The sequence below is a fragment of the Pinus tabuliformis genome, chromosome 5_1, assembly GCF_031772625.1.
Source record: "Pinus tabuliformis cultivar Carrire ecotype Pingquan chromosome 5_1, CPIR1, whole genome shotgun sequence".
Taxonomy (NCBI): Eukaryota; Viridiplantae; Streptophyta; class Pinopsida; order Pinales; family Pinaceae; genus Pinus; species Pinus tabuliformis.
In genome coordinates this window covers 931,953,741-932,025,829 of record NC_142305.1, presented here as the reverse complement: position 1 = coordinate 932,025,829, position 72,089 = coordinate 931,953,741, and the positions used below count along the sequence as shown (strand labels likewise).

The 72,089-nt window shown below is 39.0% G+C and overlaps 1 pseudogene; it reads right to left on the bottom strand.

The window, feature by feature from the left end:
* Positions 1-23,922: 23,922 nt before the first annotated feature.
* LOC149167842 (exocyst complex component SEC6 pseudogene) lies at positions 23,923-68,334 on the bottom strand (annotated as a pseudogene).
* Positions 68,335-72,089: the final 3,755 nt, after the last annotated feature.

Sequence of the window (72,089 nt, the reverse complement as noted above, 5' to 3'; positions counted from 1 at the left end):
GATGGCTACCACAAGGAAATTACCAAGTCTTTTGCAAGGTCATTTGATGGCACAGAAGTGGATATAGGAAATATTAAATTTGCAGTCACAGAATCCTTCATAGCAGAAGCAACAGAGCTCTCGAGACAAGGAGAAAGATGGTTTAAAAACAAGGAATTTCATGGTGAATCTTGGAAAGTGATCCTTAGAAACCCAGGTATGGAAGTTACGGTATTTAGGAAGGAAATTCATATTTAACCACTCAAGAACAAATGGGGTAATATGCTATTGATATTTCAAAAATTCATTACATGTGAAGGAAGATTTGGGTTTATGTATGTTTACCATATATGCTTATTAATGACTTTATTAGAAAATGGAACCATCAACCTTCCCTTCTTCCTTCTAAACAGTCTAAGAAGGATGGCTACAAATGTCCAAAAGAAAATTGAATCCATAGAAACAATTATATATCATCATGGATTAGTGAAAATACTAGTTGAATTCCATTTGAAAAGTATAGGGGATACCTGGGAATATTTATTGGTAATAATTTTTTTCCAGGATGCTCCAGAGTCAGCTGAGGAGAGTCATGTTAAGAAAAGTAGGAGGAGAAAGATCAGCATTAACATTCAAAACAAATCTGGAACCTCCTCACAAAAGAATGATGCAGAGACAATTTCTAAACCAGAGGTTAGAAAGCAAACTAAACAAAAAGGAAACATGAAAGAGAGAGCTGAAGAAATCAATGAAGACATTCCTGAACCTTCATCACCACAAGAAGATGAACAGTTACTCTCCGAAACACTGACCAATATTAGGGAGTATATCAAGAAAAAGAAGGAGATAGGGAAGAGGAAGAAGGACACAAGAGAAGAAACCATAAGCTTCCAAAACCTAAGAAGGAGCTCTAGACTCCAAGGTAAGGTGAGGAAGGTAACATCAAAAGTATCCCAGTTCATAAACTTAGAGGAAGAAACCCCAATTCAATCTCCTGACAGTATTCCACCTCTACACAGTCCACAAAACTCTCCTCCACAGAATTTTGAAGGCAGCCCAAGCAGAACTTCTCCTGGCATAGATCCAGTAGAGCAGCAAGTATGACTACATAGAGTCATTAGAGAGGAAGGATACCTCAATGGATCTAGGATCCTCAACCAATCTAGAGCAGCCTGTCAATCCACAAGAACCTCTAACTAGCTCTCTCAAACAAGAAATCTTTGAGTTAGAGATTTTGAACAAGCACATTCAAAAAGAAAATGAAACCTTGACAGAACAGAAAAATCTAGATAAAGCCATTCATGACAACACAATGCTGCACCTAGGATTATGGTACAAGAAAAATAGGAAGCTAAAGAGGAAAAATAGGAATTTGAGCAGAACACTTATCAACCTCAAATACAAACTTCTTATGAAGAAGCCCAGGATGGCAGTCAGTGCAAGGAGAAGTAAGAAAAGGAAGTTGGATGTGCTGGCAGAAGTGTTAGAACAAATGCAATAGGAGAAAGAAGTTCACATTTTTGAAAATTGCATGGGGACATGCAATGATTTTGCAGTGGGGGTATGTTGAGCCTCAAAATTACTCTTTCCCTAGAAACTCTTCTCATTCCTTTTCTTTTCTTTTCCATAAGAAAGATGCATTCTCATCACTAATAACTGGTATATATTGTCTTGAGGAGGGCATTTAGTGATTTACATGTTATGCTTTTTATGTTTTTCTATTTGAAAAATTTTGTGTATATTAGCTACGAAACGCAGCCTATTCTACAACTAACCATCTGTTCCGCAGCTACCTCCATGCTCTAACAGGTTCCATGTGTCAAAAGGAGAAACTAGCCACATGGGAAGCTTTGAAATCATCATGACATGGACCCTGTCCTATTCATTCAGCCCAGATCGACAAAGAAGATGGCATAAGACTACGGTCAATGGATAAGTCAAACACAAAGAGACTGAGGGTAACAAGACTCTATTTTGTGGTTAATTAATGTGTTTCATAGTGATGGGAAGCATTATCCGTAGCAACTACCTGTACCTATGGACTCCAACAACCACTTGTACAAATGAATCCAACAGCCACCATGTCTTGGATTTATTTCTCTAGCAGCCGAGTAAGAAATTCCGCATATCTGTCTTCTACGTGTTTGGCTGTAGCATGCTTTTCTCCACAAACAGTTATATGTTTTTTCTTATAAATACCTGTGTAAGGGACCAAAGAAGTTAGTAATAGTTTTAATGTGAAATCGAAGTTCTAGACCCTGTAATTTCTGGGCGTTTTGTGTCCCTGTTTTAATATGAGAAGACCGCATGTTTTTATGAAAATCTGAAGGAGTTTTCTTGGAGTTGATTGAGCAAGCGCAGCCTAATCAGTTGCAGAGGGCCCCTGCACTAAAGAAGGTTTCATTTTATTTATTTTTCTTCCTGTTGTTAACTTTAAATTCATCATTTTCTTTCTAAAACAATGTTTATAATCATTTTCTTACTAACAGTGTTTATAATGCAATTTCTATCATTTTCTTACTAACATTGTTTATAATTTAGAGCATTTTTCAGTAGATTGATTTCTTTTTAGCTCTTATCAATAGTTTAGAAGATAGAACTCAATAGTTTAATCTTGTTTCTTCAATTAAAAACTAACCGTGTTTCAGAATGAGAGTAGGATTGAAGGATGATAAGGATACATTGCTGGATAGTTTACTTCATTCACTGTTTTGCTAATTTAAATTCTCAATTAAACTAATCAATGTCATTTACTGTCTTTGCCATTTCATTTTTAGTTTAAAATTCTAACTCATGGTGTTAATGAATGTTTATGGAAAACCCTTCAAGTTGATAATTCATCCTTAACTAAGTGGTTGAAAATTTCATCTATGCAATGAGTTATTTATGCATCTTTGTATTTTCTTTCTCTTAGATCAATGAAGTATAGAATTACTTAAATGTCATCCCAAGGAGACTTTCTCCCAAAACTGAGAGGCAAAGTAACCAAGTATTTCATTTAGTTTTATTTCTGTAATTAGTTAGACATCAATTGCAAATTTCACTTTCAGTTTTAATTCATGCTTTGGAAATAATGGTAAAATAAGAATAGAAAACTTTGTTTTCATTTATTTCTTAGCTTTGTTTCCATATCTTTCTTAGCTCTGTTTTCATTTCTTTCTTAGCTCTATTTTCATTTTAGATTTTGAGTAGTATTTAAGAAAGTTAGATTTAGTTTTGATAATTTACATTGTAAATAATTAGGAATTAAAAGACCAAAAACCCCAAAAACAACATAAAACATAAAAACAATGAAGTAAGAAGAGTTACCTAACACAAATAGTCCACTACACTTCATCAATTTATGATACCCAGATTGATAATTTATGTAGAGCAATTTAGGACACTAAATTGACCAAACAGTCTAATCTCCTAATAACATCAGATGGGGTCAACTAACTCCAAAACTGGACCCATAATACAAAATTAAGTCTTATTCCAAAATTATTTAGGAAGGGACATTATAGTCCTCCCCTCAAAAATGTTGCTTTTCCCCAAGCAACTTCAATGTCGAATGCTCCAAAATGTGCTCTCCCTCCCAAGTGGCATCCTCATCTAGTAGATTCTTCCATCGCACCAAATATTCTCTAACTATATTTATCTTGAGTTTCCTCTCTCTCATTTCCAATATGGCTTCTTGCTCTCAGATAAAATTCCCCTCATCATCAAGTGGAGGCAAATCCATGACTGATGTAACCTGCTACCCCAACACCCTCTTGAGGCGTGACACATGAAAGATGTTATGAATCCTTCTCCTTGGTGGTAGCTCAAACTCATAAGCCACCTCTCCAACTCTCTTGCTCACTTTGTACGGCCCAAATAATCTTGGTTGCAACTTTTCATCCCCTTTTGCTTGAGTGTGGACTGTCAATATGGTTGCAATCAAAGGTAGACCAAGTCACCCTCCTCAAAATGTCTCTCTACTCGATGCCAATCAACATACATCTTCTATTGGTTATGGGCTGCCTGTAAGTTATCCTTAAGAACCTTGAGGATATATTGGCTATGCAGGATCCAATCCTTTGCCTTTGGGGCCCGGCTATCTCCAAAAATAAATATCAACAAAAGATAAAGCATCATAACCATATAAAACACGGAAAGGAGTCATATCAATGGACATATGATGGGTGGTGTTGTAGCAATACTCTCCCAAGTGTAACCATCGAATCCAAGCCTTCTACTACCCTGTCACATAATTCCTGAGATAGCCCTTTAACCATTGGTTCACCCTCTCTATCTGACGATCGGTCTGCGGATGATAGCTAGTGCTTGGGGTGAGCTCATTTTCGACTAGTCTGAAGAGATCCTGCAAAAATCCTCCCATGAATCAACTATCCCTATCACTAACTATGGTCTTAGGGAGTCTGTGCAAATGAAATACCTCCCTGAAGAACAACTCCACCACCTGTGAAGCTTAAGATCATGTCGGTATGGCAAAGAAGTTTGCAAACTTGGTTAGCTGTTTGACCACTACAAAAAAACAATCCTTCCATTGTACTGAGGGAAGTCTAGTAATGAAGTCCATAGAGATGCTCTCCCATTTCCGCTCAAGGATGGGAATAGGCTACAACAATCTCGTTGGATGGGTCAACTCTCCCTTATTCCTCTGGTAGGTTTCGCACTCCTGTACATGCTGGTGGGCTCCAGTATTGTAGCAATAATGCTACAACTCCTGGAGCTTCCTATCTCTAATTTTATCAACCCGGTAGTTCGTACAAACTTGGAAGCGACGGTGCTGTATGCACAAGTACTAGCTCTTGTCGCAGCTGTCACTTGGTCAGCTGGCACAAGTCCGCTAGGGCTCAAGCCAACTTCTATATGCTCACAGAAGAAGCTTTATGAGTGATGGATGAAAGCTAACTCAAAGGAGGCTAATCTATTTGCAGAAAGAAACTGAAAGCCAACAAAGCATGAAAACCCTAGTAAACCCTAATTTGACTAGCTAGGCCCTTACAATGCAAAACTGTGAATGAAACTTCTACTAGTGATGCCATTACTTGTAGTGAGCTGAAATACATGCATCTAAGCTACTTGCATCTGAAAAGACATGTTTTTGTATTTTTTCATTAAGTGGTTGGATTTATTGTGATGATGCTTTTGATTAGGGTTTGACTGTGCAGGAGCGGTTCGAATGGAAGGAAAGCATGGGCAAGGTCAGGATGGCTAGGAGAGGTCCCAGAGGGTCTCTAGCATCAGTCCACAGAAGTCTACCACGTTCGGATGCTCAGCAACCGAGTTTGCAGGCTTCTACAGGAAGTTTGCAGGGGATCCTACAGGAAACTCAGGGGTTCTACAGGAAGTCTGTGAAATTCTACAGGATGTTCGACCGTGGGAGTTTTGGGAGATGGTGAAGTGATGGAGTGGTGTGGGAGGATAGGTGAGATGGAGATGGAACTGGTGATGGCTCAGGAGCAGAGCAGTCAGATGGAGAAAGAGTGCATGCAGTGGGTTGATGGCTGGAAGGATGGGATCAACGAAAGGTTAAGTAAATGGAGCTACGTGAGTAATGGAAGAGCTGGAAGGTAAACGAGCTGAACAGAGGTCGGTTGAGTGGCTTCAGGTGTGGTTGACAAGAAGAGGAAGGTAATGGAATGGTGTGGAGCAGTGTAGATGAAACAAATTGTCTATGAATGTTACCAAAAACGAGAACTCTTTAACCTACGTTAACTGTGCTATTTTGAACCAATGAACAGCAGTGCAATTTGTGAAAGAAACTCGTGCATGGAAGTGGAATGAAGAAGTAATGATCAAGACCAAAGTGCATGGATGGATCTATGACTAAAGTAACTGTTGCAGCTTGCATGGACGTGAAAAGAACTGCGTTTCTTTTTGGTGGTTGATATGGACTGCACCCCAATCCCTAAGCAGAGATGGCAGTGATCTCTAACAACCTTTTTCTGGAGCTCCAATGAATTATAACTATCCTCTTCTAACCTAAGCAACTGGAAGCAAATTCACCATAAACTAATCCTATTCAATCTCATAAAAACTAAATCAGCAAACTGTAAATTCGAATTGCATGTCAAAGTAAAGAAACGAAGTGCTGGAACGAAAGGCAAATAACATTACAACACAGAGGAGGTCTATTGCTCTTAGGTTGGGCCCTAACCTGAGAGCTATAGCTCCCTTAGAAACTCAGAATGAGATCAAAATTTGCCTGCCTTTATTCATAACCAAAAATCTGATGTCATGCCAAAACTGGCTTACAAAAAGAACCAACACCGAGCTGTAGCTCGTACTTCGAAATTACAAGAGTAATGCAAAAGTTCAAAAAGCTCCTATCAAAGGCTACGACCTCAGTATTTATGCAAAATGATAATCCAACAGGTTTCCTTGATTTGTGGAGCTCGGCTGTCCAACTGAAGGTTAAACTGCTGATCCTGTAGAACAGTTGTAACTGCTGTTCCTGTAGAACGGTTGGCTGCCTCTAAGCTCGGTGGGGAGATTGGTTGGAGCTCGGAGCTGTGGTGGGAATCACGAGGAAGGTCCCCAAGACTGTGGACATCCTCTCCTAAAAACCAGCAGTGCCACCTTACTGTCTCCTTGTCTCCTTTCTCGTGGTCTTTGCTCCCTTTTAATGCCAAAAACCTGAAATCATCATGTATTAGTCACGTAGATAGAATGCCTACCCTTCTTCCTACAAACAACACGAATAAACCAAGAAATGAATGCATAAGCAATAAAAGATGAATGGTTTGAGCAAAGCAAGTAGGCCAAATGAGCCCAAATTGTACCAAAAAATGGGGCTCATCATCACCCCCCAGCTAAACTATTTGTTCATCCTTGAGAAACTTAGTCCAAATCTTCATCCTTCATTGCTTTCACTGCTTCCCTTGCATCCCAAGGCTTTGTGGTAGTGTACTCTCTGTGGATATGAAACCCTGCTTTCCTGTTCACCTCTTCCCATTGTTGACTGTCATCCTCCTCTGTATTGCCTTCAGTCAATCCTAGCAGTAGTGGTGGGCTGAGTTTAAGGCCAATCCAGCTGGCCTGGAGGCTTTGCATGGATTTCTTGTAAAGGTCAACCCTTGCCAAAGCTTCCCTCATCCGAATGGGGGTATGGTACTCTCGGATTTTCAAGCTGTGTGCCAGGGTATTCCATCTGCGTGCACATGCTTGGGCAGCACTTTCTCCCAACAAACTTTCCATGTCTTCAAAGTGAGGTATGGATTGGGCCTGTTGGTCCATAAATCTCAAGGAAGCTGTGGGATCCGTAGCCAACTGTTGGTGGGTTGAGATGAGTGCCACTGGATCCTCTAGTTCTGGTCGAATGAACAGTGGCTCACTCACTTCTTGGTTCATGACCGATTTTGCTTCAGCTGCTCTTTGATCCTCATGGTTTAACCATGAGGCGAACGCCATCAATTGCATATCACCCAAGGCAATATTGGGATCCCAGGAGACTTCATTAGGCAAAGCCAAATTGTGGAGGTAAAACTCTGCTAATTTGGCTTTGTCTTCTGACGAACTAGTACTGCACAATTCAGAAAATTGTTGTGGGTTTTGGATATGTGAAATACCTCTTTGTGCCAAGGTGTTTATTTGGAACTGCAGCCATTGATCTTTTAAGAACAATCCATAGGATTTTGCAGGTGGTCTGCACTGAATTGCCTCCATGGCCCAACTGGCCATGCAGGCCAATTGTGCTTCCTTTTGTTGCAGCTGTTCTTTTAGGGCTTGCACTTCAATTTTTGTTTGCTGTTCTGCTTCCTGTAGAAGTGTCATTGGCTCTTCAAGACTGGTGGTCAGCTCCTTTTTTCTTTGTTGTTCTTTTGTGATGTCCTTGGAGGATGTTCCTGCCCCTGCCCTTAGTTCTTGTAGCTGCAATCTCAGCTTCTGATTTTCTTCCTGTAGAAGCACACGTTGGCAATTAGCCACATGTTTAGCCATGGTGAATTCACTCCTGACCTCCTTGAGTTGCTCTTGTAAAGGGCCTATGTCCGCCACACCCTTTGATTTGGCGATCTGCATCCATGTGTGGGAACAGACTCTTTCTTCCTCTAGTGCAAAAAATAGAGGCACAGTAAATTTCTGCGGTATGATTTTGCCTGCCTCTAAAAAGGTGTAGTATGAACTCAGATTAGGTGAAGGGCTAGGTTCTGGTATATGTTCTCTTTCTATCTCTTCAGGCGGTTCTACCTCACCCTCCCTTGGTGGTGATGAGGGTCCTTCTCCTTCCCTCTTTTCCGTTTCCTGTAGCCAGGCCAGAGTATCCTGTAGAACATTTTCAGCTTCCTGTAGCCGAGTTTTTTCAGTCAACAGGTCTAACCTTTCTTGCCACGTATTTTTCTTTGGACTCCCCTTCTCGTAGGTGACTGTGATCCTGGAGGGTGACTTTTCCTTGGGAGAAGCAGGTGTATCTTCGATGACAATCGGGCTGCTGGATTGAGGCTGTGGCTTGCCCGTCTTTATCCTAACACTTCTTCGAGCTTTAAAGTATAGAGGGGTCTCCCTCTTCCTCTTTTCTTTTGGCTTAGGTGGCGTGCTGAGGCCAGCTAATACAGCTGCTGCCTCCCGTGCCAGAATATCCACCTTCTTCTCTTTGGGTTTCACCTTTTCGGGGCTTCCTGTAGAAGCCTGTTTCTGCAATTTCGGGCTTCCTGTAGAAGCCTTTGTCTCTGTTTTCGGGCTTCCTGTAGAAGCCTGTTTCTCAATGATTTTCGGGCTTCCTGTAGAAGCATGTTTCTGCTTTCCTGTAGACACAGGTGTCTCCACCTTTGCTTGCTTACCTGCCTGAGTTTTGCTTTTTGCTTTGGTTGCAGGTGCTGTTGAGGTACTTGGGCTGACGTGGACCACCTCAGCTTTGTCCATTCTGCTCTTCAGCCTCTTTTCTCTTGCTGACAAGATAGGTGTGCCACCTTTTTCTTTGTTCTCCTTTTCCTCATGCTTCTTCCTTTGTTCTTTCTTCTGCACTGTGGTCAGGGTCTTCTGGCCTTTTTCTCTCTGTCCCTCGACCACTGCTTCTTGTTCCTCACTGCTGGAGGAACCTGTTTCTTCGATCAACATTTTAATGTCTCCATCTTTTGTCAAATTCCGGAAGGATTCCCATGAGAGGGGAACCTTATATGAATGCAGCGCATCCTCCACAAGAAGCTTGATTAATCCATGGTGGGCTATCTGATCTGGTATGCCCTCTTTTAGCTTTGTGGCACACTCCATTAGAGACTGCAATAGGAAATAAGGGATGCTCAGTTTTTGTTCTACAGGAAGATCAATCCGGTGCCTCAATTCAGTGAGCAACCGAAAGTGATATGCATACACGATGCTAAAACAGCCTTCACAAGTGATATATTTCATGATTTGCAAACTGACTTCATTCCATGGTGGCAACAGACTCGTTCTTCGCACCCCATTTTTGTCCTCCGAGAATTCCTCCTCAGGTGGAAAGAATTCTTTCTTTTCCTGCTGGCTCAGCTTTCTTTCTTCCTTATCCCACGGCAAACCCATAGGGAGTTCTGTGATCCAAATGATATGTTGCGGGGTGAGCTTGAGGCTTAGACCTCTGAAGTTCACTGTGGCCAGTGTCTGGGATTTCGGCCTCAGAGCCTGCAAGAATTCTTCGGCCACTTCATCATCGTAACCCTGCAGCTTATCACAAAAAGACATCCATTGTGCTCGTGTGAAGAGCTCTACCACTTCCTGGTTTTCCCTTAATTTGGTTGAATCAGTGGGTTCTCGTCTTATAAACCCACCCGACATGATGAACACGGTTGTTTTAACTAAAGGTGGAAAATGCGAAAGAGATTTGGTCTATTGAGACAGAGCATGCACATAATCCACAAAATTCAACACAGTCTAATTACACTGACATCCTGTAGAACGATAGTATAGGCACAACAAACAACAATTTCACCGATATCTTTATGACCAGACTGTGGACGATGATCTTGCCACTCTTACTAACCAGTTGCATGAAGAGTTCAGGGTTACCTCTTTAATTGGCCACCTTTTTACGTGAGGCACCCGCTTCCCTGTAGAAGACTGCGTTCCTGTAGAGACTGCGTTCCTGTAGAAACTGTGTTCCTGTAGGAGTAGTGCGCAAATTTCGGGGAGGACTGTAGTTGGCCTGCGCTCGAGGTGTGCTTCACCGGCGTTCTGGTAGCCAAAAGCTCGGCGTATCAAAGTGCAGAGGAGATCAGAATATCCACACGAGTTTGAAGTGGTGGTTGATAAATGCATGCGCACAATCTAGCCGATTAGATTTTGAATCGGCGCAATCCGTGGCGCGGGGGGGTGAGCTGTCCCCGCCGGACCGTTGGGCGACGTCATCCATCATTCGCCTGCGTATTCACTTGCTGCCGCATCCATTCCCACAGATCTGTCGCCGCCTCTTTCTGTTAAACTCATTGCTTCTGACGGGAGTGTTCTCACGTGCGTGCTGCTCATTCTCTTTGTCGTGGCCGCCACCCAAACATCCAACTATACCATAACTAGCCGACGTGGCCAGTCGACTGGCTATACGGCCGCTCAACCATTCACTTTTAAGCTGTGCAAAAAATTCAAAGTAAAATTCATGCGATTTGATGGAAGGAAGGGTCGAGACACTTACCTGCGTGGCTGCACACGATTTTTCCAGTTTTTGGACGATGGTGAGTGGATCTACCTACTGCATGCGAACTTACACAGACCCGGAGGCTCATGGTTACAGGCTGCCGACGATGGAGTGGATGCTTTGGTTGCATGCGCCCGCGTTTCATTGCAGATGGCGGTGCTGTGAATGGTATCCACTCTAGCAGGTTTAACTGTTACAGGATTCCCGCGGGGTGTCTCGTAACAGTTCTTCCTCCTTGGGTGCATGCTGCACGACGGAGGATCTGACCTTTCGATCACGCTCCCGGAGCTTCTGATGCCTGTGGTATGAGATCTCAGCACTTGTTTATCTTTGAAAATGGCTTTTCCCACGAGAACTCATCGATCTGCTTTGTTGGTGTAGGGGACTTGGTTGCATGTCGACAAGGATGGTGGAGCAAGGTAACAGCAATGTGAAAGGGTGCCAACAGAGGCTTGCATGCGTCCAAACCGATCCGTAGTCGCTAGATCTCCTTTTAAAATGAATTCTGGGCCGTCCCAAACTTCTACAGGAAGTTTCCTGTAGAACACAGAGCTTCCTGTAGAACACAGAGCTTCCTGTAGAAAGTTCAGGCTTCCTGTAGAAAGTCTGCACTTTCCTGTAGAAAATCCGCGTCTTCCTGTAGAAAGACTGCATCTTCCTGTAGAAGATTCAAACCATGATAAAATTGCACATACCTTGAAAAAACATGGGTATCCTTGGAGGAGGTGCTGGTGAGGTCTCTTGACAGCATGATAAGGACCCTTGGCTTTGAGTTGAAGGGCTTCCTCTCCTCCATAGAACATCTGCAACCTGCATGCAATTTTACCATATTTTGCTTTTGTTTTTTTCTTTTTTCTCTTTTCTCTTTTTTTTTTTTTTTTTGAAAGATAACAGGGGTGCCTCAAAGAGGTTTTCACCTGTGCCATCTGCCCTGAGCGCCTCAGAGAGGTTTTCACTCAAGGATCTTTTTCAAAACCTTTTCCTTTTTTTTTTTGAAAGACAATAGGGGCGCCTCAATGAGGTTTTCACCCCTACCACCTGCCTTGGGCGCCTCAGAGAGGTTTTCACCCAAGGATCTATTATTATTATTATTATTATTTTTTTTTTTTTTTTTTTTTTTTATATATATCCTTCAGGGTATGCCAAAAGCAGAGGCAGAACCCTTCTCTATGACCATTACAGATTTCTCCATAGTTTTGATGAACTCTTGTCTTGAGAGAGGTCTCCTGTAGATCTTCAATCGATGCCCATTGACAAGCATGGGAATGGCTTCCTCATCAATGGTTCGAATAAGGATAGATCCATTGTCATGGCATTTTTCCACTGCATATGGTCCTAGCCATCTGGTTCTCAGCTTCCCCTTGAAATCTTTGTATCTGGAGTCATACAACAAAGCCCAATCTCCCGGATGAAATTGCTTGTCATGGAGATGTTGGTCATGCCACACATTTCTCTGAAGTTGAACCACTTCTGAGTGAAGGAGGGCCTGCATTCGGTGCTCATCTAGGCCATTCAACTGCAATAGCCTTTCTTGTTGTGCATGGCTGAGATCTAGGTCCAGCTGATCTGCCATCCTCAAAGTGTTGTATTCAAACTCAATGGACAGCAAAGCTTTCTTCCCATAGACCAGCTCATACGGTGTGAAGCCGGTGGTGGTCTTCCAAGTGGTGTTGTAAGCCCATGTGGCTTCAACCAGGCGATCTGCCCAGTCCTTTCTGCTGCTGCTCACCACCTTAGTCAAGATCCCTTCTAATGCTCTATTGGTGACTTCCACTTGCCCATTTGCTTGAGGGTGATAAGGGGTGGAAGTCCTATGCTTGATCTTGTGATGAGCTAGTAGATCTTCAACCAGGTTGGAGGTGAACTGGCTCCCTTGATCGGTGACCAGCTCTCTTGGATAGCCAAACTTATAGAAGATGTTTTCTCTTAGGAACTCGGCCACCTTTTCTTCTGTTGCTGCTTTGATTGCTTTGGTCTCTGCCCACTTTGTCAAATAGTCAGTACACACAATGATGTAAGACCTTTGCCTCGAAGAGGGGTTGATTGGGCCCACAAAGTCCATGCCCCACTTCTCAAATGGCTCAAGAGTCACTTGAGGTTGGAGAGGCATCTCATCCCTTCAGTCATTAGGAATTCACATTTTTCAGGACTAAGGGACAAGTTCATCTCGGTGCATTTGGTTAGGACTTTTCCCAGGTTGGACAATGCTTCCTGGAAGTTGGCCCCATAAGGAGTAAAGTCATCCATATAGATTTCTACTGCATCTTGGACCAGCTCCGAGAAGATGCTCAAGACAGCTCTCTGGAAGGTAGCAGGAGCATTGCATAGCCCAAAGGAAGGACTCGGTAGGCAAAGGTACCCCAAGGACAAGTGAAGGTGGTCTTATCTTGGTCTTCCGGGCTGATTTGGATTTGGTTGTACCCGCTAAACCCATCCAGGAAAGAGAAGAACTTCTTTCCTGCCAGTCCATCCAACACTTGATCTATGAAAGGTAGAGGGAAATGGTCTTTCTTGGTAGCTTTGTTCAGTTCTCGGTAGTCCACACAGATTCTCCATTTCCCATTTTTCTTGGGAACCAACACTAGAGGGGACACCCATTCACTATCTGAGATGGGGTAGATGAACCCGGCATCCAAATTTTTGCAATTCTTCCTTGACAATGTCCTTAAGGGCTGGATTCATTCTCCTCTGAGGTTGCCTAACCGGTTTACAATCCTCTTTGATGTATATATGATGGGTACAGACCGAAGGATGGACTCCTTTCATTTCCTTATAGCTCCAAGCAAAAGCATCTAGGTGGTTGGCCAACAGACTACACAACTCCTTTTCCTGGGAAGGAGATAGGGAGGAGCTTATCTTCAATGCTTTCTCAGGGCCGAACTCCACATTCTTGACTCTGGGAGTAACAGGGTTGGTTGTACAAAGATCCACTAAGGTGCTAGCTTGGGCATCCTCCACCAATTTCTCTAAGGGTAGTGCACTGGAAGGTGGATTCTGGATCAAGGTCTCGATCAAGTCATCCTTGGTTGGGGGGTCTCTTCTAGTGGTATCTAAGGTGCACAGAGGTGCTGAGTACACCTCGTCTTCCTCTCCTTCTTCCAACCAGAGTGGTAAGTCATGCTCTAAGGATGGTTGGGCAGGAGGGTATAGGACTAGCTGCTTGGACATGGGACCATTTTTGATGGTCATGTTTCCTGCACGACAACTTATGTAAGCATCTGCAGTAGCTAACCAAGGCCTTCCCAAAATGAGAGGATATCCAGTAAGCTTTGCCTTTGGTTGCAGAACCAGGAAGTCTGCAGGGTATTCCCAAGAGTCAATAGAGACCAAGACATCCTCCACAATCCCTTCGGGAGTCACGGTGGAGCGATCTGCTAATTGCAGTACTGTCGAGGTCTTCCTCAAGGAACCCTGAAGATTGAGTTTAAGCATGGTATCCTTGGTCATCACATTAATGGCAGCCCCCAGATCAATCAAGGTGTGAGTTATAACGGTGCCATTGATGTGGACATCCACTACAGGACTTCCAGGATCTAGGTACTTTGGGCAGATGACTTGTCCTAACATAAGGTCAGACAATTGTCCTATGACATTGATAGTTGAAGCATCTTTCTTCCGTCTGCCTGAGTGTTTGAAACACTTCTCCTTAACCAGTTTGTTGTATATTGGCACATCCTTGATGGCTTGGAGAAGTGGTATTTTTACACACAACTACTTGAGCTCACCCAGAAGCTCATCCTCCTCTGGGTTGGGTTGTGTGGTGGCTGTTAGTCTCTCAGGAAAGGGTGGAATAGCCTTTGGTTCACTTTCCTGTTTATCTTCCTCATCCTCTGGGGGAGGAGGTTGGTGATCTGGTAGAGTCTTTCCAGATCGAAGATTGATCTCCTGGATCTCCACAGCATAGGTAGGGCATGAGGTTTCCCCAGTGTATACCTGTTGGGCCTGTCTATTGTTGGGGTTCGGGTTCGGTTGAGCAGGCATTTGAGGTTGCCTTGGAGGAGCAGGAGGTAATGGCTGAGGTTGAACTGGTGGTGGAGGCAAGATGGCAGGAGGAGTGTTGTATTGGGGCCTCCACCCCGACTGAGGTGCATTCCATTGAGGTTGTGGCGCGGCATGTGAGTGATATGAATGAGAAGTAGGTTGAGTGGGGTACTGAGGTGGATAAGACCATGGAGGAGGCATGGACCATGAAGGATGAGCAGGGGGACCCCAGGAAGGCATAGGAGTTGATTGGTTGGGGCTGTAATAAGCTTGAGATGCCCCTTGCATCCCCTGCTGATAAGGTCTAGATCCTTGTGGCCTCCTTTGGTTGAGGTAATAGAGAGGTTCAGTGGGAGCTTCTGTCCCTTGGTACATGGCTTTAAACCCAGGTAAGGTTGGACACTGATTTGTGGGATGGTCCTCCTCACAAACAAAACACACCTCAACTGAATGCAATGGACATTCGTTCTTAGGGTGTCTCCTTGTGCACCTAGGGCAGAAGACAGCCAAGGCTCTCTCAGCTTCTTCTTTCTTTTGCTGAATCCTGAATGTGTCAAGCTGCAAGGCAATGGTCTGTCTCACCTCACTCTTAAGATCTTCTAATTGATTTGCAAGCTCATGTTTGGAGAAAGGGACACTAGTTGAGAGGAGGTTTCCTCTACCTCATTTCCGAGCTGCCCTGGAGTGGTTTCTAAACACAGTCTTGATGTCCTCATAAGGCAGTTGGTAAATGTCCCCCCCAGCTAACATGTGAAGGGTATCTAAGAGGTCTTCAGGGACTCCTCGGAGCAGGACCAACTTGAGGGATTCAGGGTCAAGTGTGCACCTGGCCTGCTTATAGCTTAGTTGGAACCTCTCCTCATAATCCTCTAAGGACTCATCATTTCCCATGGTCATCCGAAAGATTTCCCCCTTTGTTTCCTTGGACCTACAGTAATCCCGGTACTTGGTATTGAAAGCTTGCTGCATCTGAGCCCAAGTGGTGATACTATTCCCAGGTAAGCCCATGAACCAGCGTAATGCTGCATCCTTAAGAGTGGAAGGGAAAAGTTTTAGCTTTTGCTCATCTTTAGTATAGTCATAGGTTCTACAAAGGATAGCAAACTCAAACAGGAAGGTATCCGGATCTTCAGTAGTCAGCCCATGGAAGTGAGGTAAGGCAGAGGGGCTAATGTTCTTCATTTTCATCTCTCCATTGGTCTCTCGGATGGGGAAGGCACCTTCTATTCTCTCATCTTCTCTTCTATTGTCAGCCATAGCTTCAGATGGAGTCGTCTCTAACTCTTCTTCTACTATAGGATCTTTGTATATCTCAGGATGTTCACCTATAGGTTCTTCTGGGTCACTGTCACCAAAGAAGAGAGAAGGGTGACTCAGTGATGTGGTGGGGGTGTTTGGTAGGAATTTGCCTGATCTATCTCGGTTCCTACAAGGCATGAAATGGAAAAGACTTTCTTTTTCTTTTGATTGTTTTTGCTTTTTTTTCCTTTGGTACCTGCAAAACTGAAACAGATTGATCTACAACTAACTATGAAAGATGCAGAATTAAACTGAAAGCAGGAAAGAACTAATCTACTTTGCTCAAATGAAATTGCAAGAATGGAAATGCTAGTCTACGCTTGCAGAAAGGAAATGCTAATCTATGAAAGCAGGAAATGCTAATCTATGAAAGCAGGAAATGCTAATCTATGAAAGTAGGAAATGTCTATGCTACTTTTGCAGAATGGAAATGAAATAAACTACTTAGCAGAAGGCAAGAGTAAGAAAGTAGAAGAAAAGCAACAATTACTAATACTCTGACGCTTCCCCGGAAACGGCGCCAAAAATATGGTGGGCTCCAGTATTGTAGCAATAATGCTACAACTCCTGGAGCTTCCTATCTCTAATTTTATCAACCCGGTAGTTCGTACAAACTTGGAAGCAACGGTGCTGTATGCACAAGTACTAGCTCTTGTCGCAACTGTCACTTGGTCAGCTGGCACAAGTCCGCTAGGGCTCAAGCCAACTTCTATATGCTCACAGAAGAAGCTTTATGAGTGATGGACGAAAGCTAACTCAAAGGAGGCTAATCTATTTGCAAAAAGAAACTGAAAGCCAACAAAGCATGAAAACCCTAGTAAACCCTAATTTGACTAGCTAGGCCCTTACAATGCAAAACTGTGAATGAAACTTCTACCAATGATGCCATTACTTGTAGTGAGCTGAAATACATGCATCTAAGCTACTTGCATCTGAAAAGACATGTTTTTGTATTTTTTCATTAAGTGGTTGGATTTATTGTGATGATGCTTTTGATTAGGGTTTGACTGTGCAGGAGCGGTTCGAATGGAAGGAAAGCATGGGCAAGGTCAGGATGGCTAGGAGAGGTCCCAGAGGGTCTCTAGCATCAGTCCACAGAAGTATACCACGTTCGGATGCTCAGCAACCGAGTTTGCAGGCTTCTACAGGAAGTCTGCAGGGGATCCTACAGGAAACTCAGGGGTTCTACAGGAAGTTTGTGAAATTCTACAGGATGTTCGACCGTGGGAGTTTTGGGAGATGGTGAAGTGATGGAGTGGTGTGGGAGGATAGGTGAGATGGAGATGGAACTGGTGATGGCTCAGGAGCAGAGCAGTCAGATGGAGAAAGAGTGCATGCAGTGGGTTGATGGCTGGAAGGATGGGATCAACGAAAGGTTAAGTAAATGGAGCTACGTGAGTAATGGAAGAGCTGGAAGGTAAACGAGCTGAACAGAGGTCGGTTGAGTGGCTTCAGGTGTGGTTGACAAGAAGAGGAAGGTAATGGAATGGTGTGGAGCAGTGTAGATGAAACAAATTGTCTATGAATGTTACCAAAAACGAGAACTCTTTAACCTACGTTAACTGTGCTATTTTGAACCAATGAACAGCAGTGCAATTTGTGAAAGAAACTCGTGCATGGAAGTGGAATGAAGAAGTAATGATCAAGACCAAAGTGCATGGATGGATCTATGACTAAAGTAACTGTTGCAGCTTGCATGGACGTGAAAAGAACTGCGTTTCTTTTTGGTGGTTGATATGGACTGCACCCCAATCCCTAAGCAGAGATGGCAGTGATCTCTAACAACCTTTTTCTGGAGCTCCAATGAATTATAACTATCCTCTTCTAACCTAAGCAACTGGAAGCAAATTCACCATAAACTAATCCTATTCAATCTCATAAAAACTAAATCAGCAAACTGTAAATTTGAATTGCATGTCAAAGTAAAGAAACGAAGTGCTGGAACGAAAGGCAAATAACATTACAACACAGAGGAGGTCTATTGCTCTCAGGTTGGGCCCTATCCTGAGAGCTATAGCTCCCTTAGAAACTCAGAATGAGATCAAAATCTGCCTGCCTTTATTCATAACCAAAAATCTGATGTCATGCCAAAACTGGCTTACAAAAAGAACCAACACCGAGCTGTAGCTCGTACTTCAAAATTACAAGAGTAATGCAAAAGTTCAAAAAGCTCCTATCAAAGGCTACGGCCTCAGTATTTATGCAAAATGATAATCCAACAGGTTTCCTTGATTTGTGGAGCTCGGCTGTCCAACTGAAGGTTAAACTGCTGATCCTGTAGAACAGTTGTAACTGTTGTTCCTGTAGAACGGTTGGCTGCCTCTAAGCTCGTTAGGGAGATTGGTTGGAGCTCGGAGCTGTGGTGGGAATCACGAGGAAGGTCCCCAAGACTGTGGACATCCTCTCCTAAAAACCAACAGTGCCACCTTACTGTCTCCTTGTCTCCTTTCTCGTGGTCTTTGCTCCCTTTTAATGCCAAAAACCTGAAATCATCATGTATTAGTCACGTAGATAGAATGCCTACCCTTCTTCCTACAAACAACACGAATAAACCAAGAAATGAATGCATAAGCAATAAAAGATGAATGGTTTGAGCAAAGCAAGTAGGCCAAATGAGCCCAAATTGTACCAAAAATTGGGGCTCATCACATGCCTCAGTACATCTCTCTTGAGGCCCTTCCAAGTGAAGCGCTCTCTCACTGCCATATATGTCTTGCTAAATCCATGGTGCCTGAACAAGGGAGAATCATGAGTTTCTCGAAGGACGTGCTCCCTCAAATGTGATCCTGAAACCAAAAATATGTACCCCTTATAATAAATGACCTCATACATCACCTTCTAGTGCTCATCTCCATAACTGCCCTCCAAGGTGTCGCACGCCTAACGATCCTTGGAGTACTCTACCAATAACTGGGCCTTCTAGTCATGATAGATGTTGATGAGTGAAAGCCTGACTGGTCTCCTAGATAGTGCATCTGCCACTACATTGTGCTTTCCCCAAACATACGCAATATAAAAATAATAGGCTTGCACTTTCTTGACCCATCTTTGTTGTATGTCATTGAGGCCCTGCTACCCCATGAAATGGCAAAGACTATTATGGTTTGTCTTCACCTGAAATCGATTCCCCACAAAAAACTATCTAAATTTGGCCAATGCATGCATTATGGCCAACATCTCCTTGTCGTAAATGGAATACAATGTCTCATGAAGTAGAAACTTCCTACTCTCAAAAGCAATGGGGTCCCCATCTTGGGACAGGATTGCCCCAATCCCTATACCTGATACATCACACTCCAATGTGAAAGGCTGAGAAAAATCTAGGAGTGCTAAAACCTGACAACAACTCATCACCTCCTTGATGTAATCAAATGTTGTTTGAGCTTCCTTTGTCCATGAAAAGTCCCCTTTCTTAGTCAGATCAATAAGGCGTGTTGCCAACTGTGAGAAGCCCTTCACGAACTTCCGATAATAAGTACAGATGCCCAAAAACCCTCTCAATCTCATCACATCTAGAGGCTTAGCCAATCTCGAATGGCCCGAATATTCTCCTCATGCACCTTGACCCCATCTTCACCGATGATGTGTCCCAACTAAAGCATCTCTGTCAATCCAAACTCACACTTAGACATCTTCATGTAGAACTGTTTCTCCCCCAATATATGCAAGACTGTCTCTAAGTGTTGCAAGTGCTCCTCCCATGTCCTGTTGTGGATCAGGATGTCATCAAAGAATACCAGTACAAACCTCCTCAGCTGGCCTCGGAAGACATGGTTCATACATGACTAAAAAGTGACCGATGCATTGGTCAACCCAAAAGGCATGACCAGGAACTCGAAATGCCCCTAATGACACATAAAGGTTGTCTTCGGAATTTCCTACTCTCTCACCTAAATATAATGATACCATGACCGCAGATCTATCTTAAAGAAGCACTTGTCCCCTCTAATCTCATCCATCAACTCATCAATTTTATTCATCGTCTTCTTGTTGAGGACCCTATAGTCAATACATGTGCGAAGAGTCTCGTCCTTCTTCTTCACCAGCACAACCGAGGAAGCAAACAGACTAGAACTCAGTCTAATGTGACTCAATGCCAAAAAATCCTTGATGGCTCTCTTGTTCTCATCCTTATAGGCTTTGGGATGCCTATAGGGTGTGGTGATGACTACCTGCACACCAGGCTCCAACTCTATAGTGTGCTCAAATCCTTTGTCAGGTGGTTGCCCCAGTGGTATATCTCCAAAAACTACCGGATATTTATCCAGCACTGCCCATATGTCTGGATGTGGTGGTGTGGTTTTCCATCCAACTTCTGAAATCATTAGCTCTACTGCCCATGTTATGTCTCCATGCCTCAAATTGGCCTCCATCCAATGAGCCAAAACTATCTAAGGGGGGTATTAATGCATGCCCCTAAGAACCACCGGCTTGCCATTTGGCCCAATAAACACCATCACTAATTGTTTCCAATTGGTGGTAACCCGACCAAGGGAATACAACCATTGGACACCCAGCACCACATTAGTGTTTGGTACATCCACCACGAAAAAGTGTTCGATCATCAAATAGTTTCCCATATTCATTGTCAGAGTGGGAACATACCAAATACATTGCATAGTCTTGTCCCCTAGTTTTAGGACTGAAAACCCCTCAAACTTTGTAGTGGTGATGCTACTTCTCTAGAAAATCTGAGCATCAATAAAATTGTGGGTGACCCCACTATCTACCAAGACTGAGACGTGTTTCCCCTACACCGTAGCTCTGATCCTCAAAGTCAAGAATTTGGGAAACCTGCATAAGGAAGCTGGGGCTCCCCTTGTTGGTGCGAAGAATGCTCCTCCCTGAGGTGGTGGTGGTGGTGGTGGTCCTTTCCCTACTGTCTCCTCGTTGTCTCCGCCACCAAACTCCAACTCCTCATATTCCTCCTGATCACTGTCTGAGAAGACTTCGATGTAATGGGCCTTGACTGTTGTGCACTGATGACCAGATGCCCAAGGCTTATGACATGTAAAGCATAGCTTCTTCCTCTTGAGGTCTCTCCTTGTCTCATCATCCAATTGACCATGCCCTTGGGTTTCTCTCTACACTATGGGTGCACAAGTGTCACTTCCCTTCTGAGGGTAGGGAGTGCATGTAGGAAATGGAGCTCGGGCCTTAGGAATGGTTCCCTACAAATCTCGAGTGCAAGATATTGCCTCCAGAAGAGTCGATGGTTTTCGAGACTTCACCAGTCCTCGCAATATACTCTCCTCGTATCTTAAAAATCTAGCACCGTGACTGAGATGCTCAAAAACTCCAAAATATAATGCTTTGGATGCCCTATCTGTCGGAGCCAGGTCAACTCCTTGAAATGAGCCTCTGGATCCTTCTGATCAAAGCACTCCACTACTCTCCATGTGAACTCCTCATAGGAGGTCACACTGGCATGTCCTAGAGTGGAAAAACCATGAAACCACCAATCATGTGCCTCCCCCTCTAGGTGCAATGTGGCCATCTTGATGGCTTCTACTTCTGTCATTCGATTTAGCTAGAAGTATGTGTCCAGCTTCTCCACCCAAGCACGTGTTGTGCACTTGGAAGTGCCATCATATGTAGGGAAATACATTTTCCCAATAGAACGATGCAGCTCATAGTTCTGAGTACCATAGCCTTTCCCCTTCTCATTCTACTTGAGCTTGCAAAAGTCTCTAAAGGTCAGAGCCTCTCTGAAGTCTGCCCCCATGGATTTCCATTCCCGAAAATGCTCCCCCATCAATGATGAATCCTCACCTCCACCAGTCTCTTCCTGTGCCAAAGGTATAAAATAGGGTAAAGTAGCTCAAGTTGGCTCACTCAAGGATGGTCGTTGCGCAGCTAAAGAAGGATGATCGAACTGTTGAGAGGCCCCAAAAGTCTCTCCAACTACGAAATCTCGGTGAGTGCTTCACTCCCAGTTCCACATTTTGATCTCGTCCAATGTCTCCTTCTTCCCCTTTGCCAAATCACCCAAGCCCTTCAAGAGACTATTGAAATCCATCTCCTCCCTTCTCTTGGGCTCACCCATGCATTCTACTATTACAGTCTTCCCACGATCCTCCATGTCTAGAGTAATCTCCAACTCCCTTTCCCTTCTCTGGTACCTCTGCCTTCTGTACGTGATATTCTCTCAGTCTTCTTCACTTATAGAAAATTTACCCACAGTTGCGCCAGAACCTAAGCTCTGATAGCACTGTATGTTCCAAACTTAAACAAACAATGATCTATAAAAGCCAATTCGATTTTTGCACAAAAAAATTAAACTAACAGCAAATATTCAATACACAAAAAAAATAGGAAGTTGAGCCATTTTATTTATTAATGGAGAAATGTACAATAGTATGGAAAGAGAACTTGGGCTTGCCTCAAGGGCAAGCTAGACAGAACTCGGGTGTTGACAGTAATCCCAAATGATAGAAAGCAACTTCTCCTCTAAAGCTCTGCTTTGTCTCCTAGTTATGGATATTGCTGCTGGAAAGACGCTGCAAAAAACCCTGCCTCCGGTGCTCATAAAATGATGAAACTTCAACCACAAACGCCTTGTCCAAAACCCAGAAAAGGCTTGGCGTAGAACCAACCACCCAAATTCGACCTCCCCTATGGCCTATGCCCTCCAAGCAGCTCTAGCAAAATGACCTACAAGAAAGGACCACAAATTATTCATCCCAGCTCTGGAAAGGAAACAAACTTCACCTCAAATGGCTCCTTCAACCTCCACGGCAAAGCTCAGCCTCAAGGGCTGATACTCTACCCACCAAATGAGCTCCCCAAATACTGCCTCTGCACTGGCCTAGGTAGTGCGAAAGACACATTTCCAATATTGAAGCTCAATCAGCTCCCAAAATCCCCCAAAGGCTGACAATCCTCCTTAGCCTCTCCTCTGGAAAATATCACAGCAAAAATCCACTCCTCTGGAAAATCTCACAGCAAAAATTCACTGCTCAGCTCCACAAACAACTCGGCCTCCTCTCTCACTACGTCCTCCAGAAATATGCACCACCTGGAAGGAAATGTTACTGCTAGAACTCACAATGTGAATCTCCTCCTGAAGAAAAGAAGGAAACATTCCTAGGGTGGCACTCAAAGTCTCCCAAAGAAAGGATGAGCTCCTAACTTGAAGAACACATGCTAAACAGCTAGTGACTCGGCTAAGAAGCTCGAGCAACCAAGAGAAAGTGATATACACTCATGAATGAATGAGAAGAGGAGAGTTGCCCTCCTTATATAGTTTTTCGTGGGAGAATTTTCCCTCCATTCCATCTTCCATCACGGGCCCCACTTAACTAACACCATGCAAAATTTATCTCCCCTCTATGCATATCGAATTAGGGAGTGCGTAGTTCCCTAGTGAGGGTGGCCCCCGTGTGTAACTTAACTTTAAAACAAAACATCTTCTCCTAGTCTAATATCCTAATAGCATCGAATGGGGTCCACTAACTCCAAAATTGGCCCCATAATACAAAATTAAGTCTTGTTCCAAAATTATTTAAGAAGGGAAATTATAGGGTGGAATAGGGATCCTAACTTATTGAGAGCAAGAGAGGTTATTCTTTCAGAAAAATTAATATTCACTATCTTAGTTTTCTCCTTTCCCTTCTCTACTCTATTTGATCGGCTAGTAAAACACCATTCAATTACCACACCAAGTTAAGGAATGAATATCCCACAATAGATATGGGGATCATGGTTCTACTTATGGATTTTCGTTCGAATGGATCATATTTTCCATTCAGATATCATTGACCTTAATAGATGTGTAGCCCCAAACAATGAAAAGGAAGACATATTAGACAAGAGTTTCTCCTCATCACAATTTCCTTTTCAAAACTTTGCCACATTGTCCTTTCGAGCCATACAAAAGTTGTTCTCATGCATGGTCTTATTAAACAAGATGTGAAAGAAAAGACATGACACAAAAAGAAAAGCAAAAGCAACAGAATAAAGAAAATGTAAGACTTAAAAGAAAAGCAGCATGCAAGACGGGAAGCAAAAACAAAATGCAAGGTCCATACAATGCAAAACAAAACCAAAATGCAATTATACCTACTCCTAACCTAACGGACTAGAAGGTCAAGACTAAGTGAAGTTAAATTTCCAGTGTAGCCACCGAAGTTGCTCCCAACCTGCAATATAAAGATATGAGCAATTAAAAGAAATATAAAGCAATGTGCAAATGAAAATATAAATACTTTGCATGAGAGATTGAAGGTATGGTCTATAAGCATTAAAATCTGCCATAACAACTAACTTTAACCAATATGCATCCTTACCTTTTCGCTTAGAATAACAATCATGCAAACCTTGAAAGCATCTTGTGAATGTACCTTCATCTAGGTTATCATCCTTAGCAAAGATCATAAAATATCGAAACTTATTATTAGCAAAAAAGATTGCTAAATGTTATCACTCAAATTTTCCTTGAAGTTGTTGGAAGAAGGAAAGGGGTCTGAGGTAACCACAAACCAATCTTTTAAGTACAGGTTCTAGCCAACCTATACTCAGAGAGGGCTCTCTCTTTATGATTTAGCTTTGTTTTTGGGATATTAGGCTAGTTATGACAGCTTGGGGGTTGTGATTTTGTTTGGTGGTGGAATTCAGGAGCAGATGGATAGAACAAGGTATTTCAGGCCATTGGGCTATGGAGTCAACTGAAGATGGCTTAACTGGATCAGGTTGATTTAACAAAGGAGAAATTCACAGGGCAAGATAGCTAAACAAAAGACAAATGATAGTTTCAAATGGGTGAAGTGGTCTTGAACAGGGAGGAAGGGCAACTGAGAATCCTTCAACAGGGTTCAAGATGATGAAAAGGGGGTGCTCATTAACAAAAAGCAATTAAGTATTCTTTGTTAAATGGTCACAATGATAAACTATGAAAGTAGGGAGCACTTAAGAATTCCCTACCTATAATAGCCTAGAAGAAAACATTAAGAAAAATAAACGATTTGAAGACAGAATGCAGTAAAGCTCTTTCTGAAATATAACTTTTCGTTTATCATTCAGATATGAAACACATATGAATATTGATTAAACTAGAAAAACTATAAAAACACAAGACATAGAATACTTATTTGTTTCTCGTTTGACACAGGTATCCTGTAAAAGTCCTTTGCTTTATTACTTTGTTCCAACCAGCCATACAAAAGTTGTTCAACAACACATCAATTCCAAAAGTGCATTGTCTATAGAAATGTCTAAGAATCCACCCTCAATACTTCGAATGATCAAGTATTTATACAAATGTTTACATCAAAATATCTCCTAATTAAAAGAGATATATTCTAGGAGAACTAAATATCTTTTACATGAATATAGAGACAGATGGTCTCGAATGTAGAAACAAAATGTGAACAGATTGTTGCTGTCCCTGTTTTTGTTGAAGGAGCTAGAGGTAGGTCCCATGAATGTGCATCTTGTTGTCATGCTAGTAACTCTGTGCTTGACATCTGATTTTATCTTTTCACTGATACTCTTTCACCTGTATCTAATACTCTTTACCTGTTCACCATTGTTCACCCTTTTTACCAAAATTTACTATGGTAATTATTTCTCTTTACCTCACTTAAGTCATGGTAATTTACAGGATGTCAGTCATGTTGGACCACCAATCATCTTTTGGTATTCTTGTCCTTGTCAGCTTCCTGTAGATTTCATCTACTTCAGTATATTTCACAAAATTGGGTTGCACTGGGAATAGGTGCTTCACTTCATGTTCAATGTAAAAAAGGTTCTCCAAACCATCATAGAGAACTTTCCCTATGGGCAATGCCTTGGCTGCAGATGAACTGGCCTGACTGTGAACTTGTTGATGTAATCAATCTAAACCATTAGCTTATCATTGATGACCAAAGGACTTGGGAGCCCTTTACTTTGTAAGATGTCAAACTTCCTCATGAACTCATCTATGTCTTCCTGCATACTTTGACATCTGCGTTCCAGGCCTTGCATTAGATTCCTTTTGGTCAACACTTTCTTTATTTCGAGGATGGTAGCAGTCCTATCCTCAATGTTTAATTGCTCCAACTGTTGCCTATTTCTATTGTTTAGAAAATTGATTAACTAGATTGCCTCTTCAGGCTTTCTACCCAATTCCTCTTTGGTCTTTTGAACTTCTTCAAGAGCAGGTTTAACCAAATCAATTTGTTCAAAAATAATTTGAATGGATGACCAAATATCATTAATGGAATCAATGATATTGGTCCACAATATCTTCCTAATGTCTGACAAAGGATTTTCAAGTGTAAGGCCTTTCTCTAGTGCTTTAATCTATTGGGTCAAGCCTTTGTTTTTCCTCATCTCTTCTACAAAATTTATTTTTGATATATCATATTTCTGCTCCAAAGTAGTGAATTTCTCTTTTACTTTCTGCAGTTCTGTGACTTGGAGTTTCATCACCTCCATGGATTTGATTAAGTATTTTGTACTCTTTGTTGGTGTACCTGTCTATGATGTACCTGTTACTTCTATGGGTGTCGTTGTTGCCAAAGGAATATTTGGTGCTAAAGCAGGTGCCAGTGTGGAAGGGACTATTATTGAGGCTATTGGCACTACAGTTTGAGGCTGTGTGGTTGACTCACTCTGCCTTGACTGCACTGCTTTTTCCAATTCCTGCTTTGTTTCCTTTAATTGCTCATTTAGCTTAAGGACCAAGTCCATAAGCTCTTCTTCATTTTTCTTCTCAATCACTTCAACAGTCTGAGGATGAATGAGTGGTGGAAATTTCAATTGTTTCCTAAGTGCAGCTATATCTTCATTCTTCTTTTTTATTAGGCTCTCTGCTGCCTTGACATCCTTTGGGTCATGGCCCAACTCAATAATCAACTCCTCCAATGATTTGATTATGTTGTCTTTTGCCTGTGAGGAGGCCTTTTCTAGTTGCAATTGGGTAGTAGTGTTTCTCAGTGAATTTTGCAACCTATGTGCCATCATTGCCTTACTAGTCAGTGTAGAATAGACCATCTCCCCTGTTTGTTTGTGCAGTTCTATCTGGTCTATGGGGTGGATGTCTTTAGCCATGACTTCAAAGTCAGTCTTGAGATAATCTGCCAAAGATTTTGGCTGCAGCACTATGGGCTTTAGAAAGCTCATTTGCATTTTTCCCTCTTTGATGTCAAAGGCTGACATCAATCTGGTTTGATTTGTAGGGGCCATCTTTAAATACTGAGCATAGGCTTGGGCCTTCAGTTGCTCATTCTTTGTCTTGATTTCTTTAAATTTTCCCTTTATGTCTATAACCTTCTCAGAAGAAGACCTCAGGGATGAAACTTCTATGCTCTGTTGTCTTTCTAGTTCTTGCCTTTGTGAACTTGAGGGTGTCCCACCTGTGTGTAAACTATCTGTTCCTTCCTTTCTCATGCTCTCTGTAGTTTCTCCAATGAACTCTTCCTCTGAATAAGGATTCAACCTTTGCCTCTTAGCAAAGGTTTGATCTGTAGGTCTGCTAGAAGGGGTAGCAACTTCCCTATCTCTTTTCAAGTTCTTTTCCTCATTCAGAGGAGTCTACACTACTGGGGGATTTCCCATGTTGGTCTGAGTTGGATGTGGCTATGGTGGATCTAACTCTACTGATATCTCAGGCTGCTCTGATTTCTCTGGTTGTTCTGTTGTTTCTGGTTGTTCTATTGTTGAGGAACTTGGTTCCTGAGTTTCCTTCTGTGAAGGCTCTGCTGTGGGAGCACTGGTTTCCTGGGCTGGCCTTTGGGAAGACTCTGCTGCCACCTATTCAAAAGAGTCCAGGTCAAGTCTCTTCTCCAAATCTTTCATCACATTGTCAACCTCAACCTGATCACTATCCTGTTCTATCAAAGTCCCTTCCCTCCATTCATTCAAATTTGCATATTGTTCTATCTCAGGGATTCTGTGATGGATATAGGGTGACAATTTATGTTTCATTCTCCTGTCACAAATGAAATTGTGAGGATCATATGTCCAAGAAAATCTTTTCTTTAGTTTCATTGTTGTTTCTATGATTTCTTCTGCTCTTTTCCCTGCTTCTCTATTGTTGCACACAAATGGGCCTAAGTGGTCTTTGATCCTCAATTGGGCTTTTTTCTTTGCCTTGGTGAAATGAATTTGGTCAGATTTTATCATTTGCCTGTAATATTCCAAGGAAAACAATCTCATAGGGACATATTTAGGCAGTTTGAAAGGAGGGAGCTCACAACCATAGATTCGGATCTCAATGTGATTCTAGTACAAGTACCAATCACCTATCTTGTACTGCTTTGATAGTTGCAGGATTCTCTTGATATCATCACTGATTCTTGGGGGAGAATGTCCTGTCAACATGGTGGTTACAAGATAGACGAATTGATCTATGAATTCATTGTATGAATAGGGATAAGTGTATGAGTATTGGAAGATGGAAGTCTAGAAAATGACTAATCTAGTACTACCTCTGGTATCAAGCTTATTCACAGAGAATGGGAATTTGTCAGTTTGGTAATACAGGAAAAGGTGATACAGGACTGTGGAATACTTGAATACTCTCTCATTTTCCAATCTCATGAATTGATCGTGGATTTTGTCAGCTATGAATGCAACATAATCATACTTAGCAGCAGGAGGTTGGCCAGGGGTGAAGATAGTCATATAAGCAAAGGTCATTTCATCTACATATTCATTGGTTGTGAAACCAAGAATACAGGCAATCATAGCAATAATATCCCTCCCTGATCTTGTAAAAGCACATGTCATGTAGGGTGGAGGGTTTTCTGAAATGTATTGTTCTAAAATGAACATTTGGAAAACTCTGGTGATCTCTGAGCTGGATAGTTTGGAAGATTTGTCAAGTAAATTAGCAATAGACAGAGGGGTAAGGTTCTGACTGGGTTGTAACTGCAACATTTCATTGATGGAGTCTACTGTAATGGTAAAAATAATTTGCTGGTTAAGGGACATTACAGCTCTGAGATTGGGGTTGTAATTGGCATAGAAAATTTTAGGGGCGAATGTTCGCCCTTTGGCGAAATTAAGGGGTTTTAAATTTTTAGTGGGCGAATATTTTGTATCATAGTACATTTTTACAAATCACCTCAAATAGCCCACCTTATTTTAAGGGAGAGGGTAAAAAAGGTAAATTTAGCCCTTGAAATTAGGAGTTACAACCTTCCATTCGCCCATTTTCAAGAATAGGTTTTATTTAAGTGAATCCATTCGCCCATTTTCAAGAATAGGTTTTATTTAAGTGAATCCTATGGGCCAAAGGCCCAAATACCATATTTATAAAAGAGGTATGGTAAATTAATAAAAATATAAATAAATGAGAGGTATGGTAAATAAATAAAACATTTTTTATATTTACTTCATAAGTCACCTTATATACATGTAAGGGTGTAAACAAATAAAAATATTAAGTAAAGTGGAGGTATGGTAAATAAATAAAACGTCTTTTTATACTTACTCAAAAGGTATGGTAAATAAATAAAAATATAAATAAACTAGACGCATGGTAAATAAATAAAACCTCTTTTTATATTTAGTCCATAACCCTCGTTCTATTTATGAAGGCTCAAGAAAGAGGTTTTATTTAAGTGAATCCTATGGGCCAAATACCATATTTGTAAAAGAGGTATGGTAAATTAATAAAAATATAAATAAACGAGAGGTATGGTAAACAAATAAAACATTTTTTTATATTTACTCCATAAGTCACCTTATATTTACGAACACTCAAAAAATGTGTTATATTTAGGTGAAACCTATGGGAAAAATACTATGGGACAATACCATGCAAAAAAACATTATTAACCCTAATATTAGTATTAATAAAAATAAAAATGGCACATGGTATTGACCCATGGTATTCACCAAAATGGCACATGGTATTTACCCATGGTATTCACCTGGAATGTAGCCTATTTAAATGGGGGAATTAAACCAGCATATATCCATCTTTACTCTAGATCTACTAACCCCCGAGAGGTATCAAATATCGTTATATGCAAACTAGCATAGAGTGAAAAAATATTTGATCCATCAAGAGTAAAAATGGATGTTGTAATTTAATGTATGTTAAACATTTTAGCTTGGTTAAAATAAAAAATAAAATAAAAATCAACTATTAATTTTATTAATTTTTATAAATTACTAATAGTAATTTCTAAGCTCCAGGTTTATGATAACCCATGGTATTGACCCATGGTAATACCATGGTATTCATGTGAGCATAGACTATTTAAAGGGGAAACTCTATCATCTTAGATCCATCTTAATTCTGGGTCTACCAAGTGCTCAGAGGGATAAATAGATTTCATCCCCCTAAGAGTGGTATATGTGTAGTTAAGATGGATATAAGTTGGTTTTTATGATAATGAAGATATTAAATAGACTTAGGAAATTATATTGTAAAAACATCTTAAGGTGAATGGTTAAAGCATAGACATTGGACAAGTATATTTGTATACTTCTGTTTTAAACTGAAACAAATACAGGGCTAAAAGGAATGGATTGATTGCACTAGTCATCCTTCTATAACTTTCCAACATATGCTGGAGTAAACAGATTGTAATTTGGTTAATTTTTCTAATTGTAAACAGGAACATACTTGTGTATTGGCAGGGTGGTTACGAGGTCCCTAGAAGTGATGAATTTGAATTTTTCTTGGTTTTATATATAGTATTAGGTTTTTTCTCATGCTTTTTGTGAATGGCACAGGTGAATTTTATCCTACACCCACTAGGTTATCGATATGTAATTTCGGTAATTTTGATTTCAAAAGATATTTTAAAGAAATGCAATGATTTCATTTGTGTATTCAATAAACACAAGATTTTATAATTGAGTAAAATATTCGCCATGCCTGGTGAGAGATTCGCCAAAAAATTATATATACATATCCTATTATTGATAAAATCGCCTTCCATTTTTCCTATATACCATGGAGATTCGCCCTTTTATTATACATGCAAATTTATGGGGGGTTCTTAAAATTTTCCCTGGTAATTGGCATGGCATTGATGGACAATGTCTGGGAAAATGTGCATAGAAGGGAATTGGTACTTTGGGAGATTTGATTCCCATAAACCAATATTGTCAACATTATTGAGGTAAAGGTCCCAGTATTTACAATGCAGTCTCAAGGGGGAATCATCAAATGTGAGGTCTTTGATTTGGAAGTTCCTATCAACTAAGGGAAGGTAGTCCAAATCCCGGTGAGGAGTGGTAATTGGAACTATGTTGAGGGCCACAGGGGTTTCCATTTCTAGTTCTTGTGGATTCAGAGATGGAAATGGGGTTTTTGAGTAAAGTTGGTGAAAACAGAGGGTCCTGGGAGCCTTTAATTTTAAGTTCTGCAACCGAATTACACTGAATTTTGGGGTTTTTAACGTAATCACAGAGGAAGTTAAGTATTTACAGGGTTTCTAGAAGGAAACTGGTAAATACCTGTTTATGGAGTGGTTGGAAATGGAGTACTGGTTCACTGGGTGAAAATGTTGAACTGGAGTGGCGTCAGACTGCAATTTTTGGGGTAGTTGACGGTTGGAGTACGAGCTGGTCAGTTTCACGTTCTGGTTGCATGCATGAGTTTTTAGAATAAGGACAAAAAAAAGATTAACTTTATTTTTTATGTGAAGTCAAAGTTTTTGGCAGGTTTCGTAATACGAACAGGTGGCGTCAGCGGGGAGGCGACTTGACATTTTATCGTTAGTGGGAGGCGGTAAGCAGGTTTCATCGCACCACTTTTGGAGGGTAAGTGGTATTTGGGGGGAGCAGTGTGATTCCATACATCTTTCGACACGTAGCATCGGCACTGTTCATGAAACCACTCACATCGCGCGCTAAAGGTCGACCCAAAGGCCTGTGCAATATGTGCGATGGCTATCAGATCTGAGGGATCCGATCGGACAGTGGTCGGGGTGCTGAGGTGACTGATGGATAACGGAGGGCGGGCCCGATAATAATTAAAAGAGTTAATCATATCGGGGGCGATTTGATTGGTTGGGAGAGTTATTAATTAGTCCAAATGACTAAATTAATCCTCATTAAATGGTGGCGGGGTCGGGTTCTTAATCAACTACAAATTAGTTAATTAATCCCATTTATTATTTGTTTTACGGTTATACTTAACCATCGGGGCAGGATATGTAATAATTTGGGGTTTTGCATAATATAATAATACAGGCGTGGGTAATTTTCTTTTATTTGGGAATTATATAATAAAACATTAATGGTTAATATGACCAAATGAATGGGAAAGCGCTAAGTCCAATGTTTTCCGAAAGTATTTCATCATATAACATATTGACTTAGGCTAAAGTGTATAAAAGGGTTTTTATGAAGATTTATTTCAATTTCCCTAAGTAAAATAGGATTTTACTTAGGAAAAGTTTTATCAAAGGAATGAGTGATCTTATGGGGGGGTAATGTTGATGAAAGGGACTTAAGTACTTTAGGCATTTCCAATTATTGGGCCGAGGGTCCGGTCCCTCCAAAAGTCAGAGAAATGCTCTGAGCCCCTCTAACTTTGGCAATTACCTTTAGCACTTAGGGAATTAGTGAAGATTTTAGGGGAATGAGTAGGGAAGTTAATTATTTTGACTTTGAATGTTGATGTGTCTTTCCATGTGATACATGTCTTTGCCTAGTGATGAAAGTAAAAGATTTAAGCATTTAAACTTAACATTCACCACACATTTATTCTGCAACCATCATCTACTTACCCTACCTACTTTACCCTAGCATTTTCACTTCTTTATTAGGGTGCACTTAGACTGGAAAACCCTTTTCAAACTTTCTTTTCTTTTACATAGTGATGCCTATCTAAGTCTACACTTATTACATCCAAGGGCTCATATTAAACTATTGAGCTCCTTTTATTCACTCTACCTATCTACATATCTGCCAAGATTAAACTGTTTGGTCAGATCTTTATTCTCTACATCTAAAACACGAAATTGAAAACATGGAATAACCAAGATTAAGCTATTTGGTTACCATGGATTGTGGAATAGGTGACAAGTTGCACACAATCTTTATTATACATAAAAGTAAATGGTAGTGGCATTTGGTCTTGCACACTTTCATGGTCTTTTTCTTTTGTTGGGGTTCATTTTCTTTCATTTTTCCACCTTTTCTTTGTTCTTTTTTACCCTTTGATCTTTCTTTATAGGGTATACCCTCTTTATATTTTTTAACTTTTTATTTTTTTCAAACGTGGAAAACCTTTGCAACAAGTAAAGGTATGAACATATTTCAAAGCTAAACCAACTCAATCACGATATATGACACCTATTGTTATAGGGGCATAACACTAAGTAAGATGCTTCTAGAAAATAATACATTTGATCATGAAATCCAAAAAAATCCTCATGAAACCTTGAAATCCTTGAGAAAAATAATTTTCAATTAATGTCATGAAATCAAGGGGAGAATCCTGTAAGGGAAATTGAATATGATCATGTTCAAAAGGCTTTCCAAGATCATGAAGGTCTAACATAACCATCAACAACAACTGAAGTGCTTCAACTAATTGAAAATTATATAAAAAATGAAATGATGAATAATAGGAATTTATGGGTTGATGTGATTGACATGTGTAAAAACATTATCATCAGATACACCAATGGGAAAATAATTAGTCAAAAAATAGGTGTTAAGGCCAGTATTATGATCAGATGGGTCGATTAAGACATCAGATTCCCCATTTTTTGAACATGGAGATGGATCAATTTGAGAATCTTCACCAATGATATGAATAATAGGATCTCACATGTTGAATACAAAAATTTACCACCATGTATCTCACTACAATATAAACCAACATCCTGGAAATTGAAAGAATTAAGAATGAATGATGGTATAACAAATACATGAAACCAATCTGGATAGAATGGATCAACATGTACTGAATAAAATTCAACCTTCACATCGACTTGGGACATTAAATTTTCAAGGTGGGGAATTTGATTCAAGAAATAACTTAAGCATTCACTAACACTCAGGATGAGAGCTTATTCCAGAAGGAAAATGATTAAACTCAAAATATTCACCAGAATGACCAAGATTTGGTTATTTTTGGGAGAATTTGACAGATGTGCATTCTTCGACCGATGATAATATCTGTCAAGATAATCAAAATGATCAACTTCAGAACTTTGTGCATCCATGGAAGATGTGCATTCCAATTCTAAATTTAACGCAAGAGGTTTACATGAAGATAAATTAACATTATATTCTATCTAGCCATAATCCCAATCTTGAAAATTAGAAAAATGGTCACGAAAAACCCAAAATCTATCAAGAATGATCTTGCATCCACTAAAATAATATGGAGAAAATAATTTTGTGATAAAATCCAAATCTAACATAGTCTGGGGATCTCATCAGGATCGCGAGAACCTGACATAAACATCAATTAGAGTTGAAGTGTCTCGACTCCCTAACAAGTCCCGGAACTTTAGAATGTTGGATAATTGAATTTTCAGAGCTGAGTCAGATTGTGCATTTCATGTGGACAACTACTATTAGTTATTTCAACAAGAACACTATTATTGAGATGGCATCCATCTACATAGCTAGTTTGATCAGATTTTTTGACTTCGAGAGACAGGTTAATCAAGTCATAAGATTCTTCTACTTGCAAATCTAGAGATGTATAAATAAGATAAATCTCATGAGCAACCTTATTTGAAGAGTTATCCTCATGCAAAACAGGAGATTGTAAGGAATAGAATGAATGCTCAATGATTTGATTTTTTTTCCTTCCTCACTTCCTTGTGTCAATTCAATATTTTTCTCATCGGACTGTATATTCGAAGACCATGGCATGTCGTTATCATTATTTGATTCATTATAAATAGTAGGATGCAAAGGACAATGAGTTGAAGAAGAAGTGTCCTTAAAATAATATTCCTTGACTAGGTCAGATTCCAAATTTCGACCTTTCGAATCAAAGCCTTCCTGAGAAATCAAGAAATCGATCGATGTACCTAGGAATTCACCAATGGGATCATGGTCATTAAAGTGATGATTGTCCAAGGCTCACTCATGGTTAAGAGATTTGATTTCATTTGATAGATTGTCGAGATAACTGGATTCTAAATCATCCAAGAATGAAGAAACATTATCTTGACATGGAGGATTTTGAAAGAAAGAATAAAGATTAAAATCATCTTCACATTCCTGTCTTCCTACCTGTGAAATGTGACCTCCTTGTACCTTATCAATATTTGAACCAACAAATGTAAATTCAAAAGTACATGAAGAACTAGCTAGTGGAGCATATTGATCAGGCAGATCAAGGTACAAAGGGTCATGACATCCATATGATAGAGAGTGACAAATGTCCCTTGAAGAAGCAATACTTTCAATAAGATTTGATTTAATATTAGGACTATGTGCATTGTGATCTTGATAAATCAAGGGATCAGTCTTCACCTTAGGTTGCTTATGTGTATAGTATTGACCAAGAATATAAAATGAGGATGGGATGAATAGATCATCAATCTGATTATTGGATTTCTCAACCTTAACAATAGCACCAGATAAAACCTTGTTAGGAAATGAAAATGGAGGAGGACAAGGGACAAAAGGAACAATAGGTTCCTCCTCTGAGATTGGAGGTGTCTCATGATTAATAAAAATTGGGAGAGCACTATTAACCAAAGATTCATATTCATATTGTTTCAAGGAGAGTTGAACCAAGCACTGAAACTTTTCTTTGAAGAAATTGAAATCCATTTCTTCTTCAGGAAACTCATAACACGAGTGAATAAATATATTAGAAAAATATTATATTGATTCATTAGACTTCATTCTAAGTTGATAAATTATTTTATAAACATCTTGGTAACCATACATGTCAAAGGCTTGATGAAGCACCTTGAAAAAAAATTCAAAAGAATGAATGGAAGTAGCTAGTAAGGTATGACATCATAGTTTCACTCAACCTTCAAGTGTGAAGGTGAGCAATTTACAAGCAACATCTTCACAATTGATTTCATGAAATTCACAAAACTTGAAAAACAGAGATGTATGCTTGGCTATGGATATTTCACCCTCGACATCAAACTTTAATTGAGACAAGTAGTAAAAAAGTTCCATGGGGATTGAAATTTGAATATTTGATCCATTAGAAAAAAAAAACTGGGAGTATGATTTGGGAAACAGGAATGCAAGGTAATAGATTCAAAACAAGCCCAACGGGCTCAGTTTTTCATCTGGCCCTCCTTCTAGCACCAATTATTGATGATGCTAGAAATCTGTCAACCAAGGGGGTCTCCTAGATATGAAGTCCCATTTGGACCTCATACCATTTGTAGTAGGAGCCTCAGAAATATGGTCGGTTTCCATTATCCTTAGGAATTTTCCTTGGCTGCAATTATCAACATAAGATATTATACAAACAATCTTTGAAATAAGCAAGTAATTTGACACTGTGAGGTATACAATTGTAATGTATATAAGGTACTTTCATGGTAAGGGAAGAGAGGGTGAGCCTCTAGAAGAAAATTAATAGTGTTGTCCTTAAAGAGACACACAAGAGCATGGAAAGAATAATTGATTCACCTGCAAATTAGTTCACAAGATAACAATGATGATGAAATCAATTTACAATGCGCATTCAATAAGATGCATACCAAAGCCAATGAAATAGTTCATTTTCATTAGTATGTGTTAACATAAACATACACCGTAAACAATAAAAGAATAGTCTCGCAATAATTCATGACATATGCATGAAATTGCGTCAGCTTTGAGTGCTTCATATATTAAGTGAAAGTTCCAAGATATACAATTACAACGATGCCATACTTACCCCAATAGTGTAACAATAACTCACCACTTGATCCTCCAAATAATGATCTTCTCTTGTTAAAATTGGAAACTAGGGCCAAACTCCATGTGGTTCATATTATTTATGGCAGTTGATACTTTTATTGGATCCCTCTCATTGAGAGGTGTAGGATTGATCTAAAGATCATCCGATTCCGATAAGTATATATGAAGTTATGAATTTATTTATGTTATGGACAAATTGTTAAGTCGGCCAGCAACTTATGTAGGCTCAGAAGCCCAACATTCATGTCTATTCAACCTCTACGTTTTAGTATAAATAGAAGAGGACTTCAAGTCATTTCTACACACACTTGGATCTCTTCCTCTCTCTACTTGCCTTTGGGTTCTAGTAGGAGGAGAGATCCTAAGGAAAAGCCAGAAAAGCCGGAACTGTTGGAAAAGTTGGAATAGCCGAAAAATCCAGAAAAGCTAGAAAAGCCAGAAAAGCCGAAAAAGTCAGAACTGCTAGAAAAGCCGGAACTACCGAAACTGCCAGAAAACCCGGAACTGCCAGAAAAGCTGGAACTACCAAAAAAGCTGGAACTACCAGAAAATCCAAAAACGCTGTAAAAGCCAGAAATACCGGAAAAGCCAGAAAAGCCAGAAAAGCTGGAAAAGCCAGAAAATCCAAAAAAACCAGAAATGTTGGAACTGTCAAAACTGTCAGAAAATACCGAACTACTGGAAAATCTGGAACTATTGGGAACTGTCAAAATAGTTGGAGCATCTATCTCCAAAGGAAGGCAGCATGATGTATGAGATCATGGGCAGCATAATAAGCAGCATGATGATATGAGCTGGGAAGAATAATGATGCATGATGATATGAGTTTGGGCAGCATGATGTATGAGATCATGGGCAGCATAATGATGAATGAGATCATGAGCATGGACAGCTTGATGATGAATAAGACCATGGAATATGCAGCATGATGAGCAACATCAAGATGAGAGAAGCTTAGTCATCAAGTTTCATCACATGTGACATGTTAGGCCCCTATACTACTAGTGTAACCCCTTATTGTTATTAGTATAACCCACTTATTATATTGATGTACCCATGTAGTGCCCATATTGTTACTATTATGCCACATAGAAGCCCACCATTGTTACTGTTGTGCCCTACAATATTATTGTTATGTAGGCTTTGATTGTATTGGGACCACTTAAACTCCTATATATAGAAAGGAGGTATTTTCATTTGTATCATCCAAGAATTGTTCATTTATGTAATGTAAAGGAGGTTTCCCCCTCGAAGAGGCTGAATTCTAAGGCGTTGATCTATCTTTTCTATCTTTTCTTGAGCTGGTTTCATAACATTTGGTATCAGAGCTTTGGATTCTAGGGTTTCGCTGCTCCAAACAGGTCATCGTGGAATTTTCGCTATAATTTTTTTTTGTGACGTTTCAGAAGTCGCAAAAAAAACCCATTTGAGGAGAATTGGCGCTGAATCTTGGGTCCAAATTTCAGAGCTTTTCGCGTGACATTTTCGGAGATATGATTTGAGGAAGTTGGTCTTTTTGTAGACTCCTGAATTACATTTAAAACAGGTGACCTGGGGAAAATCGTCATAACTTTCTTTCTGAGCATCGGATTGAAATTTCGTAAGAAGGTACAGAAAGAGGACGGACTGTAGTTTTTGTTTATATATTTTTCGGATTCAAAGGTTGAAACAGTGACACGTGGCACTTCATACAAGTTCGCTCTACTGAACTAGTCTATAATCAGGTCACTGCGGGAGATTGTGCATAACTCTTTCTTGGAGAATCCAATTTGGATCAGACTTGTGGCATTGGAAAGAGGACACAGAGGGATACTACAGGTCACAAGTTCAGAACTTAAAGATCTGAAAGTACAGAGTTACAGTCATTTCAAGGTAGAGCTCCTAAAATCAAGAAAAAGCAAGATGAGGAAGTTTGATGGCAAGGATCCGGTAAATTGGATACTTCAGATGGAGCAATATTTTGATATACATGGTGTACAACTGTTAAAAAAGGTATGTATTGCATCTTCATATTTAGAACCAGATCAATTTTTATGGTACAAAGGGCTTTGTTCTCGTAAAAAACTTGTTACGTGGTCAATTTTCACGGAGGAAATGATAGCACATTATGAGGATATAAAGAGCAACACCTTCTTTAGAGCAACACCACAAAAATTGGAAAGAGTAAAAGGGCTTTGTGACATAATGGAAAGCAAAATTATGGAAACCAGGAAGCATACCCCTCACAACTATAAAGATGGAAGTGTTGTTTCTCCCAGCCTTCCACAACCTACAAGGGTTACACCACAACAATTGGAAGAAAAAAGAGAAAAAGGGCTTTGTTACAATTGTGATAGCAAATGCACTAAAGGTCATAGGTGTGCTGAGAAGAAATTATTTTACATAGAATATGAAGAGGAGGAAGAAAAGGATCAAGAAACATCAAAAGAAGAGGATATACGTCAGGACACCACCCCAGAGAAAGAAGAAATGAATCAAACCATATCTTGTAAAGCATTGGCAAGAATTACCACTCCTCAAACTCTCAAGATAGAAGGACATACCAAGAAGAAAAAGGTGCAAGAAGTGAAAGATTACATCGAGAAAGAAGAAATGAATCCAACCATATCTTGTAATTCAATGGATGAAATTACCACTCCTCAAACTATCAAGATAGAAGGACACATCAAGAAGAAAAATGTTCAAGAAGTGAAAGATCACATCGAGCATCAAGAAATGAATCCGACCATATCTTGTAAAGGACTGGAAGAAATTACCACTCCTCAAAAGATAGAAGGACATATCAAGAAGAAAAAGGTTCAAGTAGAGAAAGATCATATCGAGCATCAACAGCAAGTTCTCCAACTTTTAAAGGATAACACCACTTCGGTGCAAAATCAAATGAAACAACAGGTAGATCAACATCGTAGTGAAAAATGTTTTGATGTGAGTGATTGGGTATTTTTACTGCTACATCTCAAGCAAGCTATTTATGAGAAGGAAATGTTGGCAATACTACATGCACTTAAAAAATGGCGACCTTACCGAATGGGAAGACACTTCAAGGATGAGGATGTGGAAGCATTGTTTTGTGCTATTTATATTATCCAACCAAATTGGATAAACGAAGCAACGGATGAATGGAAGAAGAACGAAGAAGTATGGCCACTTATTCAAAAGTTGCAAAAGATCCCAATTCAAGCAATATTGCCAGAAATTGAAGAGGAAGGAAAAATCATATTGGAACCTGGAGCAGTCACAGAAACAAGAACCCGACAGCTACGAAATCGATCAATTTCAGAGTATCTCATCAAGTGGAAGAACTTACCCGCTGAATATTCCACATGGGAGGACAAGAATTTTATATAGAAGCATCAAGAACTACTCAAGCGTTGAGGACAACGCTTTTTGAAGGAGAGGGGCATGTTAGGCCCCTATACTACTAGTGTAACCCCTTATTGTTATTAGTATAACCCACTTATTATATTGATGTACCCATGTAGTGCCCATATTGTTACTATTATGCCACATAGAAGCCCACCATTGTTACTGTTGTGCCCTACAATATTATTGTTATGTAGGCTTTGATTGTATTGGGACCACTTAAACTCCTATATATAGAAAGGAGGTATTTTCATTTGTATCATCCAAGAATTGTTCATTTATGTAATGTAAAGGAGGTTTCCCCCTCGAAGAGGCTGAATTCTAAGGCATTGATCTATCTTTTCTATCTTTTCTTGAGCTGGTTTCATAACATGACAATACAACAAGGTGTCACATGGTAATGTGTAGCAAATAGACGAGATGCAGCACTATGATAGGTGAACGAGTCACCTTAGAGAATCAGTTGAAGCAATATGTCTTCAACTGATCTCATGCCGATATCAAAAGTCAAAGTGATTGACTTCTATTGTAAATGTATTATCTCTCTCACTTTCTCTGTTGAACTTTGAAGAACATAAAAGAAGAATTGATCAAGGGTTTCCCCACATTGTGGGTTTGTCCCTGGCTAGTGCCACATCTTATGTCCTCTTGTCTTGGTTTGTCTTCTGTGATTTATATTTATGTTCTATTTTCAGTTTACTTTATGCTGATATGATTGCTAATGTGGAAAAGAAATTGAAATAAATTGCTCTAGCATAGAACATACCTAAAATTAACATGGTATCAGAGCTGAGGTGAAGACAATGTCCAAGCAAGAGTGAAAGAGAAATCACCAAATACAATAGGGACAAGATAAAAGGATCAATGACCTCCACATCTCTCTTCTAAGTTCGCTAAGGGTGAAGTGGAAGTAGAGAATATTATCAGAATGGCATAGCAGAAGATCACTTCATTGGGAAGTTCAGATCTAAGGGTGGAAGGAAAGGGGGATGCCTTGGTTGCAATAAGTTTGGCCATCATGCAAAGGAGTGTCCAAATAGCAGAGACACATCTCTTGATGAAGATAGCAATCATTCTGGGGACATCTTCAATGATCAGAGGAAGGATAAGTAATGCAGGTCATCAAGGAAATGGTCGACTCTTCAAAGAAAGCAAGGAACCCCAGAATCTCTTTTATGTACTTGATCGCAGAAGAACCTGGTGTCCATCTCGGAAATGGAAGTTTAAGGTTTCAAGGTGGCACTCATCGTTGGAAAGGTACGTGTTTGAAAATAGATTTTCAAAGATGTTTTAGAGTTTAGGTTTGTTTCAAGTCCACTGGGGACCATGTCCTTTGACTCAGCACTGGAGGTCTGTGAGTCAGATGGTGACCAGGATGCCTGAATTCAAAAAGAGCATGAAGGTACATGTCTGAGATGTACCGAAGGAAAATCTTACAAGAGGACCATTCCCCTCATGTAGCAGGTCCATAAGTTTGGAACAACCCATGGAGTTTGAGATTCATGAACGGGAATCTCATGTATACAGGTGGAAGAAAGCCCTTTATGGCTTGAAGCAAAACACCCCGGGCGTAGTATGAGAGGATTGATAGCTGCTTGATGAAGCTGAGATTCACTAGGAGTGAAACTGATCCAAACCATTACCCGAAGGTTGTGGATGATAGACCTCTCATACTGGCACCTCATAAGGACGACGTATTTCTGACAGGTGTAGACCCTCTCATTTGCATAAGTAAGAGGGAGTTGGATTTCGAATGTGGAACGTAAACTGCAAGCCTGTGACTACCTCAAGGATATTAACTTTTAGAAGTTCCATCGTAGTGACGTCGGACCAGATTTGGGAAATGCCTCTGAGTTTCATAAAATCAATCACGTTGATGTTCTTGGTGAACTCCGGACATATGTTTTGTAGTTAGCATGGTGAGCTCATATTTGGTTGAGCCTCAATGGATTGGTGCCAAGAATCCTTTGAGATATCTTCGGGCCACAATCTCTCATGGATTGAGATACAATGTCGGAAATATGAAAACTGCATGATTATTCGAATTTTGACTGGGCAAGCAGTGTGGAGGATCACTAGAGCACTTCTCAATGTTGGTTCTCTTTGGATTCTGCTTCGATATCATGGATGAGCAAGAAGCATAAATCGGTTGTTATAAGTACCGCCAAGACCGAATACATAACTACGAGTATGACCTCGTATGAAGTTTCCTAGTTGTGGAAACTATTTAGTGAGTACACATGATGAATACCATTGTGATTCTCTGTGACAACCAGAGGTGGGATTCAATTATTGAGGAATCTCATATTCAATGATTGCTCCAACAGATAGACATTAGATACTGCCTTATCTTGGATATGGTAAGTTGATGAGCAAGCAGACTCCATCGCACTCAGATGATGTACAGGTCGCTACACTTTGTCAGAGCTCTGTGAAAGATCAAATTTGTGATTTTCCCAAACGACTTGGAGTCGTCGAGAGACCCTTGTAAAAGGGTCCTGCATGTTGCATACATTGAGCTATGGGAGCTCTGGGGGCTTGCAGTTCTTATTAGAGCAACATATGACCACAGGGTGACTCACCCTCCCCTAGTGGTGCGCACTGGGACAAGATGATCCGCTCTCCTATGTACAGGATGATTCGCTCTCATGTGGACAAGATGATTCACTCTCTTTTGGGAAAAGATGATTCGCTTTCTTGTGGGACAGGATGATTCGCTCTCCTGTGGACAAAATGATTCACTCTCCTGTGAACAAGATGATTCGCTATCTTGCGAGACAAGCGGATTCGCTCTCTTGTGGGACAGGATGATTCACTCTCCTGTGTAGCAGGATGATTAATTCTCCTGTGAGGTCTGGATGATGTGTTCTCCATGACAATTGTGTAGCAGGATGATTAATTATCCACGACTTGGAGTCATCGAGAGACCCTTGTAAAAGGGTCCTGCATGTTGCATACATTGAGCTGGGGGCTTGCAGTTCTTACTACAGCAACATATGACCACAGGGTGACTCACCCTCCCCTGGTGGTGTGCACTGGGATAGGATGATTTGCTCTCCTATGGACAGGATGATTCACTTTCCTGTGGACAATATGATTCACTCTCTTTTGGGACATGATGATTCGCTCTCCTGTGGACAGGATGATTCGCTCTCCTATGAACAAGATGATTCTCTATCTTGCGGGACGAGAGGATTCACTCTCTTGTGGGACAGGATGATTCACTCTCCTGTGTAGCAGGATGATTAATTCTCCTGTGAGGTCTGGATGATGTGTTCTCCATGACGATTGTGTAGCAAGATGATTAATTCTCCTGTGAGGTCTGGATGATGTGTTCTCCATGAAAATTGTGTAGCAAGATGATTAATTCTCCTGTGAGGTCTGGATGATGTGTTCTCCATGACGATTGTGTAGCAAGATGATTAATTCTCCTGTGAGGCCTAGATAATGTGTTCTCCATGGCGATTTTGTAGCAGGATGATTAGTTCTATGTGAGGACAGGATTGATTAAGTTCTCCTGTTGAGGCATCCTACCCATGTAGTCTAGGACTCATGGGAAGTACCTCTCATCTTATCAGTGAGCAGGGAAATGAGGATAGGGACCATAGTAGTACCGATGGATGCATCGTTTTATCTACCATACTCCCTATGCTAGGATGACCTTCATTGATATGGGCTCAATGATACTGGTCTGGGACCAGTGGTAGGAGTTGTACCCACTATGACACTGACTTTGGTTCGGTTGAGGACTGGTCTGGGACCAGTGGTACATACTCTGAGACTGACTTCGAGTCAGTAGAGTACTGGTCTGGGACCAGTGGTAGGAGTTGTACCTACTATGGCACTAAATTTGGGTAGGTTGAAGACTGGTCTCGGACCAATGGTACATACTCTGAGACTAACTTCGAGTCAGTAGAGTACTAGTCTGGGACCAGTGGCAGGAGTTGTACCTACTATGACACTGACTTCGGGTCGATTGAGGACCGGTTTGGGACCAGTGGTACACACTTTGAGACTAACTTTGGGTTAGTGGAGAATGGTATGACACATTCTCGATCAATTCTTCTTCTTCATGGTTCAGAAGAGCTAAGTTGAGCTAAGTAGAGCCAGCAGAGCTGAGTAGAGCCAGCAGAGCAGAGCAGAGCCAGCAAAGCAGAGCAGAGCCAGCAGAGCTGAGAAGAGCTGAGCAGAGTAGAGGAGAGCTGATCAAAGCTGTGTAGAGCAGTGCAGGGCACTGATGGCAAAGATAGTATAGTTTGACATATGGATCAGCGGATGGAGTTCACCCTAGTTGAGAGGGGGTGTTAAAATTGGCAACTAGGGCCAAACTCCATGTGGGTCATATTATTTATGGCAGCTGATATTTTTATTGGATCCCTCTCATGAGAGGTGTAGGATTGATCTAAAGATCATCCGATTCCGATAAGTATTTTATGAATTTATGAATTTATTTATGTTATGGACAAATTGTTAAGTCGACCAGCAACTTATGTAGGCTCAAAAGCCCAACAGTCATGTCTATTCAACCTCTACGTTTTAGTATAAATAGAAGAGGACTTTAAGTCATTTCTACACACACTTGGATCTCTTCCTCTCTCTACTTGTCTTTGGGTCTAGTAGGAGGAGAGATCCTAAGGAAAAGCTGGAAAAACAGGAACTGCCGGAAAAGCCGGAATAGCCGAAAAACTCGGAAAAGCTAGAACTGCTGAAAAATCCAGAAAAGCCGGAACTGCTGGAAAAGCCGGAAAAGCCGGAACTGCCGAAAAAGCCGGAACTTCTAGAAAAGTCGGAACTACCAGAAAAGTCGGAACTGCCAGAAAAGCCGAAAATGCCGGAAATGCCAGAAATTCCAGAAAATCCAGAAATACTGGAAAAGCCGGAAAATTCAGAAAAGTTGGAAAAGCCGGAAATGTCGGAACTGTCGGAATTGCCAGAAAAGCCGAAACCGTTGGAAAAGACGGAACTACCGGGAACTACTGAAATAGTCGGAGCATCTGTCTCCGAAGGAAGGCAGCATGATGTATGAGATCATGGGTAGCATAATAAGCATCATGATGATATGAGCATGGATAGCATAATAATGCATGATGATATGAGTATAAGCAGCATGATGTATGAGATCATGGGTAGCATAATAAGCAGCATGATGATATGAGCATGGGCAACATAATGATGCATGATGATATGAGCATGGGCAGCATAATGATGAGTGAGATCATGAGCATGGGTAGCTTGATGATGAATAAGACCATGGATGATGCAGCATGATGAACAACATGAAGATGAGAGCAGCTCAGTCATCAAGGTTCATCACATGTGACAGTACAGCAGGGTGTCACACGGTAATGTGCAGAAAATAGACGAGATGTAGTACTATGGTAGGTGAACGAATCAACTTAGAGAATCTGTTGAAGCAATATGCCTTCAACTGATCTCATGCCAATATCAAAATTCAAAGTGATTGAATTCTATTGTAAATGTACTATCTCTCTCACTTTCTCTGTTGAACTTTGAAGAACATAAAAGAAGAATTGATCAAGGGTTTCCCCACATTGTGGGGTTTGTCCCTAGCTAGCACCACATCTTGTGTCCTCTTATCTTGGCTTGTCTTCTACAATTTATATTTATGTTCTATCTGTAGTTTACTTTATGCTGATATGATTGCTAATGTGGAAAAGAAATTGAAATAAATTGCTCTAGCATAGAACATACCTAAAATTAACATCTCTCCTATACCAAGCTAGAGAAGTTGAGGTAAAAAGTTAAAATTCCCATTGCTTGACTTATTAGGATGTATTTATAACAAATGAGGTGAATTTCCACCTCCCATGTGACTTTTGACCTCCCTCACAACTCTTAAGCTTCTACTATGACTTTTCAAATTCCAATATGACCTTTGAGCTTCTGCATGACTTTATAATTTTGTAGTGACCTTTCACATTCCATGTGAGGCCCTTGGTCTTCCACACAATTTACATTCTCACTTTAGTAATTTACACAATTACATTCCACAAATGATGTGGCAAGACACATTGACACATAAGACATTGTGATGACACTTGTATAAGCCATGAATTGGCAATGATGACATGGAACTCCATGATGATGTGGCAATGATAAGCTCTTCTCTTTGTTGCTATGACTTTGAATTCTTCATGATGGATATTTTCTTGTTCTTCATCTTCATCCTCCAAAGAATATGGATGGATATGATAACCTTTCAAGTCAGCTTGAGATGTCACCATTTTGCCATGGTCCAGGGTTTCTTCATGATGGTTCTTCTTTTGCCCCTTCTTCACAAGTGCTCTCTTGTAGCCTCTCCTTGATGACCTATCTTAAGCATTACCCTATCATGTTGTAATGATAATACCCACAGATGGAGACCACTCATGGAAAGCCAACATCAGTCCATAAAACACCTATTCTGCCTCTTCTTACTCATGGAAGATATTGATTGAGATGAGGCAACAAGCAGGGGTTTTGAGAGAAGGAGGCTAGGAATTGCATAATTGAGGGCCATAGAAACTCAGGGATGTCTCACAACTGGCTAGTACTATGTAATGCGTAATAAAGGAGGGCACGAAAAGTCTTCTTACATAGTGAGGGAGTCCAGGAGGAAAGGCTAAGTGATGATGTGTAGTGAAGAGGGACCAAGAAGAAAGAGATAGAGATTGCGCAGTTGGGAATCTCAAGGACTAAGGGGAGGCCTCACTATCCATTGGAAATTAAAATTCATATTAGGGAGTAAGTGAGGATAAAGGATTGCGTAGTGAATGATTTCAGTTAATAGGGGGAGCATGACCAGTCACTGTAACCACACAATTCGTAGTGATTGAGAGATAGGTGTTGGAAATAATACTAAGAGGGGGGTGAATCAGTATTATCAAATCAATTATTTTTCATTTGAAAATCAGATTTGTATACGCTACTTCAGTTATAGGAAACTGTGTATATACGCTACTGTGTTTAAAGAAACCAACGTATATCAATAAACTTATGATTCATTAAATGTTGATCATTAATCAGTGCATCAAAACTTCATTAATCATAAGAACAGTAAATAGGTGCAGTAAAACATAATAGATCATCACACACATGGACACAAGATATAAGGTGGAAACCCAATGTGGGTGAAAACTACCTACCGCAATTCATCTCTAACTTCTTTTAATAAGAAAAAGTCTTTTTACAATATTTTTGTACTGGTGCAGTGTTATACCAGTATGCAGGCTTCTACCTACAGAAGGCTACAACCTTCTCTCATTCTCCAGCTTCTCCTGGAAGGGAGTTACAACCCCCTTAGCTCTTGTACTAGCTGATGTAATAGTACGTAGGTGCTGACCTAGAGAAGGCTACAACCTTCTCTTTTCTTCATGGGACCACGTTTCATAAATTTTCAGACTGGATCCATCAATAACAATAATCAAACATCAAATACATCTGCATCAACCAATCTCCTTTACTTCAATAAAAACTGAATCAAACAATTACTTCTCTAAATGTTGTAACCAGAATACATTAACAGTAACCAGAAACCAATCCTGAACCCAGAACACTACAACAATAAACAGAAGTGGCTAAAACATATTTCATGAGACGTACACTACTTCAATATGTAGAACCTGCGTGCATACGCTTCTGTATTAAGGTCAACCAGTGTATATGCTGTTTTGACTTACTGAACCAGCGTGTATACGCGCCTCTGCTGTGTCGAACCTATGTACAGATCTATAAAAGATAATTTACCCTTTTCACTTATTCAAACATCAGTTATACCCAAATTATCAGATTTATAGATCAAGTCATGCACCAAATATAACAGATCAAAATCACATACAGATATTACTATTCAAGCTTTAAGATCTTGGCCCATCAATATAACTTATCCTTCTTCTAGCACTTAGGTTCCTCCTTGGTTCAGATCCAGCTATGCACCATAACCTAATGACCAATATTCTAGATCTTTCTCTTCATAAGATATTCAATTCTTGAGTGAATGCCTTTGCCTAATGATCTCCTTCCCCTTTTATAGTCTTAGGCCTTAATCAATACCATGGTCCAAAACCATAGAGAATCAATACCATGGACCCAATACCTAGGTTCAACACTTCGGACGAGATACCATGGTCCAAAAAATAAGTTTTCCCACATGTACGCGCTTTTCCTTGCATGAAAGTGCGTGCATACGTATAGACGCCTTTTGATCTGCGATCCCGCGTGTATACGCTACTTGGTTAAGAGGAACCTGCGTATATCTATTTTTCCTTCATTCTAAGAGCTTGAACTGTGATCTGTCATTTGAGTGAGTTGCCATCAAGGACAACACTTGTGTCATAGCGCCAAACCTGTGTCATAATGCCAACAATCTCCCCCTTTGGACTTGATGGCAACCCCAAGTCACTCAAAGTCATTCTCCCCCTTTGTCATCAAGGGCAAAGGTTATGCTCCCCCTGAGTACATGCTGAAATCTCTGCTCTATTGTGTTGTCCATGCTCCCCCTGACTGTAGGCAAGGTCTGCAAGAAGATGTTCTACAAGAAGAAACATGACTTTATACATCATAAATGACCTTCCTATCACCAAAGACTCATACATACATCCATCTCCCAACCAAGTGGGGATATACCAATATTGATTCATCCACCCAACCAAGTGGGGATATACCAATATTGATTCATCCACCCAACCAAGTGGGGATATACCAAAAGTCTACACATGATAAAACAAGAACATTACATCATCCATCCCAGGCATAGTGGGGAAACCAACATAGGCCGTTACATGGCCTTGATAATACAAGAAATACATGACATAGAGACTAAATATCTAAGACAAGACTATGATAATCATCAGCGACTAAGTAGAATCTATCAACCATCATTCAGACCGACAACCATGATCTCCCTCTGCACCTATTCCACCTGAACAAAAACAGCTGTGAAATTGAACCAAGATCTTTTAATATAATGCCAACAATGCATTATTAGAACTATATGTTCCCCTTGAACCTGTGCCAGATGGTCTCTGTCAGACCCATATCAGACTCTTTTCATCCTGAGTCTGGCCCCATTGTTTGTCTTCAAACCATAATATACCCGACTGTGTCCACAGAAACCTGCGTATGTACGTGGATACACTTCATGAAACTCACATACAACCAAGGTTCTCTGAAACAGATAATTTCAACAACAAGATGATGCATCCACTACTCCCAGTGTCTGTCTAAGATATTCAAATGTCTCCCTGGGCAGTGGTTTGGTGAATATATCAGCAACCTATTCCTTGGAGGGAACATACTCCAATTTGACCTTTTTTTCAAGCACTTGTTCCCGGAGAAATTGATATTTGATAGGTATGTGCTTGGTCTTCGAATGCATGACTGGATTCCTTGAAATACTGATTGCACTTCTATTATCACAAAAAATGGATATAGGTGGAGTACGAGTGATTTGAATGTCTTGAAATGTTTGCATCATCCAAAGGAGTTGTGTGCAACAAGATGCAACAACCACATATTCTGCTTCAGCTGTAGATAATGCAATTGAGCTTTGTTTCTTGTTGAACCAAGATACGAATCTGGAACCCATAAAGAAAGCACCACCACTATTGCTTTTTTTGTCGTCCACGCTTCCTGCCCAATCTGCATCTGTATATGCATGAAGTGTGAGATCTGTATCTGTAGGATACCATAAGCCATAATTTTTCATTCCTTGAAGATATTTAAAAATCCTCTTAACTACCTGAAGGTGTGCTTCCTTTGGATTTTCCTGGAATCTTCCAACTATTCCCACTGCATGCATGATGTCTGGTCAGGTACCTGTCAAATAGAGCAGACTAGCAATCATGGATCTATAGGTTGGTTGATGTACTACTGTTGATTCATCATTTGCACTGAGACTGCATCCTATTACCATAGGGGTACATACTGGTTTTGAATCCTCCATCCCATATTTTTTCAAGATCTGCTTGAGATACTTGGTTTGTGATAGAAAAATACCATTTTTGTTTTGCTGGACTTGTAAACCAAGAAAATATGTGAGCTCACCAAGTAAGGACATTTCAAATTCTTTCTGCATCACCAAAGCAAAGTTTTGACTCATGGTTTCTTCATTGATACCAAAGATGATATCATCAACATACACAACAAGTATTAGCAATTTATCATTATCAATTTTTATATATAGATTTCTATCTGTTGATCCTTTTGAAAAACCTTGTTGATGGAGATGTTTGTCCAACCAAAAATACCAAGCTCTTGGAGCCTGTTTAAGGCCATAGAGAGCCTTTTTGAGTCTGCATACAAGTTTTGGATAATTTCCAGGGATGAATCCATCTAGTTGCTCAATGTACACTTCTTCTTCTAAGTCTCCATTTAGAAAAGTAGACTTCACATCCATTTGATATACTTTGAACTGCTGAAAGCTAGAAAGAGCAAGGAACATTATTATGGCATCAAGTCTAGCAACTTGTGCAAAAGTTTCTTCAAAGTCTATGCCTTCTTGTTGAGCATACCCTTTACAAACAAGTCTGGCCTTGTTTCTAATAACATCTCCATTCTCATTCAGCTTGTTTTTGAATGTCCATTTTGTCCCTATGACATTCTTATAATTTGGTCTAGGAACCAACTCCCAAGTGTTATTCTTTTCAATCTGCTCAAGTTCTTCATTCATGGCCTTGACCCAGCATTCATCTTGGCATGCTTCACTTACATTTTGTGGTTCAGTGGAGGAAAGCAATGCTAGATAGCTTGAAGCTTCTGAAATAGTTCTTCTTGTTTGTACACCTGCCTCTTTCTACCCCAAAATTTGAGTCTCTGGATGATTCTTCTGGACATACCTGGATGGAGTCTTTTCTTCTACCCTTATCTATTCTTCTGGTGCCTCATAGGTTTCTTCTTCATCATAAGTCTGATTTGATGTTGAAGGATAGTCCTCATCATCTTCGAAATCTTCGGATTTTACCTGCCTTGGATTGTTTCCTTCTTCATTAACCACTACATCAATACTTTCAAAAAAATTCCAAGTCTTTTATTGTAACACTTATATCCTTTGCTTTGGGGAGAGTAACCAAGGAGAATGCCTTCATCTGCTCTAGGTTTGAACTTGCCAAGGTTTTAATCAGTCCTTTTGATGTAACATTTTCTTCCAAAAATTTTGAATTACTTTATCGTAGGAGTCTTACCATACCAAAGTTCATGAGGAGTTTGAGTGATATTCACCTGAATGTTTGTCTTGTTGAGAATAGTAATGGTAGCAAATGCAGCTTCACCCCAAAAGGTTGCAGGAGTTCCAGACTCATCAAGCATAGCACGAGCCATTTGTTGAACCGTTCTGTTCATCCTTTCTACTACTCCATTTTTTTGAGGAGTCCTTGCAATAGAGAATTCCCTTCTTATTCCATGTTCTTCACAAAAATCGAAAAATTCATCTGAGGTAAATTCCCCTCCTCGATCAAACCTGAGGCATTTGATTCTGAAATCTAATTCATTTTCAACCAAGGCTTTGAATGCTTTGAACTTTTCGAAAGCTTCCTCTTTATGCTTCAGAAGTCCTATCCAACACATCCTGGAAAAGTCGTCAATGAACAATATGAAGTATTCTTCTCCTTGAGGTGACCTTTTCCTAGATGGACCACATACATCAGTATGGACAAGTTCAAGTGGCTTACTAGCTAATCCTTCCTTCTCAGGGAAATTAGTTCTAGTTTTCTTACCAAACTGACATGATTTTCATATTGTATTGTCTGAAATTCTGATGTCAGAGAGATCATGAACCGCCTAATATTTGCATGCTTTCCTTATCTGAGAGAAGCTTAGATGCCCCAATCTTCTATGCCATAGCCAGTGTTCATCATTCTTGCTTAGAAAGCATTGTTATTGTCCTCCCTTGAGTATGTATAAATTATTTGGAGTTCTTATGCCTTTGATCACTGTTTCCCCTGTATCAAGCTCACGAACAATACATCCATTTGATCAAAATATTACCTCATTTCCTTGATCACACATTTGACTGACACTCAATAGATTATGCTTTAAGCCATCAACATACATAACATTTCCAGCTTTGACCTTTTCTTTCAAAAGAACAGAACCTTTACCTTTTATGAGTGCAGGGGTGTCATTTCCAAATGAGTCCTTCCTTTCCTTTTCTAAGGCACTATATGACTGAAGTTTTTCTTTATCACCCGTCATATGTTTCGAGCATCCATTGTCGATGTACCACTGATTTTCCTGTCCTTCCACATATAAGGCTATACCACATCTTTCTGGTTGTGGTTCTTTCTTTCTCCATGATTTGGGATTCAATGAAGCTTTCTCCTTCTGAATTATTTGCTGAAACCTACTCCTGCATTCAGAATATTCATGACCGAAGTTGTTACAAATAGAACATTCTATTTCATTTTCAAGAGTAGAAAATTTATTGTAGGTTCTTTTCATGATTCCAGTCACACTCTGATTTTGTGCTTCTCTGGTCATGATGGTCTTGTAGGCAACACATTGAGCTTCTTTGTGTCCAAAGTTATGACAAGAGAAACATTGGCCATTGCAGAAATTCCTGCAATTATCAAACCTACCGTCCAAGTGTTTGTAGTTTCCATAGACATTCATTCTTGAGGTAAATTGAGAATGATTTACCTGAGGTTGGTTGTAGCTTCTGTTCATCCTTGAAGTAGATTGCCCTCGATTTACTTGGTGATCTTTGTTCATCCTTGAAGTAGATTGATCCTGATTTACCTGGTGATCTACTTTATGCCTTTGTTGTTGATTGTCTACCTATTCACTTCTCCTTGCTACATCAATATAACTTTTGGAGGTGGATGGCTTCTGTGCTTGAGATGCTTTTTCAGAATATCCAAGACCTGTCTTGATTAGAGGAGAACACTGCACTTTGATAATTTCATCTAAAGTTTCAGATCCTTTAGCAAATCTAAGATTAAGAGCTTTTCTTTTCTCAATATCTTTTCTAAGTCCCACAATTTCACATTCTAACTTTTCATTGTGTTTTTCCCTTTCAGCAAGTTGGAATGTCAGAGTATCTATGATCATACTCTTTTCTTCTAAATAGATTTTAAGTTTAGAAATTTCTTCATAGAGATCATCTTCATCTATAGCATCCAAGAAATCATCATCTTCAAAAGCCATCAAAAGTCTATAATCATTACATTGCTCATCTTCATCACTAATTGAAAATCCATCATTGTCTTCATGAGTATAATAGCTCTTCTTACTTACATTATGTTTTATGTTCCATCTAACTAGTTCCTTACCTTTGTCAAGCTTATCTTTATGAGGACACTTGGCTGCATAGTGACTGACTCTTCCACAAGCAAAGCATTTGAAAGGTAGCTTACCTTTGAATCTTCCAGAACCCCGTTGAAGGTTCTTGACAAAGTTTGATTCTTCCTCTCCTTCTGACATATGTCCTGACTCATTGTAATTTCCTAAAGCCTTGAATGTAGCTTCTCTCCTGTCTGATGGTCCCCCTTTTCTCATTTCGAAAGTAGTTAGGGTTTCGTGCAGTTGTGACATGGTAATGCTCTGTAGATCCTGCTTTTCTTCTATGGCAAAAACTTTTGATTCAAACTTAGACAAGGATCTTAGCACCTTTTCAACCAAAGTAACTTCTTTTATTTCTTCACCCAAGTTTTTCATATGATTAACAATCTCATGTATACATAAGAAATAATTAGCCACACTTTCATCATTGTGCATTCTGAGATTTTCATATTGAATTCTGAGAGTTTGTAGTTTTGCACGTTTTACCTGATCATTTCCTTCATAGCTCAGAACGATCTTGTCCCATATTTCTTTTGTGATTTTGAGCTGCATAACCTTGACGAATTCTAATTGAGATAAACTCCCTAATAGAGTATTGACAGCGTTTGCATTTGTTTCATACTACTTCTTACCAGTTGTATTTGTAGGAGTTGCTGATGGAAATGTGTATCCTGCTTCCACGATATGCCAAACTTACGTACCAAGAGATTGAAGATAGGATGTGATTCTTACCTTCCAATAGACAAAGTTGCTCCCATCAAAGATTGGTGGCCTGATAGATGCCTCTTTTTCGTAGTTGCTCATGATGATAGACCTTCCTTCAAGTGACCAAGCTTCTTCTAAAGGACCTACTCTGATACCAATTGTTGGAAATAATACTGAGAGGGAGGGTGAATCAGTATTATCAAATCAATTATTTTTCATTTCACAATCAGATTTTTATACGCTACTTCAATTATAGGAAACTGCATATATACGCTACTGTGTCTAAAGAAACCAGTGTATATCAGTAAACTTATGATTCATTAAATGTTGATCTTTAATCAGTGCATCAGAACTTCATTAATCATAAGAACAGTAAACAGGTGCAGTAAAAAAGAACAGATCATCACACACATGGACACAAGATATAAGGTGGAAAACCAATGTGGGTGAAAACCACCTGCTACAATTCGTCTCTATATTCTTTTAATAAGAAACTTCTTTTTACAATATTTTTGTATTGGTGCAGTCTTATACCAGTACGTAGGCTTCTACCTGCAGAAGGCTACAACGTTCTCCCATTCTCCAGCTTCTCCTGGAAGGGAGTTACAACCCCCTTATCTCTTGTACTAGCTGATGTACTAGTACGTAGGTGCTGACCTACAGAAGGCTACAACCTTCTATTTTCTTCCAGGGACCATGTTTCATAAATTTTAAAACTAGATCCATCAATAACAATAATCAAACATCAAATACATCTACATCAACCAATCTCCTTTGCTTCAATCAAAACTGAATCAAACAATTACTTCTCTAAATGTTGTAACTAGAATACATTAACAGTAACCAAAAACCAATCCTGAACCCAGAACACTGCAGTAATAAACAGAAGTGGCTAAAACATATTTCATGAGACGTACGCTACTTCAATATGTAGAACCTTCATCCATACACTTCTGTATTAAGGCCAACCAGCGTATACGTTGTTTTGACTTACTGAACCAGCGTGTATATGCACCTCTGCTATGTCGAACCTGCGTACAGATCTATAAAAGATAATTTACCCTTTTCACTTATTCAAACATCAATTATACCCAAATTATTAGATTTATAGATCAAGTCATGCACCAAATATAATAGATCAAAATCACATATAGATATTACTATTCAAGCCTTAAGATCTTGACCCATCAATAGATCTTATCCTTCTTCTATCGCTCAGGTTCCTCCTTGGTTCAGATCCAGCTATGAACCATAACCCAAAGACCAGTATTCTAGATCTTGCTCTTCATAAGATATTCAATGCTTGAGTGAATGCATTTGCCTAATGATCTCCTTCCCCTTTTATAGTCTTAGGCCTTACTCAATACCATGGTCCAAAACCATAGAGAATCAATACCATGGACCCAATACCTGGGTTCAACACTTCGGATGAGATACCATGGTCCAAAAAATAAGTTTTCCCACATGTACGCAATTTTCCTTGCATGAAAGTGTGTGCATACATATATGTGCCTTTTGATCTGCGATCCCACATGTATACATGACTTGGTTAAGAGGAACTTGCGTATATCTCTTTTTCCTTCATTCTGAGAGCCTGAACTGTGATCTGTTATTTGAGTGAGTTGTCATCAAGGACAAAACCTGTGTCATAATACCAACAATAGGCTCAATGAATTTCATAGTTGAGGACTTTATAGGCCTAAAAGTGATCCCTTTCTCACTGGAACCGCACAATTTATAGTGGGAGTCCCACCTAATGAAGATAATTATGCAGTTGAGCACCTCAGAGTGATAAGGAGGTGGGGTTCCTCACTGAAACTACACAATGCACAATAACTGAAAGGAATGCTTAGGAAATTTCACATTTGGGCAATTTAGTGACACAGTGAGGCCTCATTACCCACTATAACTATGCAATATGCAATCCAGGGAAAGAGAGAACACGAATTACATAGTTGTTAAGGTTAATCAGCTAGATTGATGGCTTAGGCTTCAAGGTTGCTCAATCTGCTAGCGGAGGGAGATTGTCCTATAGGACTACACAATGCGTAGTTTCAAGAGGAAGAGGGTGCTTCACTGTGGCTTAGGACTACACAATGCATAGTTCCAAGGGTTAGAAACATTGATCAAATATTGGGCAAGTTGCAAATACAGTGAAAGCTCCAAAATTTCTAAGTGTGGTATCAATAAGACAATAGATAACAAGACATGCAAACGATACCTGGAATAGTGATTTCACACTCATATGACATGAACACAATTCAATAGGATGCCAAACATCCAAAATCAACATGCACACCTTGAAGCGACAATAATTCAACATGTATTCTAAGTGCAACAGTTGAAACATCACTTTACAACACTCAAAATACAAGTTACAACAAGAGCGTTGATTGAAACCGCAAAATTTCCTAAGTTGTGTGAGAGTTTCTAGCACATATTCTTATGATATACATGATTAGTTAGTGCAGAAGAGTGTGAAAGAGTTGCCTCTAGTGATGCACCAAAGTGTGACACATGCAGGAGTACAAAATTTTAAAAGTTACAATTGTGACAGTAAGAAAAGTGGAAACAACACTTACAAAATCTTGAAAAAGTGAAAACGACACATGTCAGAGCATAGAAAAATAAAAGGAGACACTTTTTAAAGTGAAATAAAGAAAAAATAACAATTTTGAAATTGAAAGTGACACTTGCGAAAGTAAAGGTGTTCAAAAGTGACAGTTGAGAAAACTCACTGAAATGGTGATACAATGCAACCAAGAGTGAGAGAGAGAGATTTTTAAGTGATATAGACAACTGACCGTTGGCATATATTGCACAACATAGTGTCTCTATGGATTTCGTAGTCACTATCCACAGGGACGGTGCAAATATTGTAACTAAACATTGTGTAGGCACTATTCCTAGAGACGGAATGAGCCTTACTTTCAAGAATTGTGTAATGGCTATTCTCAAGGGTAAACATTGGTGATAGAGCTTTCTAGAAAGGGTGTTCTTATGGATACATCAAGGGATGAGCATGTGTAAGAAAGTGTTTTTGACAATTAGAATCTCAGCAGAAAACTTAAACACTTAGCACAATATCGACCAATCATGAAGCAACAATGGGGAAACTTTAAATAACAAATCATAAAGTCATCGGTAGGCTCCAAAATTCAAGTGTAGGAAAACATTTGGAGGGTTTTTTCCGCAGCGACAACACCATCCTTTGGTTCCCCTCTATCATGTCTTTCTTTGAGTATACATTACAGTATTTATTTTTGCATGAGGGTTTTCTTCTCAAAATAAAACAATATTGCTCGGGCAAGAAACTTACCTTATGAATTATGTGCACCCAACCTTGTTTTCTATGTTTTCCATGCATAAAACATATCAATTTGTCAAAAGTAATGTGAGAAAATAAATTAAAAAACCCCATATTGAACCCATTATATCATGAATTAGTAAGTACCAACCAATATGAGTTTTTGAAGAAACTATCATTTACAATGGTCATATTTGCTCAGCTTGCACCATTGTTGTTTGCTCTTTAATACTTCTCTGCATATTGCTAGTTATATCTATTAAGCACTAAAAGGGGCATGGAAATGTCATCTTCCAATTTCATAAATATCATGAAAGTTATGCGAACTATATTCAATGTGTTTTACTCAGTTGTATTTTGCTGCCTCAAAATCATTATTATACATCCCTCTTCATCTCATGCCATCTTGCATCATTGCTTCATATACCCATTATCAAATAATTAACAATTTATTTTCCAAGTTCACACGTTGTTAAAATATGAGGTTTGGTTCTCCCATAATAATAACTTTAGCTTACAACAACCCACTTATTCATGCGACCTACTTACTACACTCACTTTTTCTCAATATTTGTATGCAAGTTATAACAATGACTTTGAAGTTATATATTCCTTTCATCTATTCATCTATTTATGTATTCATTTCACTCCCTTTCATAATTGTTTATTCTATTGCTATTGTGCCTTTCATTTTCATACAAATAACAGTCAATAAATTAGTCCACCTTCATACACATGTATGGATATTAAATTTCTATCCTTTTGTACCTTTCCATTGATCATGTTTTATTTCAAGCACCCTAATTGTTATGTGAGATAAGAGCTATGCGGGTTATTTTTTAATTTGTTTAGTTATCATGTGAATAAGATGTTTGTTGTCATGACTAAATTTTTTATTTATGCATACATGAGTTTCTTCAATAGAGGTTCTCTAGGAAATAAAAAGGACAGGGAATAAGAGCCAATGTGACTTGGTATGAAAATAGAAACAAAATTATAAGGTTCTCTATTCATTTTTATGTAGATTCATATGAGTTTACTTAGTTGATTTAGAATGATCACTTATATTTAGGAGGAACTCCTATCGGCCTTCAGGTATCACATAATTCCTCTCATTCACATCCCATCATCATGGATATTCCTAAGCCTAATCCACTTCCATAGCAGCAGCCCCAAATCCATGATGGATGGGATCCCAATTTCTTCACAACAGCCTATGGGATTACCATTTGGCCTTCTATTTCCCATTATGGAATTCCACCCCTTGTTGTTGTACCTCAAATTCCATCTACTTTGTCACATTTTATGCATCCTCTACACAACAACCTTTTATATCCCCTTCACAAATAAAAAGAGGAAAGCTACATATGATTTCCTTACCTATGCTCTCTTCTATTGAAGCCACCTCTTCCCATTCTCGCACCAACACTCCCAAAACTGATAATGGGGGATCAAGAGAAATTTCATTCCTGAACTTTCATCCTAAGATACAAGAAGGAAATAGGAGTGCTAAGAAGAAAAAGTCATGGCTTCACACAGGGATCCAGAGCTATCTTGGTTGGGACTTTAGTTTGACTTTATTTTTACTTGCTTTTTAGACTTAAGTATAAACATAAACTATGGCAGCAGACTCATTTTTAGTTATATATATTTTTGAACATGAACATGTGGGAGACACAAGGTTGATTAAATGTATGGATATTGATGACTTTTTATGTTATTATTTATGTTCATCACACACACACACACACGTGTGTGTGTGTGTGTGTGTGTGTGTGTGTGTGTGTGGATGAGGCTTTTAATGTTATGATTGATGATGGGCAAGGCATTTTCATGTTATGATTAATAATGGATGGTAAAATTATTATGGTTCCATGATAGTTATATTTTTATTGAGGGATTCACAAGGTTATGTCTAATAATATTTGATGGATATGACACTAGTGGGGCCCCACCTACTCATAAATAGTTTTAAAATATATAATTTATTTAATTGACCCTTTTCTCTCAAAATTAAAAGAAAATAATTGATTAAGTACTTTAAAAGAAGTTGATTATTCTTTTAATGTGGTTCACGGATCCCTGGAGATTAGTGGTCTCTATGTCCATGAAATATTTATACTGGGAAAATCCACCTGAAGGGATCAATTCCTGTCAACTCAAACATGGAGACTAACCCCGAGGGTGTCTATAGAATTGAACCTGTGACCTCTCAATAGAAAAGGTGCTTTAATGATGGGAACTTGACCAATTGAGAAAAATAATTTGAGGTAGTGTTGATGAGGAAAAATGTACCACCAACAATTAGGGGGTCTCCCTGGTGTGAACTCCCAATAAGACCTCACACATTTAGGATAGGAGCCCCATCTAGTATGTGGACCCAACTGCCACCATGTATGCTTTCTCTTGGATGTTAAAAGAAAATATGTTAGGGTGAAAGTGAGTGTGAAATTACTAGAGAATGAGGATTAATTCAACCCACCATTGACAAAATTACAAAACAAAGTACAAGAACAAGGTAGCAAAACAATGAGAAGAGTATACCTCAATAGGAATCAGTTAGCTAAGACCATATGAAACATACTAGTAAGAAAGTACTAGAGGTTAATCGTAAATAGTTCACAGTTAGTTACTAGCATCTGCGTGGAATATGAAAGAAAAGATTCAAAAGAAAACATACAAGTGATATCAATGAATTATTTCATTAACATGCAACAAATATGCAATCACACATGCACACACAATGGAAATACCGGATAGCCATTATAACCACCATGAAAGTACACAGGAATCGATGTATAAATGGAAAAGCTTCTCATAATATTATTCAAATCTAATTACATGTGCTACAATCCCATCAAATCCCAATAGTGGAATGAGGTCTCCTCATATCATCTCCAACATCAAGCCCTAGCCTCACTACAACTCAGACTAAATCCTACCAAAAGCATAATGCTTTCAGCTCCCTAAAGCACAAAAAACTATCTAAATGCAAACATAGATCAAGTGTTGAACCTTCCTTCTAAAATGAGGCATGAGGATATATTTATACAAATGGGGAGGTGACTTTTCACCTTCCCCATGATCTTTTATATTCCTCATGACGTTTTCAACTCATATTTCCTTTGACATGGGTTTACATTTATTATTTTCATAAACATGACAAAGGATATTTACAATATCATATAATTCAAACTAAATATTAGGGGGGAATTCAAACCACCTATAACGTTGATCTGCGATGCAATAAAGGAATATTGTGATTAGCTTAGCCGTGGATCGTAGCGGTAGATTGTAGTTGTAGTCACAGTTGTAAATCGCAATCGTAGATTGTAGTTACAAATTATAGTCGCAGATTGAGAATGGGAATCGCAGTTTGGATATGCAATGAGTCACAGGTCAGAGTCACAAATTGCAGTAACAATTGCAAATCATTGTTACAAATTACAGTCACAGTCATAAATCACGATCACATATTTCACTTGTAATCTCATTATACTCTACATATATAATGTGTGATTTGCAATTTGTGGGTTCCACTTTACCTCCACTACTTCAAGAAAGGCTTTGCATGTATATTCAAAATAAACCATTGTGCATGATGATTCCAACCCAATTTCAGTGACTAGATCCATAAGACTTTACCTCTCAGCTACCTAAAAATCTATTGTTTCTTAAATACATAAAGAGTTATCTTATATAGCATAACATAAGTGTTATTTTCTCACATAATCTACACTTCTTCACCAAGAATTCTAAATAAGTCAACTATTGTTAGAGTGTATAGCTTCTCATCTTATGTTTTTTTTGGTAGGTGGCCTTTATCTTCTTCCAATATGTTTGATTATCATTTATGCATTATATCATGCTTATGATCGAAATGGGAATTCATGAGATGGTCCATTACACCACTTTCAGCACATACTTGAGATAAAGAATTGTCCACACCCAAACCTACAAGGAGATCTTGGTACTTAACAACCCATCTTGTTACCTTAAAAAATCCATGTTTGACAACTCATTTTCTCTATCACTCAGCAACCTAGAATTCAAATGAATCTATCAGCATAAAATTGCATCGTAAGTTGAAATCTTGGAGGAAAATAGGTTGGCACAAAGTCATAGATATCAGCGAGCTCATCTGCAACCACGTGTGCTTCTTCTAATGCTGCCTATAAATCCTCAAAGTAAGCATTGAGAGAAAATTTTCAAATTGTGCCTCAAAATATTTCCCAATCTCTTCATAACATTTGTCTTTGTAGCACTCTCACTGGTCATTCATTCGCTCCTAGACTAAACCTCCTTATTGTGATATGCTCCCTTAGCTTCAATTGCCTCCTCTGCTAGTTGTTGATCAATAATTTCCTTAAAGCATGTACCAAAATATGAGGACTTTCCTTAGAAAGCTTAACTAAATTTGATATGTGTCCCCAAAATGTCTCCTCAAATTTCCCCTATGTACGATCTACATTCTCAAAGTACCCTCTCAAATTTTCAACCTCTTCCTTGTGAGAAGAGGTTGCAGCTATAACAAACCTCCTTGTTCCATCAAGCACAGTCAATCTCTTAATAGGGTGAACCAATTCTCTATCACTATTCATGGATTCCCTTGCTTCAGATGCTTCAACAAAAATAGTCATCTTCTCCTCTACACTCTTTTGAATTGTGTCCAAATTGTTGCATGCCTTACTAAGAAGTTTAATCTGATCATGATTTTCAATCGGTATATAAAATTCCCAACACAAATTCAAAGTAGTTTTGGAGAATGTTTTCAAACCTAATAGAGCCACTAATTTTCCATCAAGATCCACCTCCACATCAAGCTTATCTGACCACACCTATAAACAATGACAGAAGGACACCACGATCTTGGAGACATATTAACCTTGGTTATTCAACTTACAAAAATCTACCTGAACAAGCATATTCCCAAAATATATATGATTAACAGTTTCAATAAAGTGTATCTCGTGTAATTTAGGCTATGATGAGGGTTATTTGGGAACAACCTATAGTGAATATTAAACTAGTGAACACATTTGATAATGATAGGACTATTTTAAAAGGGCATGGAATGAGATGAAAAATATGAAAGGTGGAAAAAGTATGGGGGACCAAAAATTTTACACATATGGGGTAAAAATTTTGGGTGGTGTTGTAGTGGCTACAACAAGCAGTTATCTTTTGATTACTTGAAAAATAATACATAAGGAGAAAGAGTTCTTTTAAGGAAGGGATATGAAAAACTGAAGAGAGTTATGTTATACTTCTGAGTTGTCATTTTTTATTATTATATTTTCTGATTTTTCAATTAAACAACCTAACTATTTCATTGATAGAAAAAATTTCTTGAGGGGTGACAAGGAAGGAGTCATCCGATCGTTTAGTTTTTGGTCTTACAAGGTTGTTTTAAATTTCCTGCAACTTCTTATACTATTAGAAATTCTAATTCATTTTCTAGTGCTAATTGGTGCATATTTTGAGTGTTTTGGTTGTAACAATCTTATTAGAGGGGTTTTTTATTGTGTTGGATACCTCCAACATACAGGGGTCTCCCTGATGTGAAGTCCCAATTATACCTCACACCATTTGGAGTAGCAGCCCCATCTAGAGTACCGGCCCAACCACCATAACACAAAGGTTTTCCTTAGTTTCAATGAATAACATAAGAGATTATATACATAACCCTTGAACGTCTACATGACTTTTGGACTTCTCTAAAGACTCTTTTATCAATATATGATTAAGTGACTTTTCATATTCCACATATGACTCTTTGACTTCCACACATTATATTTTGTCCTTTTCCTTGTAAATTCATCATCAAATTCCACATGATGATGTGGCAAGACACATGGACATAGATGACATAGTGATGACACTTGTACAAGTCACAACTTGGAAAATGATGTCATCGAATTCATGATGAGGTGGTATTGCCAAGTCGTTCTCCTTGTTGTTATGTCTTTAATCTTGATGGAAGATATGATCAGTACTTCATCGTCATGGAATATCTTCTTTTTTCTTCATTCACCCTCCAAAGGTTCTTGAGTCGGTATTGGATTCCTTTGAGTCATCATGAAATGTATTCTTTTTGTCTTGGTCTAAGATCTGCTTCATGTTTTCATGATGTTTCTCCTATGTGATTCTTATTTGCAAGTGATTCTATTTGCTTTCTCATTGCTATCTTATTTAATAATTATCTTGTCATGCTAGGAAGGTTATCCTACCAATTAAAATCATCCATGGCAAAGCAAAATCAATCTTAAAATCATTTATTCTATCACTACCTAGCTCAGGGAAAGAACTGCTTATGATAGGCTTGTGGAAGAGTTGAAAGTAGGAGGCTTGATTAGGAGGGTGTAGTAAAACTCAAAAGTGGCTTAGGAAGGCTCCACTATTCATTATTATTATGCCACGTGCTATGAAGAGGAGTTCTCATTGGTCCAACGCAGTGGGGAAGCTGAAGGGACAAGGTGGTGAGCTTGTTGCTTAAGACTGTGCCATGACCTAAGAATGAAAGAGGAGAAGACTTCAAAAGCACAGTTTGACTGGTCAAAGGCTAAGAGATGGCCTCCTTGAGCATTTTTACTATAGCTTGCATTGAATAAGAGAGGCTTAGGAAAGTGTTCATTGTAGAGCACAAGGGGAAGAGGGAAGGATGAAGGCTTAAGGCTTAAGATTGCGCTATGCACTGGTTGAAAGGAGGAGGCCTTTAGGAAAGCACAGTTTGACTAGTCAAAGGGCCACTATCTCTTTAGAATGTGTCATGTGTTGAGGGATACTTTTCAAGGATGAGGCTTAGGCACATCACACATTAGGAAGAGGGAAGTGGACTCAATGATGCTTCATTGTGCGTCATGCACTGGGAGTAAGCTCAAGGGTAAGAACAATTTGAATGAACAAGGGGCCATTATTGATTTATAATGCACTTTTCCTTCTAGACTATACTATTTAACTCAAAAGTGGGTGCTTCACCATTTGGAAGGTACTTTTCATTGAGGGGGGGCATAACAAGAAATCCACCTTGCCTAGGAGGGTTTTCATTGCTTTGTGATGATAGGAAGGTCATTGTAATGCATAATTTTCCTCTACAAGAGTGTGGAAGGAATCCATGTTGTTAGTTGGGAGTGCTTTATGTGGCATGCAAGGCAGAGGAGATTAAAACTTAGTGCAGTGAGTCAGTAAGAATAAGAAGGGTTACATGATTGTCCTTGGAAGGTTCTTAATATGCAGTAATTTTAAGGCAACCTTGAGGAGGATTTAATGCACTGATATTGGTAAATAAGGTTGCATCATCGAGGCCCATGAATAAGTTAATATCATCACCTAGTTAGAGGGTTAATACTTTCACAATTTACACTAAGAAGGATGACCAAGATGAGCTCAATAATGGCTAAGTGTGGGACCATTAGAGTAAGAGAAACAAAAAGCATCTTAACAAGACTAAAACATGGATCACACACATAAATGCCATCTATAAAAGCCAAGTGAATGCACAAGACTCATGAATAACAGTCACATCTTAAAACAACAACAAAGTGACTCCTATTTCTAAGTGTAACGATTGAAATGAAACATTACAACACTTAGAACACAAGTTATGACATAAGTGATGATTGTGACCAAAAGGTGTGATAAGTTGTAGGAATGTGTCTAGTGCATATTCCAATTATATGTAGGACCATGTAATGTAGAAGAGTGTGCCAGAAATAACTTTGGTGATATGCAAAGGTGCAACACATGCAGGAGTGAAAACAATAAAAGTGACACTTGCAACAGGAGGAAAACGTGAAGACGACACTTGAAAAATGTGAATGATTTTGAAAGAGACACATTCCAGAGAAAAGATAACATGAAAATGACACTTATTGAAGTGAAAATGAGAAAAATCAACAGTCGTGAACATAAAATCGACACTTGTGAAAGAAAGGGTGCACTAAAAGCGATAGTTGGGAAAACTCACTGGAATAGAAGTACGAATGAGACCAAAGTGAGGGAAACTGCCAATAAAAGAGCACACTAGCTATTGACATGGGTTGTACATTGTATTGACACCTTCTTGATGTATTGTGTTATGCTTCTTCAAGCTTGCATGAAAGAAGTGTGCTTATAGATTCAAAAAATATTGAGCATGTGTGAGAAAGTGACTTTGAATCTATGTAAACAAGATCAAACGATCACAACAAATGGAGGTTGAACTGAATGCAAAATGTGAAATAGAAACAAGAAAACAAAACAAATGCAGAGACTAGATGGAGAGCAATTCCAGGATGAGTGAAAAGGGAACTAGAATGAAACTAGACCTACTCCTAACCTAACCATATGGAATGTCGAGGTCAAGTGTAATAGAATTTCCAATGTAGCCATCGTTTTTCCTGACCTGCAAACACAAAGATAAGATCGATTAAAACCGCTATATAATAATTTGCAAAATAAAATATAAGAACTTGAATATCTTGCACATATGATAGAAGGTCTTTGCTATATGTAGAAATATGTGCAATAACAACCAACTTTCCACTTTACCTTTTCGATTGAAATCATAATTAAACAAACCTCTGAAACTTCTTGTGAATGTATATTCATTTGTTTTTTCTTGCTTAGAAAACATCAATAAAGATTGATACTTGCTACTAACAAATGGTCTTGCTAAGTAAGATGCTTTTAGCTGATCATAAATTGAATCATAAAATTCAAAATCATCATTTTGAAAACCTTGAAATCTATGAGAAGATAATTTTTCAATTGATGGCATGGAATCACAATGAGAATATTGTAAGGGAAAATAAATTTGATCATATTCAAAAGGCTTATTGAGACTGTGAGGACCTGACACAACCATCAACAGTGGTTGAAATTCCTTAATTGCTTGGCAATAATATGAGTAGTGAGATGATAAATCATAAAGATCAATTAGTGTAAAACGACTATCATCATATACATTAGAGGGAAAATAAAAAATTGAATGGCAATTACTAAGACCAACATTATGATCAGATGGACCAATTAAGACATAAGGTTTTGTTAATGCCTTGAAAATCGTTGCATCGACATCGGGGAAAACCACCTGGTCCGGACCTTAAAGGCAGCTCCTTTTCCGTTTGGTGTGGTGGCTCCAACTGGATATAATGGGACCAGTTTCCCAATGATTTGTAAATAGGATGGATAAGTGATTGATTTTCTATTATCTAATGGTAATGATGGATGATTTATTCTAAAATGCAAAAATATAAACAACTAATCTATCCCGGGAAATCTCCATTTTAGTGCAACTTTTGATAATTCTTATTAACAAGTAGGCATATAGATGACTCCACTTATAAACAAAAAAATTCATTCATATGATAATTACTTTGTTCAAGTAGTTGAACAAAGTAATAATTAAAACATTATTACACTATTCTTTATATACCATTGACATAAATATGAATAAAAAAGTAACAATCCTTAAACATTCAATAGTGATAAGCTAAAGGACTATTATAAAAGCACATACATATATCCAATGATAGCAAAATGAATAAACGTTGACTCATATAAAAGAATGAAGCAAAGACATAGATAATAGTACTATATGTAATTTGAATATTAATCGCATTCAGATCCCGTCTTTCAACTTAGAAATACTCTCACAAAAAGCAATAGTGCATATCTCATCAAAGTATTCTTCATTAAAATTTAGAATATAGGTCCAGTCTTCATATATATATATATATATATATATATATATATATCGGAAGCACAGTAGTGAAACTCCCGATCCAAGTTTTAATACAAAAATTGAGGACCTTTTCCAAAAACATGAAAGGGTCTATAAATACTTTCTAAACTAACTAACTATGAAATAAAAATGTTGTGAGCTAGTATAACCAAATCATGAAAATCTCCCTGAAATATACATTCTTACAGTCAGTAAGAATGATTCACTATTTTGTTTGACTATCCTTTGGCTTGAACTGGCATATGGCAAGCATTGGTTGCAGTTCTGGAGGGTGACTCATACGTGAATGTAGTTGGGCAGAATATATGGCATCATTAATTTCAGGAATCATGTAACCAATTGCATCGGTTAAACATTTCATTGCCGCCTTTTGACTATGTGGTTTAACCAAGAAGAACCAAAAGGTGTCCCATGTTAAACTTTGAATGCCTGCGATCAATCTCTCCCTCTTTTCCAGTTCCTATTTGCATGTCCGCTCCACTGCTTTGGCTGATGGTAGTTTCCTTGGAGTGCATTCTGAAATTAAATTAGACAAATAAAGAGTATCATTAATTAATTCAATCAGATTACCAGTCGCCGATCTGCATCTTGAAGTTTCCCTCTCTGCTTTCATCAGTTGAGATTGCCATTCTAGGAACAGAATTTCCTTATGTGATTCCAGAATTTGAGGCAGATTTGCAGCTTGTCTTTCCTTGGTTTCTTGCCAAGAAAGAAACTTTGTTAGTGTTTCATCGGCCTACTCCAATTTTTTCCTTGCATCGACTGACTTATCAATCATTGATGAAGAAATTTCACAGAGGGACTGAGCAAGAGAGATATTATGACATAGCAAGTTCAATTGATTAGTTAATGCCTTATTAATCTGGAGAGCTTCTGATTTGAACTCTCCTACTTGAGGAAATCTTTTGAACTTTTCTATTTGTAGTGATAGTTGAGTGGTTTTTTCATCTTTTGTTTTGCTCAACTGTTCATTCACTGTCTTCAGCTTAGCCAATGCTAAGGATAGTTCCTTTTGTTTCTGAACCGCATTTTGATCTATTCTCTACTTCTCCTTGAGCAATTGCTCGTTTAACTTTTTTATTATTATGGTTGTGCTTCCAACTGTTGTTCTAACTGCTCTATCCTTTGCTGCTTATTAGATACCTGTGCCTCCAGTGAAACAATTGTATGATCCTTTTCTCTAAGCAAATTGCTCACTTCTGATGCCTTGTCCATAGTAGCTGCCGAGTATGCCCCATCATACTGAGAGAGTTTAGTAAGGTCTTCAGAAGGATTGACTTCCTCTCTCCGTACCACATTAGTTATTTCCATCTATGCAGGGAAAAGAGAAGATTGATCAAGCTTTCTCTTTTTCCTTTGTCTCTTTACTACAACCCTATGCTTAGGGTTGTAGAAGACATCCAAAGGTGGTATTTCTTCTACATGTAGAATGATTTCATCGGATGGGTTTTCTGGAATTATCTCTATATCCTTTTGAGTCATGGGTGGGCCACTGGTTCCTTCAGTTGGAATCGTATTAGTTGTTGTCTTGTGACCGGTTGTTACTTCAGGCATGCTAAATCCCTGTAAGCTCTCAATATTACTTATGATTTAATCAAATTGTTGCCATTCTTTGAGTAGTTTGGGATCAATGTGAGTATCTGTATCCATGAGTTGACTATATTTTTCTTGTTCTTGTTCCTGATCTGACACTTTTTCTTTCTCAAAGACCTTTTCCACATCAAGGGTCTTAACAATAACTGTTTATTCAGCTTGACTAGATGGCTTAACTGTAGGGACTGTGGCTAATAGGTCTAAAGGCAGATTTTGCAACCTTTGTTCTCTAAGCCTATTAAACGTTTCTAGCCCTTCATGTCGATATCTGATTGTAGCCAATCTTTTTACTAGGAATAATTATTTAGTTGAGGCAAATAGATCATCGAAGTCATCTTCTTCATGATCAAATTTGGCAAGTTTTGCTTGTTCAAGAACCTTATAGGCAACCTTTCTTGGATCATATTGCCTGTTAGGAACTGTGGCAAGCTTCAGCATTTGTATTTTTTTTGTCTCCTTCTCTGTGTGCTTATAATCATGAAGAGTGAAAACGCCGCACCGTAAAGGGAATATAGGCCATACCTATTTCTTAGAATTTCTAAAGGTCTTTGATGTCCCATCTATTGTTATTTGATAAGCCAATTCCCGAGCTAATAGTTTATTGGGCACATACAGGGGAAGGACATGAGGTTTAGTAAGGCTACCAAAAAGCCTTATATAAGTAACTTTTTCCTCACCGAACCAACTACCTACTGCTATCAAGTCCGTCTTTGTTTCCTGGGATATCTTGGGAGCAGGCTTATTAAAAATAGAGTAATAAACAGGCAAAATAAAACTGTTGCAAATTTTATACAGATGATTTTTGTAATGAGCCTTCCATAACTGCTCATGATAAATATGGATTGGTTTAGGGTCTTGGGGATTCCATCTCCATCTGAGTAACGGAAATTCAGAATTGAAACAAACAGTATCCATAATATATGCATTGTAATAGAATGGGGGAATGGTCCTAGTAGTTTGATGTGCATTTTTTCTGTACTCTAGAATTGTTGTGGCTAGTTTATCTGACAAAATATTCACCCAATCCATCACATAACCATTGATTGCATCCTCCATTAAAGGGACCATTTCTATAGTGAATTTAGCAGAATCAAGTATTCCCCACATTCTACACATCATAGCTCCAGCATAACAGTAAGGGGAAGCCAATGAGTCGACAGAGTACTTACCCAATGACTCGTGCTTGTGCTTTTCAGGGAAATGCCTCCACTGCTTTATTGGGGCTGACTCTGAGTCGTTTTCCTTTGCAAACGCTTCTAGGAACGCCTTGTTGTATCGCTTCTCAGGTTCAGGTAAGTGATACATTTTTCTGAGATCCTCAGGTTGAAACGAGCCGAATATCCTCCCATCAGTTGTGCAAAAGGTTCTGTCCGAAACTAGAATTTTCTCTACCACCCATCTTACCACGTCAGTATATGGCAAGATTTTAGCTCGCGTTGCTATCCTGTGAAGATAGGAACAGGCCAATTCTTTAAGAGTTCTTTCAGACTTGTTAGTTGAATCGGCTGTGGCTTCTTCTGATAACTCTTCAGGCTCCTCTGCTTCAATCAAATTATAGATACTCTCCCAACTAGTGTTTCCCAGACCAAGACACATCATATCTAAGATTAATCCTTTTTTTGCTTGGTCCTGGATCTTTGACTGGAGGAGCTGCTGTTGCAGACTTCTCTGTTTTCTTCCCCATTTTCTCTGGATTTCTGGTTTCGAAGGAATTCTGCACAAGCAGTTACAAACCATGATACAGAGAAATGCTGCTGCAAGCCAATATGACAATGAAAAGAGTTACATCGATTGGCAAGTGATAATGAGATATAGTTAAAGATTACCACAAATAAAATCTTAATAAAAGATCTGCCCTTAACTGCTTTATTGAATAGTCGTTTAACCTATCAATCGTGGTAAATAACATCTTAAATGCCCATCACGTCGCTCATATGCCGAATGATTATTTCAAGCGTGCCTTAGATTTCTTTGATCGGTGATCGGTGATAAATCGCAAATCAGTGATCAGGAATGTCAAAGGGAAAGGCTTTAACAATTGCTTTAAATATCTCCGATTACCGAAAGGTGATACAATGCATGCAAACATTTTAAATGTATTTTCAAGATGCGTGCCTAATTAATATATCGCATTCGGGACTTGGCTCCGGCTTTATTGCTTTTTCATGTGATTCTGACGATTGCCAATTGTGATTTTATTTATCGCATCGAGGATTTGGAGCATGCCTTTATTCATGTGTTTGTTTATTATTGACATCGTCGATTTTCCAATTGCAATATGCTTTACGCATCGGAGGAATTGAGGGGCTTTGTTTTATTATGCTTGGCATTTGCTTCCTCCGATTTCCCGATTGCGATTACCTTTTCGTATCGGAGAGATTGGATGAGGTTTTCACTTTTGTGTGTGTCTCCTTTGTTATTGCGATATGCGATCTCCGATCGCTTTATCGTAATAAAGAAATGTTTTATAATATTTACTTAAAGGAACACTTTATTTTTATTTAAAAGGCTTTATAAAATGATTCATTTACATCAAGCCTTTTAATAAGGATTTTTTCTTATGATGGGTTAATACCACTTTTTATTTGTGGACACACAAATCTTAACTAAGTTGATTTTTAAAAGGGACCCATTTCTTATTAAAAAATTTATGTAAATATTTTTTAGAAATGGGGGGGTTGTTGTACAGTACAACAGGTTCCCAATTAGTAGACAACAAAGATAGATCAGTTTGAATAGATTTATAAATGCTTTTGAATACTAGAATCTTCTTCCTCGCATATTGAATGTGACAAATCATTTCCTTATACCTGGTTACAAACTAAATTGACATCACAATCATCAAAATAATTGAAAAAGAATTCCAGTATAGCAAACACATGAAAAATGTCAGGATGTAATGGGTAGAAAAGAGGAATTTGATTCACCATAAAACTCAAGAATTCATTAACACTCAAGAGGGTATTTGATGCCATGAAGAAAATGATTAGCATCAAAATTTTCACAAGAAAAACTAGGAGTTGATTATTTTCAAAAGAATCTAACAGATTTGAATCTTTTGGCCAATGATAATATTCAAAATGATCATCTTCATAGCTTTGTCCATCCATGAAATATATGCATTCCAAACTCAATTTAGATTCAATAAATTTGCATGAAGATAAGTCAACTGAAATAGAATTTTCAAAATTTTCAATTCAATCAAAAACTGAATCTTGAAAATCAAAATAACTATATCCAAAATACCTCAAGTCTTTCAAGAAGGAATTTCCATTTGGTGAAATCATGCAAAGGAAAGAATTTTGTGGAAAAATCTAGATCTGACTTAGTTCGGGAACCTTGCCTGAGTCGTGAGAACATGACACAACCATCAACGAGAGTTGGAGTGCCTCGACTTCCTGACAAGTCCCATGACTTTCTAGGATTGTAGAATTACATTTTGAATGTTGAATCAAATCATGCATGGTGTGTGG